The sequence below is a fragment of the Cervus canadensis genome, chromosome 24 (genome assembly GCF_019320065.1).
Source record: "Cervus canadensis isolate Bull #8, Minnesota chromosome 24, ASM1932006v1, whole genome shotgun sequence".
NCBI lineage: Eukaryota > Metazoa > Chordata > Mammalia > Artiodactyla > Cervidae > Cervus > Cervus canadensis.
The window spans coordinates 38,202,280-38,274,368 of record NC_057409.1 but is presented as its reverse complement, the minus strand read 5'-3'; the positions used below and the strand labels follow the sequence as shown (position 1 = coordinate 38,274,368).

The 72,089-nt window shown below is 40.3% G+C and overlaps 2 protein-coding genes across 3 annotated transcripts in view; one reads left to right on the top strand and one right to left on the bottom strand.

Annotated features, from left to right (window-relative positions):
- Positions 1–30,621: 30,621 nt before the first annotated feature.
- CCNYL1 (cyclin Y like 1) lies at positions 30,622–66,473 on the top strand. Of its 2 annotated transcripts, XM_043444679.1 has the most exons (10): positions 30,627–31,208; positions 41,993–42,067; positions 43,870–43,904; positions 49,279–49,379; positions 52,526–52,561; positions 54,698–54,749; positions 55,585–55,704; positions 59,694–59,860; positions 63,087–63,249; positions 64,406–66,473. In XM_043444679.1, exons 1-10 carry the CDS (start codon positions 30,983–30,985, stop codon positions 64,520–64,522), a joined length of 1,092 nt encoding a protein of 363 aa, XP_043300614.1. In that variant the 5' UTR covers positions 30,627–30,982; the 3' UTR covers positions 64,523–66,473. The 2 variants fall into 2 exon arrangements, with proteins under 2 accessions (XP_043300615.1, XP_043300614.1); XM_043444680.1 differs by lacking the exons at positions 49,279–49,379; positions 54,698–54,749 and having other exon boundaries at positions 30,622–31,208.
- A 4,884-nt stretch (positions 66,474–71,357) lies between these two features.
- Positions 71,358–72,089, bottom strand: part of FZD5 (frizzled class receptor 5) — a 7,518-nt gene continuing 6,786 nt past the window's right edge. The window contains exon 2 of the mRNA XM_043444678.1: positions 71,358–72,089. This exon is cut by the window's right edge and continues 5,691 nt beyond it. The gene's annotated coding sequence lies outside the window, so the exon portion shown is untranslated.

Here is a 72,089-nt window from a genome sequence, read left to right as displayed (position 1 = left end):
TTTATATATACCACATCTTCTTTATTCAATCATCTGTTGGTGGACACTTAGGTTGCTTCCATGTCTTGGCAATTGTAAATAATGCTTCTATGAACACTAGGATGCCTGTACCTTTTTGAATTGGTGTTTTTGTTTGTTCAGATATATACACAGGAGTGGAATTGCTGGGTCATATGGTAGGTCTATTTTTAGTTTTTTTAAGGAACCTCCATACTCTTTTCCACAGTAGCTGCACTAATTATATTCCCCCAAGAAATATACAAGAGTTACTTTTTCTTCAGATCCTTGCCAAATTTTTTATTTATGTTCTTTAGAGTCAGACATGAGCGACTGAACTGAACTGAACTTTCTGACAAATGTGAGGTATATCTCATTGTGGTTTTGATTTGCATTTCTCTGATGATTAGGAATGTTGAGTATCTTTTCATGTGCCTGTTAACAATCTATATCTTTGGAAAAATGTCTACTCAGGTTTTCTGCCCATTTTTAAAATTGGGTTGTTTGGTTTTTTTTGATACTGAGTTGTAAGAGCTGTTTATTTATTTTGGATATTAACTCCTTATTAGTCATATCATTTGCAAATGTTTTCTCCCATTCAGTAGGTCCTCTTTTTTATTTTGTTAACAGCTTCCTTTGCTGTGCAAAAAAGTTTAATTAGGTCCCACTTGTTTATTTTTGCTTTTGTCTCCTTTCTTTATTATTATTATTTGGTCTCCTTTCTTGAGCTCAATTATATCATTTTGATTTTTCCTTTTCATATCCTATTTATTATTACTATGTGTTTGGAATAGAAGTAGGCACTAACAGTGGAAGGGAGCATTTTATCAGAGCCTGAAGCTGCTTCACCAACAGACCAGACATCAATCAGTTACTTGTTTATATTTAATATGCAAACCTTTGGGACTTACGTGATCAAATATTACTTCATTCCTCTTTTGCTTCCTCTTCCTACTTCTAACCTTAAAGAACTCTCTCCTCCAGACATTAAAAAATATTCACCTCTTCTACTTTGTCTGAAGATTTTACTATTTTAATCATTAGTTTTAAAATTCTACTTAGAACACATTTTATTCTGAAGTGTGAAACGAGAAAATTCTTAAAGAGCTAAAATCTTCAACACCAGTTATTGAAAATTCCTTTGTTTTCTCTTTATCATTTCCTAAAGTGTTACATATAACGAGATTTATTTCTAGGCTATATGTTCTGTTCTGTTCAGTTACCTCTCTAGTCATCTTCCAACAACATTCTACTTTAATTAGTGTAGATTTTATATGTTTTGGTGTCAGGCAGAACTAATGTCACTGCATTATTCTTTCTTTTTCCAATATATGGTTTAAATAATGTCTGTTTAGTTTTCCCCCAATAAACTTCACTTCCTTTTTTTAATTAAAAAAATCGCATTGGAATTTTTATTAGTATTTGCATTAAACCCACACATTAACTGAAGAAATTTTGCAGAAGTATGCATGTATTCATTTATCATTTTTAAATCTCCCATTAAAATGTTGTTGACTTTCTTCTTGCAGGTCACATTCAATTTTTTTATTTTAGCTTTTTAATTGCTTTCTCCCCACCTTTCCATTATTTTTAAAAATAGTAACGTTTGACCCATAGGGCAACTCTATCTTGTTACTGCTTTCTATGTTGGTTGGCATTTCTATTCTTTTTGCTTATTAGGGAGAGCATTTAAAGGTATGAATGTACCTCTTTGGTTCTGAAAGAATTTCTTGCCCTTTGAAAAAAAAAAAAACTATGTTCAAGTTTTATTTGATGAGCTGTTAAGTAGTTTTTAGTTTTTATTCCTCATTACAAAAGCTGTAATCCTTAGTTATGCAAAATTATGAAAACCCAAGAAAGGAAGAAATTCTAATTTGGAGATGATGTATGGGTTGCTTTATGGATGCCTTTTCTCTGAAAATGTACCTTGAAGAATAAATAATTTGACAGTGGGATTGAGGGGTGAGGGAAGGAAAGATAAAAGGATAATCCAGAGGAAAAAACAGTTTGGAGGTAAAAATCTTTAGCATGGCTCACAAGATGTTGCTGGGTTCATGGAATCAGGATGGACCTAGATAAGACTGGAAGTGAGCTGGGATGAGCTTTTGGAGATCTTGAGTGTTAGGCTAAGGAATCTGGCATTTATATTCTACAGGAAGTGAAAAAATGCAAGTCCCACATTTGTCCTTAAAAAATCTCAACTTCCGGAACACACAAAATTCCAGTAAAGCTCTTTTTGTACTGCACCACATAGAAGCACAATGTTATATTTGAGAATCACTATTTGTTCATTTCCTGCAAGACATGTTTGAATGTAAAATAGGAGGAAAAGCCTTGTATTTAAGTTCCTTCCTGATTTTTTTCCCCAAAGGGAGGGGGGATAGTTACAAATTAATCTTCTACAGTTGAATACAAGCGAAACTTCACATCTGTGCCCAACTGTGAAACACAGTCACAGAAATGGCACAATAACTATGGATACAGAAAAAGTTGTATATTGCTGGAAGAGCAAATTTACCATCAGTAAAGATTCTCTGTAATGTTTTCTGAAACCTGAGAGGTCTGCAGTCTTGGTTGTTTGCCCAGTAAGTTGAAAGGAACTTTTTTTTTTTTCTTACATCTAGGGTTTAATTTTTCTTGGTCTAGTGCCCAATCTATCACGAGTGGTGAGCATGAATGGATGCCTGAAATAGTTCATGGGCAGCTTTTTATGCTCATGCCTGATCTTCCATGATGGCCAGAACTGTTTCTTGTTCATCTATTTGTTTCACAAAAACCCAATGAAGTGTTCATGTATTAATTGTTTGCTGAATTATATAAAAAGGTTTCAACTCATCTCTCAAAAATGTGAGACAAACTTTTGTCTCAACAAATAGCATTGTGTGATGTGTATTTTCATATGAACTTTAGGCTGGTAGTTAGAATCATAAGGACAAAAGAAACCAAATTTTCTTTTCCCTTTTCCTTGACTGAGAAAAACTGCTCAATAAATGCTATGAGCTGACGAAGAAAGTTCTATTAAAGATATTTTTTCAAAATATTAGTAGAAAAGTAAAAATATTTACTTACAGAAAGTGGTCATCATAAGCTGGGAAGACAACATTACACATGAAGAAGTGATATCTATCTTTGGGGGTGAAAGAGAATAACAAATGCTTCCTCTCCAAAACTCTTTAAACAATGAAAACTATCAGCCAATAAATAATATACTAGTGATATGCAACTTAAGGGAGGTCACAGATTCTTAAGAATGTCATCCTCAGGTGGAATGAGAGGTTAGAGTCTTCCCACGTCTCACTTCTGCCCTACCCTGCACAGGCAATGGTGGCCTCTGGAGCACTTCTTAGCAGTGACATTGTGCTTCTGTAAGAGCTTCTATTGACCATACTCATGGGTACCGTGTTAAGAGAGCGTGAGAAGTTGGGCAGGAAGAGTTTAGGAAAAATTGTTACTAAAGGTTGTCATAGACACTAGCTCAAAGAGAATAGAGACCCCTTGCCCTAAATGTTTTTGTAGGAGGTAAGCTGGTATTGCTCTAAATTAAGGAAGCAGATGGGACTCTGGAAATATTTCCTCCCTGGAGGACATGATTTATCTTTTCATCATTGCCATCTATCTCCCCTCTACCACCCTTCAGTGTTGAATTAGACAGTAGCATAAGACATAGTTCTATAAGTAGGTTGGTGGTTGCCAGGGGTTGGGGCGGGGAAATGGGGAGATGTTGACCAAACAATACAAACTTCCAGTTATACATGAGTAAGTTCTGGGTTTCTTATGTCCCCAGTTAGCAAAATTGTATTGTGTACTTGAAAATTGTTAACAGAGTTGATCTTAAATGTTTCCGTACCAAAAAATGGTAATTAGGTTAGGCAATCGATGTGTTTATTAAACTTATTATGGCAATCATTTTCCAATATATATGTATATCATATCATCATATTGTATACCTTAAACTAACACAATATTATATGTTAATTATACCTCAATAAAGCTGGGGAAAAAAGACACAAAGACTTAATTTCTTAAAGTCTGGTGTTGGAGATCCATTTATTTATTCAATGCATATGCACTTCCTATGTGCCATGATGGGATTCCCTGGTGGCTCAGCTGGTAAAAAATCTGCCTGCAATGCGGGAGACCAGGGTTCAATCCCTGGGTTGGGAAGAGCCCCTGGAAAAAGGAAAGGCTGCCCACTCCAGTATTTTGGCCTAGAGAATTCTGTGGGCTGGAAAGTCCATGGGGTCACAAAAAGTCGGACACAACTGAACAACTTTCACATGTGCCATGAATATGTGACAAGAAGGCAGAGTATCTGCCAAATGAATGGTACAGCTACTACATGCAATGGGATTTAGGAAGCTATCCTTATAAGTTGATGGCCTGGACAGGCTTTACTAAAGGGCTTACGATTTGACTGGGACTTGTGGAATGGGTAGGATTTGAATTGGAAGAGAAGGAGAAATTAATAGCTGGAAGCGGGATGAATGAGTAGGAAACCTGAGAGAATTCAAGCAAGAAAGGGAGGTTTAGGCCAGATTGAGGAGCACCTGGGGGTTAAAAAATATGGGCAGAAAGGGAAAGTGTGGTAGGCAGAATAATCCATGCTGACCCCAAGACATCTATGACCATATATGTCACTTTACATGGCAAAAGGGACTCTACAGATGTGAGTTATGGAGATTGAGATGAGAAGATAATCCTGGTTTATCTGGGTGGGTACAATGGGATCACAAGGGTCCTTATTCAGAAGAAGAAGGCAGGAGAGTCCAAAGGAGGTCTGATCATGGAAGCAGAGCTTGGAGGGATAGAAAGAAGGGGGCCATGAACCGTGGAAGTCAGGCAACCTCCAGAAGTTGAACATGCAAGGAAATTGATCTTCTCCAGCCTCCCTGGAGGAAGGCATAGCAACCCACTCCAGTATTCTTGCCTGGAGAATCCCATGGTCAGGGGAGTCCGGGGGGCTACCGCCTATGGGGTCGCAGAGAGTTGGACACGACTGAAGCAGCTAACACTGGAGTCAGAGAGAATACAGCTCTGCCCACACCTTTGATCTTAGCTCAGGGAGACCCGCGTTAGACTCCTAACCTCCACAGCTGTGAGTTATCGAAGCGTGTTGTTTTAGGCCACTAAGTCTGTGGTTATTTGTTACAGCGACAACAGGAAACTAATACAGAAGAGAAGTAACATTAAAGGATTCATGTAAAGCACTTCACGTGAATCCTTTAAAAAATATTCACAACATCCTAGCAAAGCTGGAACTACTCTTATAGCTATTTTACCACGAGGAAAGGGAGGCTTGGAGAGACTGTGAAAATGCTATGAGAGTCTCTATACATAGTAAACTACAACTTCGTCCCAGGGAGGATTCTGAGTGGGGAAAGGGAATTTGTCCATGGGTAGGGAAAAAGAAAAGGGGCTTCCCACGTGGCTCAGTGGTAAAGAATTTGCCTGCCAATGCAGGAGACACAGGAGACACGGGTTCAATTCCTGGCTGGGGAAGATCCCCTGGAGTATGAATTGGCAACTCATTCCAGTATTCTTGCCTGGAAAATTCCATGGGCAGAGGAGCCTGGCAGGCTGCAGTCCATGCAGTCCCAAAGAGTCAGCACAACTGAGCACAAATGCAGGCACCCAGGGAAAAAGAAAGGTTTTGCTAAAGAGAGAGAAAGACAAACGGGTGTGGCGGGGGGCGGGGGGAGGAGTATGTCCGTGTGGAGGTGTGTCTCTGTGTGTGTCTTCATACTATTTTACCTAGTCTCTTTAGGCAGAGGCCTCATGCCTCTAAAGAAAGTCTTTACTTCTACTTGGGCTTACAGCAGCCAGGCTCAGATGGGTCCCTATCTTGATCGCCATTACTGAAGGGCCTTTCCCCAGTGATTTGATCTAATCACTTTTCTTTCCAAATGTTAAATGTGAGTTTTCTTTTCTTTTAAACAAATCTGTAGAACTATTGGAAATGAAAATTCTTTTTTCACCGTCCTGTACTGTGTTAAAAATGGATCATTGAAATGAGATTTTTACGCTTTGTGAATCATGTGCTGTGTGCTTAGTCGCTCAGTCGTGTCTGACTCTTTGCGACCCCTTGGACGGTAGCCAGCCAGGCTCTTCTGTCCATGGGGATTCTCCAGGCAAGAACACTGGAATGGGTTGCCATGCTGTCCTCCAGAGGGTCTTCCCAACCCAGGGATCAAACCCAGGTCTTTCGCATTGCAGGTGGATTCTTTACTGTCTGAGCTACCTCAGTTTAAAAAAAAAAAAGATGATTTAGCTAAGATCCCTAGAAAGAATTAAAGTAAATGTTATGAACTTAACCTAAAATCAAAGTCACTTTCTAACCAAAGGCTACATCCTACACAGCATGTCAAATGAAAATTACTCTGGAAAAGTCCATGAATTGCCCAGGATACAGTAATATTCAGTATTAGTTTAGTCTTTAGCATTTCTTAATGAATCCAGCACTGCCAGTTCTTCCCACAGCATTGGAGTCCTTCACCGTTCCTCTTGTTAGGCAACAGATAAAGTTGTCGGCTTGCATTTCAGGCCTAGGTTATATGAAAACTACAATTTGAATATTCATAGTTGACTTGTCAGAAACTAAAGACATATATATGCAATTTCTCTGTATGATTCAATTCTACTATTTACTTAATACTATGTCATCTAATCCCTTTCCTCACTTCTGTTACTTTATAATTAAATTCTACCATCTAGTCGTAGTGAACCATAAGGTTCCTCTGTAGATAATACATGTCCCTCCAAAAAACACAAAATCATAGTTCTTCCACATAGATATACATAACTATAACACTTTCACAGATTTCTTTATAATCATTTCTTCCATATTTTTAAACACAGCTGTGATCATCAGTACAAATTGTTACACATTTTCATTGTTTTTAGTTTTCTGATATAAATCATGCTGCAATATGAACACATTGACCTTTCTGACTGTACTTTGAATTTTTAGAATTTTTGAAATAGATTTGAATTTTGAAACAATTACAGAAAAGTTTTAAGTACAGTTCAAAGAATTTTACTTTCTTTTATCATTGGAGAGTCAGTTATCTACCTGATGCTATATCACCCCTGAATATTTCTGTGTGCTTTCCTAAAAATAAGAACATTCTCCCCCTTAACCATAAAATAAAAACCAAAGTCCAGAATTTAACTTTGATACACTACTACCATCTAATAATTCATAGTACCCATTCAAGTAGGCCAATTGTTCTAATAACTGCTTTAGAGCAAGTCTCCACTTCAGAGTCAGGTATTATATGCAGTTGTCTTGCCTCTGTAGTGTCCTACATACTGGAATGTTGCTTCAGCCTTTTCTTGATCTCATGGGCTTGACACTACTGTCTTTGTTAGTGCCTCTCATCTCTTTATATGTGTCTACTCTGGATTTTTGAGAGATTTCTGAATAAGAACCTCTAAGTGCCAAACTCTAAATTTCCCACCTTGTCTCACAACCGTCATTGTCTCTTAAACCAATCCTTTGATTTAAAAAAAAAAAGTGGGGAAGATTTAAAAGAAATCTCGTATATCATCTTTGTGCCACAGACTTGTTGCTTGCAGCCCCTTGCCTTTTGTCTCTCTGTTGTTTCCCGCTTCTCACACACAAATGTGTGACCCTGGACAGATCCTCCTCTTCAGGCTGAAGCAACGTAAAGAGACTTCATGGTCTTTTCATCATCTGTGGTTGTCGTGTTTAGTCGCCAAGTCATGTCCGACTCTTTGCAACCCCATGGACTATAACCCGCCAGCCTCCTCTGTCCATGGGATTTCCCAGGCAAGAATACTGGAGTGGGTTGCCATTTCCTTCTCCAGAGGATCTTCCTGATTGAACCTGCGTCTCCTGCATTGGCAGGCAAATTCTTTACCACTGAGCCACCAGCGAAGACTTTTCATCAGCTAGTTAGCCCTTTTGATTTATTCGTATCATTTTTATAAAGTTATAGGGCAAAAATCAAAACTCAAGCAGAGTTTGGGGCTAAAATAATGACCAAATTAGAAGCTCTAATTTAAGGAAGCAGCTCGATTTCCTAAATGCTCTCTAATTATGTGTTTCATTTATTGTCAAACCAACGGTGACCATAAATTGAAGCACTATAGTTAGAGGGCATACTTCTGATCAAACAAATCATGAATCTAAGTCATCCAGTCAAGGCATAGCATGCTCTTTCCCCTTTTTACAGTCATAGGAAGCAATAAATGATAAAGACTCACATGCAATAAAGCTGTTATCAGACTGTGAGAAAAAAAATCCCATATATTAGTGACTACATTATAGCTTCGCCAAGCTAACAAACTCAGATGCCTTTTATATGCTAGGACATTTTCCCATCGCAAATGAGGTACCATGTAATGTTTGTCTTTCCAAAGATTTGTCACAGTCATTCCTACCATTCCTGCATGAATCACCCTGGCTCGTCTGTTATGACTGAGAAGATTGCAGCAAATGGTCAATATAATCGAAATGATAAATGTGCAGTTGGCTCGTGTGAAAGCCCATGTGGGTTCATTTCAGGAGTAACGGGGAAGATTTATGGTGAGAAGGCAGTAATATGTGTGGGAATTTCAGCTGCTGTGGAGCTGAGATGCAGAGGGATCAGAATGAGAGGGTGAAACCCAACTATTGGGCTGAGAGAAGTAAAGTTTAGAAAGAACTGCTGAATCCAGATCACAGCTGCAAAAGGCAACTTGAGTCAAGGAAGGTGTCGGGTCATTGCTAACCTAGATGCCCCAGGTTTGCCCGGGGGACACCAGAAGGTCTTCAGGCAGCTTCTGCTGTGAGATGAATAATAACTCCCTTTCCTTTTCTCAGAGGACTCTCTTAAAGCCAATGAGATGACTAATGACAATAAGATCTTACACAAATCTTGGTGATGTCCTATACAACAGGAAACAAATTTTATATCTTTATTAAAAAGATATTTCCTACCATTACTCTCTGTTGAGGCATCATATAATTCAGGAAAACTCATTTTAGTGATCCCCTGTGGCTCAGCTGCTAAAGAATCTGCCTGCAATGTGGGAGACCTGGGTTCCATCCCTGGGTTGGAAAGATCCCCTGGAGAAGGGAACAGCTGCTGCTGCTGCTGCTGCTAAGTCGCTTCAGTCGTGTTCGACTCTGTGCAACCCCACAGACGGCAGCCCACCAGGCTCCTCTGTCCCTGGGATTCTCCAGACAAGAATCTTGGAGTGGGTTGCCATTTCCTGGAGAAGGGAACAGCTACCAACTCCAATATTCTGGCCTGGAGAATTCCATGGACTCTATAGTCCATGGTGTTGCAAAGAGTCAGACACAACTGAACAACTTTCATTTCATTCACTTTAGTGATGTAGCTAAAAATCAGAACCTACTGGTCAATTGCCCTTGGGTTGTACTTATCTGTATCCAGCCCTCTGAAATTTTTCATCAGCAACAAGGAGAACATGGGTGCAAATGGCAGAGATCTCAGGAGTGAGAGTGGCCAGTGGCCACTAGCCACAGACAAGAGGTGTGGGTGAGAGGTGCCCCATTAAGGTAGCTTTCATTTTCCTCTTTGGGGCTCTTTGCCTAAGCTCAGGGCTAGACTTGGGGTGAGGGAAGAAGCTCAAATCATTTCCCTATTATGGTAACTGAGCAACTATAGCATATACTTAACCAATTATGTTTCATTTGGATGAAACGTCACTTTGGAATTTATCATAATCTTTGGAAAGACACAAAAAGTATATCTAGTTTTCTTCTGGTCATTATGTTTAGTTTTAAAGAATTACCTTAACCATCATTTGGTGTTGAGGGTGTCTTCAGCTGATGCCTAAGAGAATGGTGAATACAGTCCAGAGTAATTTCTTAGCTTTTTTGCCTACTTCAACATACAAAAGTGACATACTTAGAGCATCTCTACCTACTAAAGAATTTAAACTCGATGGACTTGAGTCTGAGCGACCTTCGGAAGTTAGTGATGGACAAGGAAGCCTGATGTGCTGCAGTCCATGGGGTCACAAAGAGTCAAACACGACTGAGCGACTGAACTGAACTGAAAGAATTTAAGGAAATGAAGGTCATGTGATCATACACGAAGAGCTGTGAAAACTGAAAAACTTAGATGCTCTAACTGTTGTTAGTGACAACTCTCTAGTGACTCTCCTCAAAATGAGGGCAACACACCAGGTGTGTTAATTTAATATTCTGAGATGATCTTGTCCAAAAAATCTCTTGAGAAATCCAGCTGAGACAAACTCTTCCCCTTTTAGAGTTCCAAGAATCCCACAGAACTCTTACAAACCATAGGATTTCTGGATAAGATGCAAAAAATTTTAAAATACATATAAGCTTGAAAAGGAAATACTAAGGCATCAGAACAGAAGATAGAACTCAAAACTAGAGCAATATGTGTATGGGATGACATCCAAGCCCCTGGGGCACTGGGGCCAGACACATGTCCTAATGGCTGTGGGCTGGCATTTTAGCAACCATATAGGAATAAAGGTCATGATTGACGGCTCACACCAGGTGGGGAACTGGAACCAAGATTGCTACTTCAGAGCAGAGTCCTAGAGGTCTGGTCCCTCTGTGAAGAGAGTATTAGACACAACACACCAGCGGCCTCAAGGAAGCTAGTGCCCTTGGCGCTTTGTGCATAAAGAGGAGTCTCCACTGAGAAACTAAAACCCCAAGCAGAGATGTAAGATCTGAGTTGATATAGTCCACGAGGTATGAGAATCTCAAGCCCAGAAACCAGTATGAAAATGTATCCTGAGTGGGATGGAATCTCTGAGAGCTAGACCAGAAGCAAATGCAAAATCTTTCTTTGAGGCACTTTTATGATGCAAAGCACGTGGAACATCTAAAGAACCAATGTGCCTGCTAAAGACATGCTCACAATTAAAAATTACAGATTATGTGAGGAAATGATCCACTGTGAGGGAGAGTCAGTCAGTTCAGTTCAGTCACTCAGTCATGTCTGACTCTTTGTGACCCCATGGACTGCAGCATGCCAGGCTTCCCTGTCCATCATCATCTCCTGGAGCTTACTCAAACTCAAATCCATCAAGTCGGTGATGCCATCTACCTTCCTCTGACATGAAGGTGATGTCATCCCCTTCTCCTCCCACCTTCAATCTTTCCCAGCATCAGGGTCTTTTCTAATGAGTCAGCTCTTCACATCAGGTGGCCAAAGTATTGGAGTTTCAGCTTCAACATCAGTCTTTCCAATGAATATTTAGGATTGATTTCCTTTAGGATTTACTGGCTGGATCTCCTTGCTGTCCAAGGGACTCTCAATAGTCTTCTCCAACACCACAGTTCAACAGCATCAACTCTTCAGCGCTCAGCTTTCTTTATAGTCCAACTCTCACATCCATACATGACCACTGGAAAAACCATAGCCTTGACTAGACAGAACTTTGTTGATGAAAGAGAGAGTCAGGAGACAATAAATGGGGGAATTAGCACTCGAGGAATTTGAGATAACAGGGATAAAATAATCAAGGAAACAAGATGAGATGAAATAGATTATTTAGTAAAAGAAATATGTTAGAATGTGATATAAGCACACATATTCCTATCAAGTCACTAGGTCACAAGGGATCCAAATGGAAGCCAAAGAATTAAAAGTAAATTTGACATATTTTGATCATTATACTTCAGAATAGATTACCTACAGGGATAACAGAAACTTAATTACGTGACTCTCATAGAATTATATTAAAATCATCAAAAAGGTTGAGTTTAGATTATAATTACATAAGCTTTTCATTGATTTTTGAGCTGGTATATGAATAAATTCTTTCATATAAATGTTTTTCTAGTTTTTAACTCTTTTCTCATTATCAAAACAATTCATCTTCATATTTGAGACAAATTCTGAAATATGGAAAAGAGGCAAAAAAAAAACCCCACCACATTCTAATAGTCTCACTATCCTGAAAATATTTGTTCAGAAATATAATGTAGCCAGCCCTTGATTTTATAAATTAAACATTATATCATAAGCATTTGTGCATGTTCTTTAAAGTTGTTATAAATATAGCTTAAAGACCTACATAATATTTCCTCATGGATATACCATTTATTTTATAATTCTCTTATTATTGCCCTATTAGATTGCTTCCAGTTTATTGCTAAAACTCTCCAATAAACATTTGTGCATAAATCTTGCTTTATGGGGCTATATCCTGAGGCTATATCTATGATTTTTTTGAATCAAGGGACAAGTCTTGATTTCATAATTCATGTTTTCAAATGTAATTTTTCCATTCAACAAAATTTATTGAATATCTACTGTGTGCCATATAACCATACACTTATTACTATGTTTTTTTCCTAATTGTCAAAATTATCATATGCACTGTAGAAAAATTGGCAATTGTACATGCATGTGCAAGTGTGTGTGTGTGTGTGTGTGTGTAAAAGGACAAAGTAGGAAAGAGGATGTATAAGGGAATTCACCTACTTTCCTGGATCTAAGCCAGCAAAGAGAAAACTCCAGTTAGAACGCTTGCTCAGTTACCCATGCTCAGTCGTGTCCAACTCTTTGCAGCTCCATGAACTGTAGCCCGCCAGGTTCCTCTGCCCATGGAATTTTCCAGGCAAGAATACTGGAATGAGTTGCCATTTCATACTCTAGGGGATCTTCCCCACCCAGGAATTGAACCGGAGTCTCCTGTGTTTCCTACATTGGCAGGTGAATTCTTTACCACTGTGCCACCTGGGAAACCCCAATCTTTAGAATATATCTGTACTACAACAGGTAAATTAGATTACTTCCTTCCCAGAATTTCTCCCATCATAACTCTAGGATTTGATGACAACTTTTGTAGCCACATTCAAAAATGATATTCGCTTACCAAGATATCTGTTCATCTGAAGCATACACCCATCAGAGCCACATATATAAACTCTAAGCTTTTCATTACATTTCAACTCAGAGAAGCAACACTAACCTAATGTGATAAAATGAATCAAATTTACCCCACAGCAAGAACTTCCTGAAAAATCCAAATTAAAAAAATTAAGTTGAACCTCTTTCAAATAGGCCAACACCTGAATTTCTGTTTTACCCATAGGTAGATATATTGTTCTGCTTGTCTGTTCAGGTTCTGCATTGCAGAGAAAAGAATTTAAAAGTCAGAATGCTAAAATCTGGAAATAAGGTAAAGGATTATGTAGATAGAGCAGGGGGAAAAAAAATCAAAGGACAGTAAATTCCTATTATTAAATTCTCTGCTCTAGTGCTGGATTTTTCTAGTGTTTAATTGGTCAGTTTGTTTGACTTTTGGGGACCCTGTGGATTGTAGCCCAGCAGGTTCCTCTGTCCATGGACTTTCCCAGGCAAGAATACTGGAGTGACTTGCTATTTTCTTCTCCAGAGGACCCTCCCCAGCCAGAGATTAAATTCATGTTTTTTGTATCTCCTGCATTACAGGAGGATTCTTTTTACTCACTGAGCCATCAGGGAAGCCAGAATTCTTCTAGCGCGGAGCTCTAACTGCAAGGGCACTGCATGTGGTTATGCACTTGTGCACTGAATATTCCTGGGGGTGCCGTTCACAGTGAGCTCTGGTTGAGGACTCAAGCTCCGTAAGTCTATTTGTGTCTGTCTATGTATCTGGGTTTCCCTGGTGGCTCAGTGGTAAAGAATTCCACCTGCAATGCAGGCGCCACAGCAGACCCAGATTTGATCCCTGGGTCATTAAGATCCCCTGGAGGAGGGCATGGCAACCCACTCCAGTATTCTTGCCTGGAGAATCCCATGGACAGAGGAGCATGGTGGGCTACAGTCCATAGTGTTGCAAAGAGTCAGACAAGACTCTTTAAGCTACTCTTTAAGCTACTTAGCACACACATATCTATGTATTTATCTACATATAAAAACAACATCTTTATATTATGTTAATTTGTGAATATATATTATCTACTAAATATTATAGATTGAGATCACTTCAGAGAGAAGAAATGACAATGGTTTATTGTATGAAGGGACTCATTTCTGAAGAAACAAAGAAAAGTGACAATTCTGCACACAGTTCAGAAAAGTGAAACACCTTTTTGCAAGGGAAGTGTCTTTTGCACAGTGCATCAGGCTGAGCTGGAGCCATCACCAAATTTTTGAACAGTGGCTGTCAAAAGCTAAAGCTATGTATCAAAAAGATGGATTCTGTATCTTTATATATGTGATTTTATGTGCTGGAAATATAGATGCTTGCCCTTTAGGATAGTTTTATGTGGCATAATGAAGTTCCAAATATGCTGCTCATATTGATTACCAAATATTTCTCAAACACCCACTTTGTGCAATATAAGATGTGAGGTTCTATAAGGATTAAGAGCATGAGTAAGATATAGACCTTGAATACATGTAGCTTGGAGTTGATTTGGAATATAAGCATATAAGAATACATACGGTAGAAAAGCACAAGATATTTTAAAAAATAGCTTTAGGCTATGAACCTATGTCAGAAGAAATTTAAGAAAATAGAAATTACTGCCATTTAGTACTGAAATATTTCCTCAAACAATGTTCAATGGTAAGGAAGAGGAAGCTCAAAATGAATAACAGGAAAAACTACAAGCTGAAGGTTTTCACTCGACAAGAATAGTTTCGCTTGTGCTTCTACTCCCCACCTGTGACTTGAATCTTTTCAAACCCACTGGCCTAAACAACCAACTCAAAAAATATAAGAAAGGACTGGAATCAGGACCCAGGAGGGTAGATTCTGACCCTGTGTCTCTCAGCCTAAGCATGCCCATAAAAAGTCTGGTTTGCCTGGAGACTGATGGGTGCTATCGAGCGCTGGCTGCTGAAGATGACAGCCTCCTTACTTTCTGTTTCTGGGGCCAGCACTTTCCTTGTGAGTCAGGTAAGACTGGGTTTTAAACCCTCAGCAAGTGCCTTCCTTTCTTCATCTGAAAAATGAGCAAACAATGAGCTCCTCAAGGAGAGACCATTAACACATGAAGACCATTTGATACTGTGGCTGGCATGCAAAAAGTTCAAAGAAAATATAGCAGGTGATGAGCAGCTGCTTAGTAAGAGCTGCTGCTAGACAAATGGAGTTGGAGGCTTGAGTTACGTCACCTACAGCTTAATAGCCCTGGGCGCGTCACTTCAACTCTGTACCTCAGTTTCCTCATGAGGTACTTTGTGGGAAACTGTGAGAAATAAACTTCCCTGGTGGCTGACAGTAAAGAATCTGCCTGTAATGTGGGAGACCTGGGCTCAAACCTTGGCCTGGGAAGATCCCCTGGAGGAGGAAATGGCAACCGACTCTAGTATTCTTGCCTGGAAATCCCATGGACAGAGGAGCCTGGAAAGCTACAGTCCATTGGGTCACAAAGAGTCAGATAAGACTGAGCAACTAACACTTATACTTAAAAACACCTAATACATGTACAGTGCCTGACACACCATAAATTCTCAATAAAAATCTTAGCCGTTCATTGCAGTGAGCCCCTGGTGCCTCAGCAGGTAGAGAATCTGTCTGCAATGCAGGAGACACAGGAGACATGAGTTTGATCCCTGGGTCGGGAAGATCTCTGGTGGAGGAAATGGCAATCCACTCGAGTATTCTTGCCTGGAAAATCTCATGGACAGAGAAGCCTGGCAGGCTACCGTCCAAAGTGTCGCAAAGAGTCGAATATGTCTGAGTGTGTGCACGCATGTGCATGCATGCACACACACACACACACATACACAGTAGGAATTAGTAAATTATTTTACCTATCTATCAAGGTTGTTGGGAGGTTAATATAAGACCATCCATAAAGGTACTTACCGAAGCTTCTAGCTCGTGCTAAGTACTCAATCAGAGTTGCATATTACGTCAATGATTATTATTACTATGATTATTGGTATTGTACTATATTGAGTACATTGGAGAAGGAAATGGCAACCCATTCCAGTATTCTCCTCTGGAGAGTTCTATGGACAGAGGAGCCTGGCAGGCTACAGTCCATGCGGTCACAAAAGTTGGACATGACTTAGCTACTAAACCACCACCACGAGAACCACTGTATCGAGTAGTATAAAACAGATTTTTACATTTCTAATGATTTATTATTCATAATTAATTAATACTTTATTATTCATTCATTCATTCATTAGATGGTTGGATAGCATCACCGGCTCAATGGACATGAGCTTGGGTAAACTCCAGGAGTTGGTGATGGACAGGGAGGCCTGGCGTGCTGTGGTTCATGGGGTCGCAAAGAATCAGACACGACTGAGCGACTGAACTGAACTGAATTAGGTGCTATCATAACGTTAGTTTAAAAAAAAAAAGCAGTTTTTCACATATGGCTAAGAAAAGATGTAAATTGAAAAGGGTTTTAATAATATAGTTAAGGAAAGCACAAAATTGACTGGCCTTTCTGGAAAGGTCTTACTTTACTACTTTCCAGCTCTTTCCAAGATAGATTTTCTGAGTTTTTAATGTTTAGCCATCTGAGTTAAAGATATATTTATTTCCTCTGCAGTAATTCGAGTCAGTCCTTTGGTATTCAGCTAAATAGAACTCGGGTATTTTGGAACGGTATCTGTTGACATGAATATATTTGGCATCACTAGGGAATCTAAAACTACATACAGACGGTGTCATGATCCCTCACACTCAAGATGACCCAGTGTCATTATGAAATAGAAGGAGTTGCTAAAAAGTTTCATGCTGTCATTTCTAATACTGAGCATAAAGGCATGCTGGTGTCTGGTTAGCAACGGTAGTTACAAAGATTATAGTTTTGCAAACATATTTAATGATATGTATTAGATACTTTTTGCTATTTTGCTCAAAAAAGTAGAAATGGGACTCTGGTAAGATGTGTGAACAGACACGTAACTGTTTACTCGCCTTCCATCTGATTTTGAGGTGACTGTGTGTGGTGGGAAGAGTTCCCTCGCCTGCTTCTTCCTAAAGGCATATCTGATTCTAACTCAGCTTGGAGGAGACGGATGCACACTTGAGATTTTGTTTTGGTCGTGCCTAGATATTTCCAGTCTAGACAATTCCCTGATGGCTAAATTTAACCAAAAAGCTAAGAATTCTGGAAACAAATTCGCCTGGGAAGAATATTTGTGGCTCTGGGTCTTCTGCGATAGCGTTTTATTTTTCTAAGTAAAGAAGTAACATGAGGAGGCCCTTAGTGCTGAGGGACCAGACTTTGTCACCTCACCTCGGTTTCAGGTTTTCATGGGGCCTGTCAGAGGTCAAGACAGGCACAGGCCACTTCCATATTAAATCAAAACAAAATAAGAAGGAAAGAAAAAGAAGAAAAAGAAATGCAAAACAGAGTTACAAAAGCTGTGATATATTTTGAATGTCAGTTTCTAAGGAGTGAACTGTTTCAACCCACACATGCTCCTGTGTATTTATTCAGTTCAGTATAATTACGCCATTCCCAAGATGATTAAAGGAGTTATTAAGGGATTTATTAAAAATATTGATTCATGATACACAACAGATGTGGCCCAGTAATGAGACACAGAGGTAGGTTGAGCAGTTATGTCTTCTTTCTTCAGACCTGCCAATGCTTCTCTGTAATCATAGGTATAACTGGGTGGCATTGAGGCTCTTTTGTGACAGAGAGGACCAGGACTAGTGACCCTCCTGGTGTTTCCCTTTCCCACAGGCCCAGTGCATCTGCACTGGTGAATATCCAGTTTATATATCCACCTGTTAATGTCAACTCTCTCCTGTGGTCAAAGAGGGGATTAACCTTCAAGTCTGGGCTGCACAAGCACACTTACTAATGGAATCTGTTTTTTTTTTTTTCTTTTCAGTTTTATGTGTTTATTGTGCTTTGAGAAAGATGATCCATTTCATCCTTTATTTTCAATGAATAACAGTCAAAATGCAGCCAAAATAGAATGACAAGTGTACACTGATGGAGTCAATAGGCCTTGGGTGGGAGGTAGTGGAGTATCTGGAAAGACTGAGCAGAAGGTAACAATAAACACACATATTCTTAAAGGAAGTTACTGATGGGGGCTCTTTCTATGAGAGAGGACCCCTCAATAGCGTAAGAGGAGTCTGGAAACGGATGAAAACCTCCTGAGTGTGCTCAGCACACTGATCAAAGTTTGGTCCAACCTGCACTGTTATTGCCCATGCAGCTGTTACCTCTGGTTTGTTAGAAAGGCCCAAAGTTTCCAACTGGGTTGAGTAGCTGTGACTTCACCTGGGGATTGTCCACTTCCGTGAAATTTCATTTGCAGATATCAGAGGTGGCTTCCCTGTCTCCATTGTCCAGGAAAAACTAGGAATGAGGGAGAGAAGGAGGAGGAACAGAGACAGAGAGAAGAGTAAGATGGAATCTTGGCAGATGGCAGTTGGTGCCCATGAGCTAAGAGGTTTGAGTTGGTGGAGGGAGCCTGAGGATGGGGACCCTGGGTGTGAGACCCAGTGAGCAGGAACAGACATCAGGGAAGGAAGCAGCCAGCAACCAGCTGGCCTCAGCCTGGGGGAGGAGAGGCCCCACAGGCCTGTAGAGAAGGACTCATGGCAAAATCTGAGGCTGGTTTACGGCGACAGCTGACAGTTTGTCAGATTGGGGGGTGAGGTGCTGGGGGTACAAAGAAGGCTTAGGGCTTGGGGCCAATGTCTGAGAAGCAACCCCCCCCCCCGCCTCCCATTCCTCTAAGATGCACTGATAAATCATTTTATGGACCCCTAAAAAGGTTACAAGGACATCCCTGGTGGGCCAATGATTAAGATTTTGCCTTCCAAGACAGGGGGCAAGGGGTCCATCCTTAGTGGTTGGAGCGAAGATCCCACAATGCCTAGGGGCCAGAAAACCAAAACATAAAAAGAAGCAATATCGTAACAAAATCAATAAAGACTTTAAAAATGGTCCACAAAAAAAAAAAAAAAAACTTTAAAAAATATAAGGGTTACAAACTTTTTGATACATCTTTTCTGGGTTCCACTCAGGAGCCAAGGGCCTTTGTTAAAATGTCAGGTTCAACTGTCCTCCAGGGCTTTCCTGTTTCCCCAAAGTATAACCTGAAATTTTTTCTGAGGTCTGCGGGGTGCTTTAGGACCCAGCGGTGCCCTGCTGCCTCTTCTGACTTCCTTCTCCCCTCAGCCTCCCTCAGGGCCCCAAATGCCTTCGCTTTTCTCTAATTCAAGCTACCAAGCCTTGGCCCTTGTGGTCCCCAGATTCACAGGGCTTGTGCCCTCCCACTCATTCTGGCCTCTTTCTCCAAATTTATTAGTTTCCCGGGGCAGCCATGACAGAATATCACAGACTGGGTGGCTTAACTAAAGGAAATTAGTTTCCTCACCATTCTGGAGGCTGAAAGTCTAAGATGAAGATGCCAGCAGGCTGGTTTCTTCTGAGAGCTGTGAGGGAAGGATCAGCTCCTGTTCTCTCTCCTTGGCTTACACGTGGCCAACTTGTCCCAGTGTCCTCCTCCTGTGTGTTGATGTCCAAATTTCTTCTTCTTGAAAAGATCCCAGTCATAATGGGTTAGGTGTTACCCTAATGATCTCATCGTAGCTTATCACCACTCTAAAGACCCTATCTCTAAATATGGTCACGTTTTGAGGTACTGGCGGTCGGGACTTCAACATACAGATTTTAGGGGGACAGTTTTATGGAACCGTTAAGCCCATAATGGGCTTCCATAGTCGTTCAGCGCTAAAGAATCTGCCTGCAATGCAGGATAAGAATATACAACCAGAAGCATTTCTCCCAGTGTTTGTTTTTTTTTTGTTGTTGTTGTTGTTCTTTAATAAGCACATACATGGACTTCCTAGATAGAGCCAGTGGTGAAGGACCCGTCTGCCAATGCAGGAGATGTCAGAGACATGTAAGTTTGATCACTAGGTCAAGAAGATCCCCTGGAGGAGGGAATGGCAACCCACTCCAGTATTCTTGCCTGGAGAATCCCAGGGCCAGAAGAGCCAGGGGGACTACAGTCCATGGGATCACACAGAGTCAGACAGGACGGAAGTGACTTAGTATGCATCCACACAAGCCTTTTATCATGGAAGACTCCCTGATACATCCAAAATAGTGTCCCTATTAAGTGGCATACATTTATTGTCCTTTTTTTTTTTTAAAGGTCATCTTCTACCTCAGTGTCAACCCTAAAGGGCCAAATTCTTTGTTTTGTTAATCGATGTATCTCTAGTGCCTAGTTGGAAAGTAGCAGGCCCCCAATAAATATTCATGAAAGGATGAATGTATATTATGAAGACATTACAAATTACTCTGCAAAAAACAATGACAGAGAATGATGTTCAAGGTATGTTGTTAAATGAGGAAAGCACACTTTAAAAAGCTGCCTGCTTAGCATGGTTTCATTTTTAAATCATACACATATAATTTATCTTTATTAAAAGAAAGCTAAGAGAACAAAAATAAATAAATCTTGAAAAGTTACGCCACAAAATACTAATAGTGGGTGGCTCTGGAGGTGAGATTTTGATTTCTCATATATGTGTATTTTCTAATTTCTCTTTAGTGAATATGTATTACCTCTGTAAGAGGAAAAAGACAATACATTTATCAAAAGTTAATAGAACATATTTTCCCGTAACTTGTAACTGACTGTTATGTTAAGAGAGAAAAAAACATTATTTTTCCTTTTCACTGGGGAATGGTAGGAAATACAGTGAACGGGCAGTCTCTTGGAGCCCAGTGACTGAGAGCACAGCCCATGGAATCTGCCCAGCCTGGATTCAAGCCCTCATGTTTCACTTTCTAGATTTGTCATCTCAGGCATACTTGCCAGTTGTACTGAGTCTCAGTTTCTTGTCTGTACAATGGGCTAACAGTGGTACACATGGGGCTTGGGGCTGCCTTCCATCACTGGCCCAGGCTGGAATTTGGTTCCTTTGAGCTCAGTGATTAGACACCAAAGGTCAAGGACCAATCCAAGGATCTGACTCTTCTTTAGTCTCTGGTCAAGAACAGGCCAGGCAACATCCAGAGTACCCCATGCATTGCTTCTGGGGCTGGGCAGAGACAGGCAGCAGGAAATAATGAAGCACTTCCTGCAAGTGCCGAAGTTTTAAGAGGACCTCAAAACACTCACTGATCAAGAGAAATAATATTTGGATGGAATATTTTTAATAAATATATGTTCAAAAATCTATAATGAACAACATGTTAACAACTTCAACAGAGAGAGATAAGCATTACTAATTCCTCCTTTGTTTCAGGCTCCATTATGGCTCAGCATGGCACTGCTCCCAGCCCACAGACTGAAGGTGGGGAAGCTTCAATTATTCAAATCATTATTAATTGCTACTTAATTATAATTAATTATCTAAATTGTTCTGAGTCTCAGAACAAGCACTGCTCTTTTTGTGATTGTTTGGCCCTCAGTCAAGGCCCTGTAAGGATACCTCTGTGTGTGTGTGTGTGTGTGTTCAGGGACTCAGTTGTGTCTGACTCTTTGTGACTCTAAGGTAGGGAATGTGTATTTTTCTGATCCTATTTATTTCTTTCTCCTCAGTAGATACCTCATCACAGTTGCTACCTAGACACAACCTTATCTTGTGGAAGACCCTGAGGGGCAAGTTTCTTCCTATTCTTTTATAGAAACATAAAATGCCAGCAAAGCAGGATTTCTACCTAAAAGAGGGCTAAACAGAATTTGCAGATGTTGCAAACTCCTCCCCTGATGCTTCTGGGGAAGGGCACACAGACCTTGGCATACACCTTGTTTCAAAAACAGGCAATAGCAAACAGCGTGTTCATTCCACCTACTTGCCTGGAGAAGGGAAGATCCTCGTGAGATGGGATCAGATGGGCCATTGGTCCCAAGTGGAGAGTTTCCCTGAAGGGCTTTCATATTACTGTATTATGGGGGTGGTTTGTGGATATTTCTTCTGCACATCAAACACCTCACAGTATACACTCACATGGAAATCGCTAGTTAAAAGTAGCAGCTCTAGAGCTTCCCCAGTGGCTCAGTGGTAAAGAATCCACCTGCCAAAGCAAGAGACAGAAGTTTGATCCCTGGCCCCAGAGGATACCACACGCCATGGGGCAACTAGGCCTGTGTGCCCCAACTATTGAGCCTGTACCCTACAGCAGGGGAGCCACAACTACTGAAGCCCGTGTGCCTGGAGGCTGTGCTCCACGACAAGAGAAGCCACCGCAAAGAGAAGCCCATGCACCACAACGAAGAGTAGCCCTCTTAGCCACAATTATAGAATAGCCTGTGCAGCAATTAAGATCCAGCACAGTCAGAAGTAAATAAAGGGGGAAAAAGTAGCAGCAATAATAATGGTTGGAGTTTTGTTTCCATCGGTGGTTTTGTTTTACAGGACACTTTTTTTTGCTGAAACGGTAGATTCTAAGTTGCTCTGTCAAGGTAATCGCTAGAAAAATAAGCTATTCTTAGCATATAAACTTTAGGAAATTTCTCCTACTACTCTTCTCCATTTAATGTACTATATGTTGTTTTCAAGAAAGAATCTGCCTGCAGTGCAGGAGATCCAGATTCGATTCCTGGGAGGGAAAGATCCCCTGGAGAAGGAAATGGGTACCCACTCCAGTATTCTTGCCTGAAGAATCCCATGGACAGAGGAGCCTGGCGGGCTATAGCCCACGGGGGTTGCAAGACTCGGACACGACTGAGCAACTAACCACTACCATCATGTTGTTTTCAAACACAAGTGGAGACATCACAAAATGAACATAACCTATGGCAAATTTGTTTCTGCACAAATATGTGTTCTTTCTAGCTACCAAAAAACTCAGAGACCAAGCGGGGAAAGGAATTTGTTGAATGGCAGACAATGCATACGACTTAGATTTGGTTACAGTATAAGTTTAGCATAATACATTATAAGCTGGTGGTCTGGATGATCTTCAGAGGTTGATGAACTGCGGTGAATAAGTTAACTTTGAGGTGTTTTTTTTTTTTTTTCTGATTTAAGGAATGTTGCTCACCATACCTCTCCCTTCCTCCTCTGTATTTTTAGATTAATACACTTACTAGGGAAGCAAAATACAGCGGGATTACATACCTGCATCCAGTAAGAAGTCTGACTCTCCTGAGACCACCACGTGGTGATGGCTGTCTGGCTAGTCCCAGATGTCCCAGCCTTCAGAGACTAGGCATCTGACGGGAGAGTGAGGAACTCAGCTGACAGCCAGAACAGACCCTCCAGCTGCGTGGCCCTGCATGAACCGTGTCCAGCAGCTAGATCCATTCCAAATGAGGCCCGAACTCTTCTGGGTCAGAGAGGAGTGGTCCCCACCGTGCCCTGCCCCTGAGGACCCACAAAATTGCGAGCATTAGAAAACAACTGTTGTTTAAATAGATTTTCATTGGTGTAGAGTTGCTTTACAATGTCATGTTAGTTTCTATTGTACAGCAAAGTGAATCAGTTATATGCACACATATGTCCCCTTACTTTTGGACTGCTGCCCCATTTAGGTCTCCACAGAGCATTGAGTGGGTTTCCCTGTGCTACACAGTCGGTTCTCATTAATTATCTATTTTATACACAGTAGTGTATATATGTCAACTCCAATCTCCCAACCCATCCCACCACCTCCCCTTCCCCCTTGGCGTCCCCACATCTGTTCTCTATGTCTGTGTCTCTATTTTTGCCTTGTAAATATAGTCATCTATACCATTAGAGAATGACGGTTGTTTTTAAAAAATGCTCTAGAGGAACAGAAACTAGAAGGAGAGGCACACACATACAAAAAAAATAGAGAAGGCTGAAAAGTAAAGAATAATTGTATCAGTTCTCAAACTGTGATTGCTGGTACTCTTAGTCCAACTTTTTCATTTTTCCAACTTTTATCATTCATTTAGTCATTCAAGAAAAAAACATATTGAGCCTGCTACAAGCCAGGCATTATACTTTGTGCTGGGGATACCAAAAAGCTGAATAAAATAGCTCTGTCCTCAGGGAAATGGCTAGTTTAATGAGGATGTCAAGCAATTACCATACAATGGGATACAAGGCTGCTTTAGAGAAGGAAGTGATTACACTGAAGATGCAGGGGTTTCGTAGCTTTAAGAGTCAGAGAGCACTGCAGAGGAGGTTCTGCTTGAGATAAGCCTCAAAAGAATAAGTAGAGGTTTACCAGATGGCCAAGGTGGGACAGGGCAAATTCTATGACTACAAAGAACAGTGAATTCATTTTTTGGACAGTAGCTTCAGCTGCTTCCGGGGGTCTCGACTTTTCCTTGTGTCTCCTGGGCAAAGCATTGATTGCATAACCAGAGTATTACTTTCAGATGAGTATTTGGTTTTATCTGCATGGTAAGTATGACTGGAAAAACATAGGTCATGGGGTGTATGGCCTTACTCAACCTAGGCTTGTCAAACAAGTGCCCTACATAAGCTAAACTTACTCACCAGAGGGGACAAGGCCTTAGCCCTCCCCACCCCCTACACCCCCACCCCCAATGTAACCTGTGTTATTGTTTTTTTTTTCAAGTGTGCTGTCTATTCAAATCTGACTCTTAAGACAAGTTCCCTGGCCCCTACCTCCTTCCAGTTTGCTGTCTTAATCCCTTTTGATAGAAAAGTTCTAGAAGTACTTCATGGTGAATGCCATGCTATGAGGATAAAAATTGATTTATCTCCGGAAAAGGGCAATAGATTCATATGAGAAAAATTTCATGTCCTAAAAATCCATGAGCTTTGTTTCTAGGAGACAAACTTGGTGAAAAAGACATCTTCAAACTTTTCCCTACTGCCAAGTTTAATGAAACTCCTTTTTCTGCAGTGTTTCTAACATCAACTTTGTTTCAGGAGGCCGTTGTCAAAAAGGCTAGGAGACACTGAGGGGAATATGGTGAACCACTGCAAGAAAATGGTTCTAACTTCAATAAGGCAACTTGGCCAAGGATTCCATTTTAAGAGTATAAAATTAAACGGAAGTGCAGAGAATAAACATCTTAAACATCCCAAGATAACACACAAGGGAAACAAGTGGAAATAGTGAAATTTGGAAATGCTGGGGGGAAAGGAGCGTTGGCATGATTAAGAACAAACCACTGAAAGCATTTAATGTGAGTGTTTTTAAAAAACACTCTGCCTTGTTCTAAGTGGATTTGGCAGTGAGTTATTTCCTGGGTAAGTATAGAGGGGAGGAGCTCTCTTATGAGACCAGTTAAGTATAGACCACATACTGTTACAGTCTTTGGAGCTAGGGGCAGCTGGCATCTGCTTTAGGAAACCAGCAGCCTGAACAAGGCACTTCCAGAAGAGAACGGCTCCTCTGCCTTCACTTGGAGGTGATCAGAGGAAGCACTGGTGGGCTGAGCAAGATTTTAGATTTCCTATCATACTTAGACAAATGGAACTAGAAGTAAATAAACCATTAAATGGCAGAGGAAAATAATGGCCCCAAGAAGGCAAAAGGAAACCCCTTGACTCTTCTAGAACTGCAGACTTTTCCTAGAACTTGTCTGACAAAATGCCTCAATATTTGGGACAGTGACTTGTCCAGTGAGCATTCATTGCCCTGATGGTATGGTAAACTAACGACTTTTTCATTTTTTTAGAGCATCATTTCAACTAAATTCGCATTCTCATCTCAACATACTCACTTGGCAGAAGGAAACCTAGATGGTGTGAGAAGAGAAAGAAGGTGGGAGAACGGTTCAGAAGGATAGGGAAGGAAGAGAGCTGGAACAGACACAGGGTAGTTTATTACAATATGACTCCCAGTATTGTCTAATGCCCCCACTTACTCCAAAATCTGGATTATAATGTTCTGAAGTCAGGAATGAGAGAAGTCAAGTTGTTCCACATGAAATCAGGTATAATAGTAATTCTCAACTTTTTTGTTCACACATGCCACTGAGAATATGACGATAAGGGTAGACTCTACATCCAGAAAAAAATGTACCTATTACACACAAAATCCTCTTCTATAAGACCAGCAAGTTGTAATACTCAGGATAGAATCCAATTACTCACAACACACACATATAATATATAATCCTGTTTACTTGACCATTGTAGATTCTTTATTGCATCTGACCTAGTTTCTACAGTTTGTCTTTCTGCATTTTTTTTTGTCTTTTTAACTTAAAAGATCATTATAGAACTCCTTGTATAACTTTTTCAAATATGCTTGCAAAAGGCTATGAAATTTTATCATGATCATTCTTGCTTTAAGTTGAAATTTCTCTAATCTTTCCTTACAAAGCGTGTTTTCAATATCTAGTTTCAATGTCTAGGTCTCCCTTCTGCATTAGTTACTCAGCTATATAATTAAATTTTCTGAGCCTCCCTTGCAGCTATGTATGCCCATGGGACTAAGCTTTAAGCCAATGATATGTAAGCACTGTGCTATGTGGATTTCTGAAAATATCTCCCTTCTACTCCTCCACCCTGCTGTCTAGAATGAAGACACAATAGCTGGAGATAAACAGACATCCTGGGCCATGAGTTTGAGGGGTGATGGATAAGACTGGTTTGTGGACTCCCTTATTAGAAGATAAATTTCATGAGAACAGGGACCTTGTTTTTCTGGGTCAAAGCAACCGTTCTAAACCTGAACCTAAAAAGTGTGGCTTACAGTAAGAGCTCGGGAGTGTGCATGCTATCTCTTCAGTTGTATCCCACTCTGTGGGACCATATGGACTGTAGCCCGCCAGGCTCCTCTGTCCATGGGATTCTCCAGGCAAGAATACTGGAGTGAGTTGCCATTCCCTCCTCCAGGGGATCTTCCTGACCCAGGGATTGAACCTGCATCTCCTGCATTGGCAGGCAGGTTCTTCACCTCTAGCGCCACCTGGGAAGCCCAAGAGTTCAGATGCTGTGCTTAATTGCTCAGTCATGCCTGACTCTGCGACTCCACGGACTATAGCTTGCCAGGCTCTTCTGTCCATGGGAATTCTCCAGGCAAGAATACTGGAATGGGTTCTTTGCCCCACCCCAGGGATCAAGCCCAGGTCTCCCACATTGCAGGCAGATTCTTTACCTTCTGAGTCATCAGGGTATTGAACAGCCATTAAATGAATAAGTTGAATTAACGAATGCGTTTACTCCAGATCCATGTAAAACAGGGAATGTTCATACATCAGTTGGCATATGCAAATGTCAGGTTCTATCACAGAATCAGACTCTAGCTTAATTCAAACGTCATTACTGCTCTGCTTCCCTTTTCTCTCCCAGATTTGCCACAGTCATAACAGGATAAGGTTTTTTCTCACTGCCCTCCAATGTTCTTCTAAAACAAAATATTTTCAAATCTATTAATACTTTCATAATGGTGCTTCTGAATATTTTTTCTGCTTAGCAAGTTTAAAATTCTTTAATTTTCAAGGTCATGCATATCTATTTTTGTATGTGCCTGATGTTAAATGCAGGCAGTGTTTTGAAACTTAATCTTAGGCGTTGTCCCAAGTCTGTAAGAATCATCCAAAATGGTAGCTAATGACATTCCTAGGACTTCAGACAATATTATTATTGTCATGGAATGTAGTCACTAGGTCCTAAGGATTTAACGAGAAGTTGTTCACTGAAACTGAACTTCCTTGAATCCTCTCCCATTCTACCATGGTTTCCCACATTTCAATATATTACCTGTTTTTTGTATCCAAACCTTACTTATATCTTTTAAACAATTAAATTAAATATTAATCATCTTTGCTTCCTTGATTTTTGAGGTGACCTTTCCATCCTGGTATCCTTTTAACAAAGGAGAATACACCCTCTGGGTTTTTTTCCTTTCCTTTTGGTCTTATGTGTGATGAAAGGGTTTGTAAAAGTTCACATTTTTGGCAATTACATGTTATTTCCTAATTTTTAAAAAACTTTTCCCCTTCAAAGTTGTTGCTATTTCTTTTTACTATTTGGAGGAACAAATGTTCCCATCATTCACTTTTGTGACATACCTGTTTTATACCCTAGCTCCTTGGTTTTTTGCTCAAATTTATTTTCAACTTTTCCGATTTTGAGGGAAGCTATCATTTGCTTTTTATTAGGTATATCAAGCTTTTCTAATGTTTAAACTTCTTTACACATTATCCTCACTTTCCTGGAGTAGCTTTCCAAACAGAAGCCTATTATAACAGAGAAAAATAGAGGTCATCAGATGAGCTCTTCCTAAACATCTTCTCTATCAGAAATGCCTCTGTTCTGACAGACCCAGAACAGGCGTCTGTCACCCAGGTCCTGTTTCCTTCCTTGCTTTTCTCTCAATCCAAAGCTAATCTATGCCTGCCCTGGAGGACATCCACTTCTGCCTTCTTGAGGACCTTGCTCTGTCAATTCTCCTATCTCCTCTAACCTCAAACTCCTTTTTTCTCCATCGGCTCATACCCTTTAACATATAAATATACTCATTTTTTTTCCATCTTAAAAAAATTATTAACTGTACATGTCCTTCTAATGACTGGCACATCTCTCTTCTCAGTCAAATGTTTGGGAAGAAAATCCTTGTCTCCACTTTATCACCTCCTATTTATTTCTTTTACTCACTGCTTGCCTTCCAGTTTGCACCCATCCCCAGTCACCCATGTACCACAGTCAGTGGTATTTGTAACTTTCCTGCCCTCTGGACAACACTGGATTTTGTTTAGGGAATTACAAATTAGAGCTTCTACTGGTCAGGTACTGTGCTAGGTGCTCTGTTCCAGAAAAGAGCAGATGTGATTTCTACCCTTATGGAACTCAGCTGATCAGCCACTTCTGATTAATACACAGGTCCCTTGATTTCCACTTCTCTCTTTGGCAGGTTTACTTAAATGCCATTTAAATTTCCCTATTTTTGAAGTTCCCGCTCTCCTTCCCTCCCTTCCTTTCCTTATTATACATATCTTCTCAAGGCAATTACTTCTACACCCACGGCTTCAACTACTTTGTATGTACTCCAGTGACAATTTTAATATTGTTCTCATTTAGCAGTTTTATTTTACATAGGACATGTCATTTACTAAAACCATAGATTCCAAGTTGCTCCATGAAAAATATTATAGTCTTAACTGTCAGCACAGCATTAGGGGATTTCCCCAATTACATTTTAAAATTGATTTAGTATGTGTTATTTTCAAAAACATAAGATGGGATATCACAAAATGGACTTAGCCTACAGAAGTTTACATCTAACTTTCAACCTGAGAGCTCTACTTCCATGCTCTCATTAACAGAGCCCCAAATGATCTTCCTCCTCAAACCTCTTCCTCTTTCTGCACTATCTAGGAAAAAGTCACTGTGCTCTCCCTAGTTCCCTAAGTCAGAACCCTAGCAGCCATTTTTGCCTCTCTTTTCCCCCTCTTGCTCCGTGTCTAGTCACCAAATGACCTCAAATCCTTTCCCACCACACCAGTCTCTGCCACTGCCTTCAGTTTAAACTCTCACTCCGCTCTTAGATGAATAAAAAGTCTCTTCATTGCTCTTGTTTCTTCCATCAATCCTCCTTATTGTCCAGAGTGACCTCACTAGAAACCACCTGATTGTGACTCCTTAACGTCACAACATTCAAAGGCTTTCATGTTTCTGGGGGGAAAAAAATCAAGCTCTTTACCCCAGAACCTACTTTGGGGTTAGACAGATCTAGGTTTGAATTTCAGGTTCAAGTACTTGGCAGCAGTGTGAGTGACCTCAGACAACTGGACTTTCTAAGCCTTTGTTTTCTCATGTGCCTGACGGAGCTCATCGAGGGCAGGGCTATTGCAGGAACACAGTGCCTAGAAAGTAGGAGGGACTAACCAATGTTGAACGAAGGGAAAGAATTTTAAAATCCACTTCAAAAAATTGTTCTCCCTTAGAGAAAATCCTATGCCACTTCCAATCAAATTTGACTTCTACCTTTATTTTCTGATAATCACAATAAGGTGCCTTTGCGGATCCAAACAATCGGAGACCAAATTCTGGCCATACCCCTGAGCAATCATGTGACCTTGGAAACATATCTTTACCATCACCTTCATTAAATCAAAACCGTGGTACTTCACTTTGCGACTCTTCAGTTTTGTATGAGAAAATCGTGCTTTATGCTTTATGTGACCGGTGAAAGTAGGGAAACCTGGAGACTCGTGCCGTGGAAGAGAGAAACAGCGAGAAAATCGAGTTGCTGAATCCCAGCGTTTCAGAGTTGGGAGGGAGGCGTTCGGTCGCTAATCTACCGATGAGGAAGCGGAGGGGTGACGTGTCCTCGAGTCTCATTCAAGACAGGGACACAGCTCTTTATTGAGGACCCGGGGGATTGCTATGGTTAAACTGAAGGCGGAAACTAACACTCTTTCCAAGTCAATTTGAGAGGAGCATTTAGTTACCAAAAACTGTCAACAATTCGGGTGTAACTAAGTTCGTTGAGGAATGCATCAAATGAGTCAGCTGTCAGACCCGGTGAAACCGAGTTGCTTAACGGAACTGACTCTTTACTAACAAGCCTTCTATAGAGTCCATTGACTCTATAACTTCGATTCACAAACTCCCGCAATGCTTCCCGAAGGACACGGAAAGCTCCGAGTGCCTCAGGAGGAATGGAAACAGGAGTCCGGGGCGCGCCACTCGAGGGGCGGAGCAGTCGCGGGGTGGGGGCGGGGCATTGTGAGTCACGTGCCTGCTCTCTGAGGCGGGCGCTGGGAGGAAACTCTGTGTGTGATTGGTCCGTCGTAACCAGGTGACCGAAGGACGCGTTCCGGTTGGCAAGGACCAGCCAGGCGAGCGGCTTTCAGTCGGGAGGCGGCGGCGGAAGGAGGAGGAGCTCCGACCGCGCTCTCTCCCGGCAGTGGCTGTGCGTCTCAGCGCTTGTCGGGTCCCCACCCCTTTTAAATAAGCCGGGCTGGTCGCCGCCTTCACAGACTAGTTGACTCCGGGGAGGCGGCGGCGGCGAGACAGCGGGGGTGCGGCCGGGGCCGGAGCCCTGCCCCGGGCCCGGCGGCGGGGCGGACAGGCGAGAGGCAGGCGAGGCCGCGTCTACATGCGCGGCGCAGCCCCGGCATAGCCCGGGGCTGCTGGTGCCCGCCGCGCCATTGTTGGGGGAGGGGGCGGCTTCTGAGCTCGGCAGAGTCCGGGGCCGAGCGGAGGCGACGGCGGCGAGGAGCGGAGGCGCCCCATGGGGAACACGCTGACCTGTTGCGTGTCCCCCAATGCCAGCCCCAAGTTGGGCCGGCGCGCGGGGCCGGCGGAGACAGACTACGAGTCTGAGGTCTACGAGGCGGCAGCCGGAGACCCGGTGGCCGCAGCACCGGCGACGGCTGCCGTGGAACCCACCGAGTTGGATTTCGGAGCGGGTGAAGGCCACCACCTGCAGCACATCAGCGACCGGGAGATGCCCGAAGGTAAGGAAGCGGCCGGCGCGCCTCGCCCCTCGCGGGGCCGGCGCCGTCTGCTCTCGGGCTTACCTCTGGCCTCCGCCGACCCCCAGGTCCCCCGGGAGGGAGCCGCCGCCTAGGGCTCCTTCCTGCCTGGAGTTGGCTCTCTCGGGGCTGGGCACCGGGGACGGAGGCTGGCCCTGCCTGGCGTCCCCACCCCTTATTCTTTCCCCGTCGCGTCCGGCCAGTCTTTCTCCCTCTTCTCTACCCGAACGCCCATTTCTTCCCCATTCCCTTTTCGCAACCCGACCCAAGACCCTCAAGTCTGTGGCTCCTCTTGTTCGTGATTCTATTTAACATCTCATGGGACTTTGTAAAGACTTTCTGATGTATTCTCTCTTTTCTCAATGAAAACTTAAATACTCCCAACTTCGGCGATATCCATCCCATCTTCCTATCCTTACCTATCCAGATGGTACCGAAGAGAAGGAACGAGGTAAGGATCTAGATACACTTCCACTCGTTAGGGTAGTTGATACTCGGGACAATTAAGACAGATTTTAGGATTTGTTATTTAAAATCAAAACTGATATCGACAGAGTTAGTGTGGCGTTAAGTAAAATTCTGTCTAGAGTTGTCCTGATTGAAGCGACCTTATTCTAACTATAATCTGAACACGATAAGAAAGAAAAAGGTTAGAGGGGGGCTTAAAATAACTGAACGGTGTGAAACGTTACTGCAACGGCTGCAGGGAATAGTTTTTTGTTGTTGTTTTTACCCAAAGACGACCCCACGGAGCTCTGATTAAGATTCCCACTTTGACACAAAAATGTCTTCAGCTCCCCAGCTTTAACCAACTTCACTTGCATGTTGCCTCTTCTAAGGGAGTATTGGGGGTGGTTCCTGAGACTGTTGGTCAAAAGTTTCAAAGGAGAAAAAAGAAATTCAGACTTTAATTTGTAATACAAAGATTTGGCAGTTAAGATGGCAGATCCTGCAGAAAAGTTGTCTCCATGGCTACCTCTCCTTCCAACCCCCTCCTGCCAGTGGAATCCTATTCAACTTTTAGAATGTTCAGGTAAAATTCTGAAGAGGAAATGGCTGGGGGTGGGGGTGGGTTGTCATGGAGAAGAGGAGAGGAAATGTTTGATTTTTTTTCCTCTAGAATTTTGAAACTGGACGGCTCTAAGTTTAAAAAAAAAAGATTCTGGATAACACTGTGGCTCATTAATAAAGACTGTGTTCTTTAAAGTAGAAAACATTGGTCCGTGAAGATGTTAAAGGCCCACTGGCCCACTTGTTTCATTTAAATGCCAGAGAGTATTTCTTTATTTCATAGAGGAAATGTCTTATAGCTCTTCTATTTAAGTTTTATTTGGGTTTACGTAATTTCTTTCGAAGTTAGAATAGGTAAGCCTGTGAACTCACCCATATGATGGACAGGGCTTTGTAAGTGGAAAGTACTCCCTTTTCAGAATAGTCAGATACTGTGAAAGAACAAATTATGTAAATTAATTGTAGCTTTAAAAACAAAGCTTGTGCATACCTGTGAAAACTGCTCAGCTTGTTGCTATAAGGTTAGCCTCTTAAGTGATGTTAAAAAACAGTAGTAGGCTAGTGTAGGGAAACCAAAGTTGGACTTTCGTATGATTCTTTTACGATTTACAACGTATTTTCGGGTGTATTTCACCTCACCCTTCCATCTATAAATAAGACCTGTGAATATTCTCCCTGTGTTGCCAGTGAAGAAGCCAAGACTTAGAGCTCTGAAATAACTGTGTAACATAGCTACTGAACAGAAGAGACAGACTTGAGAGTGGTAGATACACCAAATTCAGTTGTTGGGTGCTTAAAAAAAAGTTTGGAATGCACTTTTTATTTTATAATTTATCCATAAGATAGGCCTAACTCAACTTCAGTTTGGTTATTTCCATTTGAGTTTATTGTTCACAACTCAGAAGCAACACAATAGCTCTCCATTCTATGTCTGTACATTTATTACAATGGATAGGAATAAAAGAAGTTGTGAAATAGCCTCAATTTACCAGTCAGGTAAACATGTTGGTATATTTTAAAGAGTTTGTTCTGCTTACTCGAATTGAAGCCGAGAATGCCCTGGACAGAGGGACATTAGGAGAAACTGGTAAGCGGGCAGGTAAGGTACGAAGCATTTAGTGAGGAGGAGTGCTAGGTCGGGAACTAGAAAAAGAGAGTTCATGAGCACAGAATTTACTTTTTTATGTTTGACATGATTGTTAAAATTTTACTTAAATTTGTCTCTCTTTTTTTGGCATTCAATAAAGTGATGAGAGAAACCTCAATTTCAGCATTTGCCTGTTATTAAGTTTCCATAGATACGAGGTCAGAACACGAATGTAAAGTGCAAGCACATTGGAAGTTTGCTCTTAATGTTTTTATTTCAGACAATTTTATATCAGTTTCCCTGGAAACTGAGAAATACCTGCATTGATATAAAACATTTTGGCTTTTCTGCAATGAAGAATTATTTGGTTACTTAGACAAAACCAAACATAAATGATGCTGTGTTTTTTTTCTTCAGAAACCTTTGAGAAGAACATGTTTTCTTCAAGCTGTTTCAGTAACTCCTAAGAACCTAGTATAAATATCAGATAGACTCAAAAGAATTTTGTCGCTATCTTGCCTTTAACAGTGTATCTAATGTAACTGATGTTAGTGTCAATAATAGAAAATAAGATGCTAAGGTCCTATTATCTGATTTTATTATTATGCATCAGCTTTTCAAACAGCCTTTATATTCTCCTCTTAGGAACTTTGCTCATTCTCTGGTGCAAGCTGCTCTCTCAAGTGATTCCTTCCATCCTCCAAGGAGTGGGTAGGGAAGGAATTGACAACATAATGGGGGAAAACCTCTGAGCAACAGGTTTTTCCTCCTTTCGGTAGCTATTATAATCTTTTTTTTTTTTTTTTTTACTTTTTTGATAACAGTAAACATTTTAGGTAAAAGATTTGTAAAATACTAAAAAGTCGTTCACTCATACTCAGAATATCCAGAATTTTCATTAATATTTTGGTGTTGGTTCTTCCTGAACCTTTTGTATACGAATAAACAGAACGTTGTGTTTATTGTATGAGATTGTTCTTTGTGTGCCACGTTGTAACTTTCTCTAGTAAAGTGAAGACGGGGAGCTCCTGGAACCGTGCTGACACCTGAAGCGTGCTCCAGGATGTATTTCCACGCAGCTGCATGTAGCTGTACAGTCTGCTTTTTACCACCTGTTTAATGGTTGGAGCATCATTCATTTACCCACCCTTTATGGTTGTCTTTTATAATCTCATTATATTGCTTTATTCTGGGCACAGACATAAAAAGTGATGTATTGTACTTCCCTGTAGAATTCTGGTCTTATGACTTTGTCTTATGACTTAATTAAATTCATAGGGTGAGTCATTTTGTAGTTAAGGTATTTTAACATTAAATGTTCTTTCTCCAAATTAAAGTTACCATTGATTTTTCACTGAACAGTAGATTTCCTCTCTTAGGTTTTTGTGGTTCTTGGTAACCTGTTGGTGTCTTTGAGTCTGAGTAACTAAACTACCACTCTAAGAGATCTGAAATTAATGCTGGTCTTGGGTGACAGACACATCAAAGGACAGCATTAGAAGAAATCTTAGATGATGAAGGAAAATTGGGAGAAGCATAAATGATTTGGAGTACACTGAAATGGATGATTATTGGGCACCATTTAGGGGCAGGACAAACAGAGGTATTGGGCACCATTTAGGGGCAGGACAAACAGAGGTTATACGGACAAAACCCAAACCCTAACTCTGGTCTTTACTCCCTAGAGGTACCTGGGGCCTGTTGACACAGGAATAATGTCAAGTAGCGAGACACTGAGAAGAAAGAAAATGATGGTCATGGACTGGGGAGGGGGGCAGTGTTACTGGGGGTGGTCTCCTTAAGTGACAGTGAGCATCCTAGGAGTGAGGGGGAGCCGTGTGAGGTCCTCAGAAGGAAATATGCTCGGTGTAGGCCGAGGACAGAAAGAGGGTGGCTGCAGCTGAGTGAAAGAATGCCAGGAGGAATATCAGGGGGTTAAGGCCTTGTGTCTAGTAGGCCTTGACAAGAAAAAATACGGATTTTAGTCTGATTGTAATGGGAAACCATTGAAAGGTTATATGCAAGGGAATGATGATAATTCTTAAAGAAGGGGAAGGAGGCGTGGGGAGAGGGGAGGGAGATCAGACCAGCTACTCTAACGTGGGCAGGGGTAGAATGAAGCAGGGAGACAAGCTAGGAGGCTGGTGTAGTCACTCAGTTGAGAGCCAACAGTGGTTTGAACAAAAAAGCAACATTAATAAGGGCCTAAAATAGGCTGACTTGAAGAAACTGAGTGAATCTAAAAGTAGGCTAACAATAATATGAATGGGACAAGTCACAGAAAAAGAAATGCAGATGGTTTTTAAACATATCCTCACACATAAGAGAAATGAAAATACAACTACTGTAGCTTGTGTTGGGAGAAAATTCAGAAACTTGGCACTGCATTCTTTGGTGATACTGAAGAAAGTTACATTCATATATTGTTGGTAGAAATGGGAAATCGGTCAACCCCTTGAAGGGGAAGTTGGCACAGTCTCACTTAATCCAGAGATCCTACTAAAGGAATTTATTCTGAAGGTATAGGCTGCAAATGTTGCATTATCTTCAGTAGCAAAATATTGGAAATAATTCAGATGCCCAGTAAGGGACTGGTAAACTAGCACATCCAGACACTGAAGAATTAGGGAGCTGTGAAGGAGCTCTCTCCACTGTTAATGACTTCATCTCCAGGGGATGTTAACCTGAAAAAAAAATGGGGAGAAAATACACACTTATCTCCATGACAGAAGCAGGAGAAATGATAAGTATTTGCTTATTAAAGAAGAAAAAGGAAGAACACTAGGAGAAATGCTTGCCCTTGGGTACTCTTATCCTCTTTCCTTTAGTGGGTGGGCTGACTCAATGACATGAGTTTGCACAAACAGAATCGTGTAGGACTGGCAAGCCTGGCGTGCTGCAGTCCATGGAGTTGCAAAGTCAGACACAACTTAGTGACTGAACAACAACAAAGCACTATCTACTTAAGATGTTATTTGGCTGAGGGTGACAAGTGGACATCAGTTTTCCTATGAAATGCTAAATGTTCACTTTTGGCTTTTGAGTTAATTTGTGAAAGCTTTGATGTGTCATTTATTATGCTTTATATAGTATATCCCCTCATGGATTGCAGCCTTGTCATGGTGAAGGGGCTTGTGTAACTCAGTGAAGCTATAGTGTATAGATTGCTCTTGAATTTCATTTGATTCTTATCATGTTCTGAGTTAGGCAGTGTAGGGATTCTTCTTTGAGGTATAGAATTGTCCAAGGTTTTACTCAGTTTTAAAACCTTGATAGATCAGGACTGTAAATTCAATATACATGACATATAGGAATAAAATTTATTGATGACATTTTGTGCTCTGCTTTGAAATACTACCTTTTTTCTCGCCCCCTTTAAAAAAATTGTTTATTTTTAGGGTATTAAAGTAATAAAACTTGAAGAGTTAAAACAGTAACATTGCATAACGTGAAATGAAATCACCGTAGCTTGCAACCCAGAAAGGTTCTTAAAAGTCCAAGAAGCCTGAGCTAAGTACTCTTTAGAAATACATAAAGCCAGGTATACTTACCTGTCTATCATAATCTCTTGGTCATCATCATTACAGCATTGATTGAGGATTAAGGTAAGGCAGGACTGAGAACCAAGTTAGAGGCAAGTTGAGAAGCAGTTTGGAAGGCAGGTTGGTCAGAAGCTGGGGAAGCAGGTCAGTTGAGGGGGTTGCAGGAGCATGCTGTGTGCCCTCTGGTGAGACAGCCCAGGTCAGCATCTGCTGGCAAGAACCGCTTGGCTAGGATGTAAAGTGTGGACTCAGATGAAATCACCGGATGACTGTAAGACATGAAATGTATTATTAGCCATAAAACTAATATACTGTACTACTAGGGGTGATAGGGCAGTTCAGTAAATGGAGTAAACCTTTAAGTAAACTGGAGCCCAGAAGTTGGCCCGGAAAATGCTGACAGTCCTGTTTAATTGCAATATATTAAGTGAAGAAGAACTAAAGGGCCTCTTGATGAAGGTGAAAGAAGAGAGTGAAAAAGTTGGCTTAAAGCTCAACATTCAGAAAACTAAGATCATGGCATCCAGTCCCATCACTTCATGGCAAATAGATGTGGAAACAGTGGCTGACTTTATTGTTCTGGGCTCCAAAATCACTGCGGATGGTGATTGCAGCCATGAAATTAAAAGACACTTGCTCCTTAGAAGGAAAGTTATGACCAACCTAGATAGCATACTAAAAAGCAGAGACATTACTTTGCCAACAAAGGTCCGTCTAGTCAAGGCCATGGTTTTTCAGTGGTCGTGTATGGATGTGAGAGTTGGACTATACAGAAAGCTGAGCACCAAAGAATTGATGCTTTTAAACTGTGATGTTGGAGAAGACTCTTGAGAGTCCCTTGAACTGCAAGGAGATCCAACCAGTCCATCCTAAAGGAAATCAGTCCTGGGTGTTCATTGGAAGGACTGATGTTGAAGCTGAAACTCCAATACTTTGGCCACCTGATGCGGAGAGCTGACTCATTTGAAAAGCCCCTGATGCTGGGAAAGATTGAGGGCAGGCAGAGAAGGGGACGACAGAGGATGAGATGGTTGGATGGCATCACTGACACAATGGACATGAGTTTGGGTGGACTCTGGGAGTTGGTGATGGACAGGGAGGCCTGGCGTGCTGCAGTTCATGGGGTCGCAAAGAGTCAGACTCGACTGAACTGAACTGAAGTCAGTATGTTGGCATTAGTCTCCTCCTGTCAGATGATTTCTTGGTCACTACCCTCTCTCTGATATTTTGACAGGGAAAAATCATTTATTGACAGTTTGACAGCATAATTTTAACACTTTTAGGATTCAGTAATGCATTTTGTTTGTTATAAGTTGCCTTTATTTTCATATTTTTAACATCTGCGATTGAGATGGATCTCACGATGGATAGAATGTTAGGTTGGAGGAAAAGTAATGTTCAGTGACCTGGTATTTTACAGGTTTCTTCCTGGGAGTGTTTATATTAAGACCTGAACTTTATTTCTTTTAGTCATCCTTTTTCCACATAAGTCTATCATGCTGTCAAGTAAGTTGCAATTTAAATTGGTAATAATAAAGTGATGGGTCTTAAAATATAACTTTAATGATAACCCCTAATCATAAGCTCAAGAATATTTCTCCTGGGTTAAAACATTCTTAAAGATTGCTAAAGAAGTAATTTTAGGAAGAATTCACATATAAAATGCACAGTAATTTCTCAAAATACCTCTAACATTACTGTGTGTGCTTGTGGGAGAGGGGATGAGGAGAAGTGTGGGTGGTAATGCTTTGCTTCAGAGTTGGCAGTCTTACCTTTGTGACAGTGAAGAGTACGGTAGATTTTTTTCGTCGTCTCCTTAGACTCTTGGCAAAACAGTCAATGGAGTGTGCAGAAATATTGTGTGTATGTATGAGTTTACTGTCTAATGGCTTACCTGTCAAGTCTATTATAAAATAGTGATGTAGTTTTCACTGGCAAAAAGTGCAAGTTGTATAGAAAATTGTTATATAGGCTGTAAACAGAAGATTAATATTTTCTGAAAACCTCATGCAAATTGACAGCAGTAAGGCCCTGGTATGTTTAGTATGTATGAATGATAGGCAGCTCACCAAAGTGGAAATGATGCTGATAATTATGGGAAAGTAGTAAAAACTGTGTAATCGAAAGAAATACAGATTAGATCTACAGTGCTGTTCCTTATTTCTATTAGTAGGACTTCCACCCCGCCTCTCAACTATACAGAGCAGGGGTAGGAACTAAAATTGTCATGATTGGTAGTATTATACATTAATGTGGCCCCACCTTCTTCAGGAAGCAGTTTAGCACTGTACCTTGAGCCATGAAAATGATCTAACCTTTTGGCTTAGACATCCCACTTTTGAAGATCTTTGCTAAGGAGATAAAACCATTATTTATTTAAAAAGCTGCATAACAATAGATGAAAAGTTTCCTCATCAAAGAATAGAACGTTGTAAGTACCTAAACCCCAGCAATAGGGGATTGGCTAAGTACAGCACAGGAATAACGCTTGATGGGCTGTTGTGTATTTATTAAACAGTAAATATGCAACAGTCAGATGTAGAAGGGTTGTTAGTAACAAGAAGACATAAATTATACACTAATTAGAGCTTTTTCTAATGTATAAGGAAAACAACTAAAAGTAAGGGTTGTAAATATGTGGGTTAATTTTTAAATAGGGTCATTTTGGCTCATGCAAATTTTTGTTCATGACATTTGTTAAAGGAATGAGCAAGTGACTTTTACCTTTCCCCGCTTTCATTGTGATCATCAGTACTGCTGGTTAACCAGGTCTCTTTCAGTTGCAAGTTTGAGAAAATGTCTCAGAATAGCTTAAATTAAAAAATAATATATATTGACTTTTATATAACTGGAGTTGAATGAGTAAATTAAGCAGTACTTGACCCAGGAGTTCAATGACCTCACAGCCTGTCTCAGTTCTGCTCTCCTCTATTGATCTCTCCTGAAAAGCCTTTCCCCTCATGATGGCAAGAGGAGTGTCCAGCAGCTCCAGACTAGCTAAGGATCCTAGGATACCGCTCTGCCTTTTTCTGCTTCTTGGGAAGTTCCAGGAAAGCTGTGATCTATCAGCCAGTTCTGGGTCATGTGCCCACCCTTGAAACCTCTAGGGTAGGGTAGGGGGAATGCCAGCTCTTTTCTGATCACTTGGGCAAATTTACTTTTTTCCTGCGTGTTGTCATTTCTTTAATCCCAGCCTTCTTGCTTTCTGTGTATAGATCTGTAGTAGCACATCATGGCATACCTGTAGCACACCCTGCTTTGGCAGGGGGTGGGGTGTGTGTGTGTGTGTGTGTGTGTGTGTGTGTGGTGGGGTGTGTGTGTGTGTGTGTGTGTGTGTGTGTGTGTGTGTGTGTGTGTGTGTGTGTATGACACTTATTTTTCCTGGACTTCCATTGACTCTTGTTAAATTTTACCATTCCATAAACCCTGATGAAAAATATGGCTGCTTTGCAAGCACTTCTGCTTATTTTTTAGATTCCAGTGTAGTCTGTTTACTTTCTGGTACAGGTAAGTAGTCATGAATCCTTTCAGAAGCCTTAGGTCGAAAGTCTCTGCCTGTCAACTTTGTGTATAACTGAAATAATTTATTTTCCCAGTGTCCCACTTTTCAAATATGTAGGGGGGGAAAAAACTTTAAAATAATTTTATGGGTCTTTTACATAAAACTGTTGAGTAGAATATTTTCTCCAAAAACAGCTTAATAAACTCCAAATGCAGTGAAGGAATTTTCACGAAGAACAAAGCAGTCGGTTTAGCTATGTAAATTTCTAGTGCTGGCAGTAACATTAAAATTCCCATTAAACCAGAAAGTCCCAAATTACTGTTCATGCAAAATTCTTTCTTTGGGGAAGAAAAGGATTCTAGGTAGATAACATTTGTGAAATGCTGGGTTAGACAGAATTCACTATGGGGGACTGGTTAGTTTTTATTTATTTATTTATTTTTTCATTTATTTTTATTAGTTGGAGGCTAATTACTTTACAATATTGTAGTAGTTTTTGCCATATGGGATGGGGAACACATGGTTAGTTTCTAATATATCAATGTATATATTCTTTTGATTGTCAGGGATAATGTGTAAATCACGTTGACCACCAAAGTCCCCTTTAAAAATAGGCCAATTATTATGTAGTTTGGGAAATACTGTCTTAACTGTTGCTCTTTAAAAATCTTGGTCCAGTTTCTTAAAAGGTTGTTTAATTGGTTTGAGGTGGACTTCACTGAGTAACTGCCCATAGGGCTTTTACGTTTGTTTTAAACAACAACCTTACTGTCCAGCGTGGCAGCTTGTGCTTGCTTGATATTTCTGCCTAAATAGAAGACTGTCCCACCTTGGTGCAAGGTGAACTGCCAGCAGACCCACCTTTTTTACGTAGGTTTGGGCAAAATTTTTTTCAAGCAGCCCTTTGATGTGCTCCAGGAAGTACTCTTACTGAAGCCCTCTATTAATCATGCAGCATGAAAGGAAGAAGTGAGAGTTTAGCTTTGGAAATAGAGGGCAAAGTTAAAACTCACTATCCTGGAAGTGTTCCTGTGGATCAGAACATTGAACTCTTACGTAATCCTCTTAAATCTGCCATGATGAATAGCCCCTGGATAAACGGCAGCCAACTAAATGAGTTCGTTTGTTGAGGTTAGTTGGAATTAGCCATTAGATTGTCTGAAGGACGTTTGCCAAAAGCAGCTCATTTGGTTATAGCATATTTGATTGATTGAGCTGGTATCTGATAGTAATTGACTACAGCATAACTTGCTTCTTGAGACTTTCTGAAATGTGCTAGTAATATCAGCTTAAAGAGAGCTGACTGAATTTTTAATCAATAAGTAGGAGGGGAATCACATACATGATTCGCCTAAAAGTGGCATAGATTAGGTGCAACTTAAAAAAAAAAAGCCTAAGACATAGCCCTGGTTTTATTCCACATGTATGGAGAATTTCTACAATTTTTCTGTTTCCCAATAGAATTTTTGTATTGTTGCCTTTACTACAGTTTCCTTCTTGTCATTACTAAACGTTCTTCTTAAGACTATTGAACTTGATTAAAATCAACATGTAGCTGTTTTAAAAGTCATGTCTTTTTCTACTCAACTAAATTGTCACACCTTTTTCTCTTTTTCCTGTGCAGACTTAGCTTTGGAATCAAACCCTTCTGACCACCCAAGGGCAAGCACAATTTTCCTGAGCAAATCTCAAACGGACGGTAAGACAGTGTTTTTCCCCCCTGAGAAAAAGATTGAAAACTGTTTTTGTTTTGTGTATTATGGGAAGATACAGAAAAACACTTAGAATGGTTTAAATATTTTTTTTCATATGTGATAATATTTTAATATGTGATGTTTTATTTTAATATGTGATGATACATTTTTCATTTAGGTGTCACTGTTTTAATGAGGAGAAACACTTAGACCATCTGTTTATACACTTTGCTATTTCTTTATCAGCAGTCAGCTTGCCACATGATTTAGTTGTGGTCTGTTTTTCCATGCTACTTTGTCCTTTTTCCTTTCGCTCCAAGAGCACATGAGTTAAAGATGAATGATACGGTTTAGGTCACAGTTAGGTTTTCATAATCAGTTGTTATGTATGGGAGTCGAGGCTTGTGATTTTGGCACCATTTTGCACAGTGCTCAACCAGCTGAACCTCTCTCACGTCCAGATTCATGTGAATTTTTAAGTTCTTTTAAAAGTTCTTATAAGAACTTTTAGCTCTTCAAAGTTCTTTCATCCTGATGTAGTGCTGGGTCAGGGTAATCAGACCAATGTGCCTGCCATATGGGATTTTCCAGAAGGTTATCCTCAGTGTGGGAAACCTTGTGTAAATTTCCAGTGTCCTGCTTGTTTTAAGATGAGAATCAGAAGTTTTTGCACTCCTGCTTGTCTTGCCTGCTTGTCTTCCTTAATATATGTTAAATCCTAGTTTCTTTGCTAAAAAGCCATATGTGATCAGGTTTTTCGGTTGTTTATGAGAGCAGGAATACAAGAAGTGAACGTTCTATAATATTTGAAGTAATGCAGCGCAGTGAAAAATAGAGGGTTCTTTTCCTCTTTTATTTTCATTAGATTACTGGTTTTTATCAAAGGGTCTGTCTCAGGAACAGCCAGACGGAAGAGGGCCAGGCATGGGGGCAGGGCCCAGAGTGTACCACATGTTCTCCAACCTGGGAGCTCCTGGGGTTTCTAGTTTGCATTTTCTTAAAGTGTGTGTACTTTGTCCTGAGGCAGTTATTTTTAGTTAGGATTACTGTATTTCTCAGTCTTTTCCAGACTCCTGAGCTGCTCACACTGTACAGAGACGGTGGAGAGAGTAAAAGAAACACTCTCCCATGCCCCTGTCTCTCCTCAGTCTAAAGGAATTCGTGCTTGTGATGCCATGGGAAAGTGTATGGCCTAAGACCCTCTTTGAGCTTATATTCTTCTGGCCTTTGTTGGAGCAAAACAGTTCTATGTGCTGTCGATGTATGTTCAGTGAGGTCAGCACACATGTTAAAATTTATAGATTACTTTCCAGTGTATAAGAACCTGTATTTTTTAGGTTGGGTGTTTGAGTAGGTAACCAATAAGTGGTTCAGGATGCTTCCAGAGACACGGTGCTTGACCAGAAACTGGTTCTTAGAGTTGTCATCTGTTAATCCTGGTGACTAAAGTACATGTAGAACTAGAAAATACTACATACTATGCAGCTGGTAAATTTTTTTATTAGCTAAATATCTCACGTGGCCTAATTTGCTTTGTCCTTTTCTTTTGTAAATGGAGAGCTTTGATTTGTACCTAATACAGAGCATCTGTTAATATTAGTCAAATAGTAAAATTAAGTTTTTAGATATTATTTATAGGATTCATTTTGCTGGGTGGTTTAAATTATAAATTTTGTTGGAAATTATTTTAAAAAATAGAATGAAATTTTAACTCATTGTGTATATTGGTAATCCATCAGATAATTAGTGACTTATTTTTCTATGGTATTTGTATCAGAATTCATCAGTTAATTTTTTTTATTCTTAGTGCGAGAAAAGAGGAAGAGCAACCATTTAAACCATGTAAGTAAATAGTTGAAAAGTTAAGAAATCAATAGTTTGATTAATTAAAAGCATGTCTGCCATGATTCCTAAAAAGTATGATGGATCCCATACTGTTAGCATTAACCTCTTATTTATAAATTTTCTGAATCTCTAGTTCCTAATTATCAAGTATATTCAGAAAGGTTTTTGACTTAGTAGTTCCCTTTTTTTTTTTAAGGGTCCTGACATTTAAGTTAAATTTCAATAATATGGTTATAGTATAAAGATCTACCTTAAATTCTTTTGCTTTAAATTTTTTATCTTAGTTTTTAACCAAAGTAATAAAAGTGTAATAGATAATTTAATTTTTAGCACCGTCCATTGACTTCTTGGCACAACAGGTGAAAGCTTAACTTCCTCATCCACTGTGATTTTATTTCCCTCCTTCTGCATGCATCAGTTTTTATTAAATCAGAATCACTGTTTACATTATTATGACTAAGCAAGTATTGTTTATTGCTGAGCCATATAAGTTCTCTGTGCTACCTCCTTGTACGCCTTTAATTCTTTTTCTTCAATATTAATGAAATCTGAGCACTTCTACACTTCTCAGGATAATCCAATTCTGCTTTTTCTAGCAAACATGATCTCACACAGCCAAACATAGTTGAGTAGCTCCCTGGCCAGTCTCCCTGTTTTCACATTCTTCGTTTTTTTCTGTAGAATTAATTTCCTGACTATATTCACTTGCCTATTTTCTAACAGCTATTTCTTCCCCCAAATGTTGAAACATTTGTCACATGCCTATCAAAAATATTTACCATCCACAAAACCACATCTGTTCCATTTCTTCTTGGAGACACTCTTCGCCAACCTTTTGCCTTCCTACCCACTACATACTAATGCTTCCTAGGCTGGCTCTGTGCCTGTTTTCCTGGGAGATCTGTGTGAAGTCACCTCGGATCTCACATCACTGCGCTCTCGTGTTGGATCCCCTGTGTCCTAGATTCTGTTTCCCTCTGTCTTGTTATGCTCCCTTGTTTTACTGGAGCACATTTTCCTGGAAAAAGGCACATGGGCAAAACTTTTATAAAGACCTAGCCTCTGTGAAACTCCTTCTGTTTGATAAAGTGTAGAATTCTAGGTTGAAACTAATTTTTGCAGTTTTAGAGACATTTCCCTCTTGTCTTCTCATTTACAGTGTTGCTCTTAAATCTATTGAATTTGATGCATTGTATATTACCAAGTTAGTCTTTTCTCCATTCCTTCCTCCTGTGGAACCTCGTAGTACCCTCTGTCTTTGTGGGGTTTTGAAATTTCATAACATGGTTTGGTATAGACCTTGTCACTCTATTGGGACCTTTAAACATGCAGAACATCTTTTCTTCTAGTGAATTTTTTTGTGTGCTTCTTTGGTATTTTCTACTTTTTTTCTTTTGGATTCCTGTTAGTCAGATGTTGAAAATTTTAGAGCAATATTTCTGCACAGATTTTTTTCCCCTCCTGTTTTCCATTTTGTCTTCTTGTCCTACTTCATGGAGGTTTCCTTGACTCTGCTCTAATCCTTCTATTGAATATATTGTTTTGTCTACCTTATTTTTTATAGAGTTCCCTTCCATCCTTTCATTCTTTTTTTCACTGATGCAATTTCTCATCTTTCTGTAGATGTTGAAGATTTTTTTTTTTAAGTTTTTATTTGCTCCTTGATTTTTATCATTCCCATCGATTCCTTCTTCCTGCTTTGATCTGTGACTTCTTGGAGGTTTCCCTCAAATATGTGATGGTCCCTTGCTGTCTGTTAAGATCTAATTGGAAGCATCACTTTGCTAACTCATTAACTGATAGACCTCACTGCACGGATTTGGCAACCACGCCTCTGAATTTTGAACCTGCCTTGGGTTCTGTAAGACAGATTGGTTTTGTTGTTCCTGGCCCAGTCACTCTGTAGGTTCCAAGGTTGTGCTTCCTCTGTTCTGCCATGTCAGTTACCACTCCTTTATCTCATTTTTTCATCTTTCAAACATCAAAAATCATCTGCAGTTTATCCTGTCTTGGATACAGCTTTTTAAAAAAATACTTTTAATTGCAATGAGATGATATCTCTGAAGGAAGGGGGAAAAGAAGTAGATTTGTGGTTAGTCCACTCAAAGTTGGATTTATACTTTGAATGTAAATTCTAAGTTTAAAAGTTTTAATTCGGTATAATTAATGATACTGATTCAGACAATACTTTGTATTATACCTACAATTAGAATACTGCACATTTCTACTAAGGCCTTGATTGAGAATCCTGTCCAAACTACTCATCCTGCCACGTTGTCCATTAATGTGCAGTAATGTGGATGGAGTAGTTTACACTAATGCACTTCTTGTTGTTTTGTTGCTAAGTCAGACATGACTCTTTTGCAACCCCAGGGACTGTATCCCACCAGGCTCCCCTGTCCATGGACTTTTTCAGGCAAGAATACTGGAGTGGGTTGCTGTTTCCTTCTCCAGGGGATCTTCCCAATTGAGGGATCAAACCTGCGTCTCCTGCATTGGCAGGTGGAGTCTTCACCCACTGAGCCACCAGGGAAGCCCCACGCTAATGCATAGAGTATTACAAAATTTTAAATTAAAGTCTGAATAATTAATAAACACATCTAAAGCTTATGGAAAGGGGAGGAAAAAAGTGAATTTCAGCTTAATTATTTTTGATGGGTTAAACTCAGAGGCAGTAGGCAGGATGGGAAGATTCACTGGGTGGGGGCAGAATTTCAACAGGTGCTTGACTTTTAATGATAAGTTTTGGGGGGGATTGTTACTTATTAGTCTTCCAGTATGGTGATTTTCTAGTCTTTGCCATTAAACCTGAAGTCTACTAAGTAAGCCTTTTCCCTTCTTGTAAAGATTGTAAAAGTCCATCTGTTCTGTCCTTAGCTCTGAATGAAGGTAAATACTCTTCTTCATTGAACATTAAACTATCAGTGGGTTTTGCTGTTTGATTTTTGTATTTGCATTTTATATCATTAATCTTTGTCAGTGTAGTTTATTGAGGTTTTGAGCCAGCAATGATAAGGCTTTAATCATAAAGGACAGTTACCTTAAATTTTAAAGTGAGATGAGGGGAAAGTAACCTGTTGGCAGCTAATACATCCAGGCTTTGCTCAGAGGGTTTAATTCTGCCATCCTTTAGTGAATAGTAGATGCCAAAAGTTTGAATCGCTTCAGGAGTAGGCCTGGAGAAGTGTTCACTGTTTCTCTGGTAGGATCTAGCCAGTAGTCTGTAGGTTGCTGATAGACTAAATGAGCACCCATAGTCTGTAGGGCCATGTCTGATTAAACTTCTTAAATGTTTCAGCACTAATATTTCCAAAGATGAGCAGATATAATTCATAATAAAGAAAAAGTTTTAATAGAGGAAAATGGGATAAATGTTACCCAAAGCCAAAGCTCTACAAACTAGTCTATATTTTGGTGCATTTTCTTACTATTTTTATTCCCCTCATAGATAGATTTTATAGTCAGAACTGACTTTTACTATGTGTAATGTGTCATACTCTTACTAGTGGTGACCTTTTAAAAGATAACTTCATTGAGAATATAACTATTTGAATGAATGTTCAGTTTTCATGCTGTGTCTCTTTTGAGATTCTAAAACTACACATTAACCAGATAGCTTAAGGAGTATATGAGTTTCAGTTTAAATCATTTCTAGCTTGAAGGAGAAATTCTTCCAAATAGTGGTACTTTTCAGGTATGTTATGTCTAGAACTTTTTGTTAATAAGGAGTAAGTGGCCTTGCCATAAAATATCTGAAACAAGCAAAATGGTGGCTTATACACCCATTTGGATAGTTCTTATTATTGGCTACTGGCAATGTTTATTTAAATGCTCTGTATTTTAAAAAAACATTGACTAGATTTTCTCCTTGTTTCACCTTTGATGCGTTTGTGGAGGACACGGATAGAGTGTGACAGCGTGGTGAAAACTACTTTATTTTAATAGAAGGAAGGAAGGCTCATCTGAATTAGTAAACAAAAACCAAGAAAACCAAGTGTTAAAACTGTTTGTGTTCTGTGGTATTAAAGAATGCTATTACTCAGAGCTACTGACAGTGACTGGGATTTGATTATTGGCCTTTACTTAAAGGAAGAGAATTGTCCTCACATAGTTCAGGCTGTTTTAGTATTTGACTATGGCTGTGTTTTTGGGCTCTTCACAAATAAATGGATACTTCTAAAGTGTTTTAAAGATAGCTTATTCTCTAGAGGGTCTGACAAAGTTTTTTGTCACCTATCCAGCACCACTGCAGATAGTTCTAATGTGTGTCATTAGCATGATTACCTTCCAGTTGTAATCGATCTTAAATAATTGGTCAGACACTTGTTGAGTCCTAATTTGTCCCAGATTCTGTGCTCAGCAGCTGGAGGAGGAGCAGTAAGAATCTTCTGTAACCTGGAGGAGCTTGCTTGCTTACTTAGGAGGGGGATACCAGGCAAGCAGTTGAGACCATGTAGCAGGTGGTGAAATACAGGTGTAAGTGTACAGAAAGGTAGAAGTTTGGTGGTGTGGCTGCTGGCTGAGGTTTGCTGGAGGTCGATGGGGTCAAGCTTGCTGGGACAAGGAGGAAGAAGAAGCCACTGCCGGCAGAGAGCAGCATGCACAAGGCAGCAGAGTGCCATGATGAGTGTCAGATAACATGTAGAGTAGAATTAATAAAACTGTGAGATGAGTGGAAAGTATTCTCTGAGGCTCTCCCTTGTATAATATAATGGCTGTCTTACTTAACCATGAAGTGAGAAGTTAAATTCTCAGAGCTGCTTTGTCTGTTTCTTGGCTGTGAGAGAATCTTAAAGCTGTACCCTTTCATCCTCCAGATAAGGAAACTGAGGCTCAAAGAGATCTATGGCCTCCAGGTCACTAGTGATAGAGCAGCCCTGGCATGCCCAGCCTCTGATTCAAAAACGCTTGTTTCCTCACACTGTCTCCCAAACTAATACATTTATGATTGGCGTTCATTTACTGCAATGAAATGCTCTCACATCGATATTATATAAAGCATTGTGTTTTATTGTAGTAAATGAATAGAAATAGAAATCTCTGCTGCATTTCATTGCTTAAGGAAGAAACACTGAAGTCTTACTAAAAGCTTTCTCATTACTATAAAGGGAATTTATAATAGGTGCTTGCCAGGTTCATTTGTGGGTCCTTTTTCAAGAGCAGCAGTTTATACCACATTTCTCAGATCTTGCCTGTGGAAGTTAGAGTACAGAGGTTTCCCATGGAGCTGCACGTGATGCAACACTCAGCAGTTCATGGAGTATAAGGAAAATCTTAATGCTTCATCGTTTGACATTTTAACCAAGGAAAAAACGCACTTTTATAGGTTTAACTTACTGTGACATTTTCTTCTATCTCCCTTCCCCTTCAGGTATCTCCAGGGCAGCTTACTAAAAAGTATAGCTCATGCCCAACCATATTTCTAGATGACAGCACAGTCAGCCAGCCTAATCTTAGAACCACAATAAAATGGTGAGTACAACTAGGTTGCCAAGGCTGAGTGGCAGACCCCCTTCTTGCTGAAAGCATCCTTGCCATACATAATTTCATTCATTTGGTTTGTCCTTTTCAGTGATCAGGTTAAGAAACTGGTGTCAACTCTATGTTGGTTTCAAGGACCTCCAAATATGAGTCTTGAGTTTCCATTTTAATCACAGAGTACATGATAGAAGGGAAAGTCAGTTAGCAAGTGAGAAATCCCAGGAACAATGTAAATCTTACTTGATGCATTTCTATTGTTAAGACAATGTTGACCATAATGAGAAACAGAGGTACCTTTTTATTATATGTTTCTAGAAAAAAATTATTTCTTTATGAGTTGGGAGAGTCCTACAACAATGTATATTAGTTTGGAAGCTACCGTTAGAAGAAGGAACAGCTTGTCCCCTACTGGCACCAAAGCGAATCTACAGTTAAATTTAACTGGACTTGGTCAGATTTATCCCACCGTGCATTTTTTCCTGCAATATTTCTGTATGAAATTTTACTTCTCCTTCCTCTCCCCTAAAGAGGGGGAAAATATATCAAAACCATTTTAAGGGGCATACTCTCAAAAGCTTAATTTCTCCATAGATGAAATTTGTTCAACTGAGATTTTAACTTAATAGACACATTTTTTTTTTTTTAATTTTTGTTTATATATGTGTATCTCCAACACACTGTATCAATCAAAGCAGAGAACAAAAAAAGAGATGAAGTTTCAGAAACAAGGCTGTGGTCAGGCTTATACTTAAGAAGACACGAACAGTGTTATGATGACGAAAACTATTCCTCAATTTCTGGAAGCCCCTCATGTTCCACAATTGGAGATGCACAGTTCAGAACGCCCTAATGATGGGAACGTTCAAGTTTATTTAAGAGAGAAAATTAAAAACCAAACAGGATGCAGACCTTCCTACCTCCCTTGGGGTTGTCCATGGAACATTAACTAATGTCTTCTTAGCATATGAATGTTGACTTTCCAGAACAGTTTGGGAAATGCTACTTGAAAATATTAGTATCCTTATCATTAATTTTACTTTTCTGTCTTAAAAATATAATTAGCTTATAAATTTAATTTCATTTTTAATGTGCAAGGCTTTTTATTTTTTAGCTAATTAAATGATCAGTAACTTCTAACTTTTAAACAACCAGTTCACAATCATAATAATGTATGTAACTTTCCTATAATATTAGTTTTGGTCAAATCGTGTTTCAACAAAAACTGAGCCCCACTGCTCCTTAAAGTCCTGAGCTTTGGCACTTCTCTCGTAATCACTGAATGTTTTTATTCAGCCAAGACTCTAAATCTGTGGGTTAAAAACTACTCTCACTGTGGCTACACTCACAGCTTCTTTTGAATTCAAAAGAGCCTGATGTTCCAGTATATAATTCAGAGGTAGTTTTAAAGATTAACCTTGCTCAGACGAGTAGGTTTCATGCTTTTTATTCTCAACCTAGTCTTAGTGTTTGGAAATACAGTAAATTTTTTTCTCGTTAAGTTTTAAAAATGACCATTCAGCACATTCATTATTGATGAAATAAAGGTTTACTGAGAAAATTAATAGGGCAAATTGGCTTTTAGGAATGATTTTGAAAAATACCATGGGATTAGTTTTCATTGGGGTAGGTGAGCCTTATTAGAATCACTTATGCAACTTTTTCAAGATGTATGTCTCTGAACACATTCATGAATTCCACCTTTCCTCCCTGCCCCCAAGACACAGAGTCTGTGGGTCTACCTGCTTCTCTGTCTGTCCCTCTGTCTCTTTCTCTTACACACACACCCCTTTTGACAAGCTGGGGAATGATGTGTGAGGCATGTTTTCATAGACAAAAGCATCCTGAGAGATTCTGATCTTAACCCTGACTCATTCATTCCTAGACTTGGCTGCACGCTGCAGTCACCTGGGGAGCTTTAAATACAATCCTGTTGCCCAGGTCGTACCTAATGCAGTTAAATCAGAACATTTTGAAGCAGAAGCCAGGCAGTGTTTAAAGCGTCCCGGGTGATCCAGTGTGCAGCTGACCTTGGGAACCACTCTCCGCTTCGAGGGTAGGAGAAAGAGAACTACTTCTGATAATTGGTGGGACCTTGAGTAAGTCAATTTTAAGCCTTGATTCTCTTATTTGTAAAATGGGTTAAGTGTCATATTAGGTTCAGTTGCCCTTTTTATCATGTAACTTTTAATTCTGTGACTTTAAAATCAATTTGAAGAAACTTTGAAGCACTATAGAAGTATCCATCTTTGATGCTAACAGTGTTACAGGCCTTTCTGCAAATGCTAAGATTGTATAGACAAGTTACAAAATTCAGATTTGCCTTCTCTCTATTATTTTGAGTTTCATTTTAGATATTGAGAACAAAGGGAAGCAAATAACTTAACCAGAGAACCCCTTAATTGCCTGATACACAGCATCTGTGAATAACTTAGGGCTATAGTAATGTAAAAAGTATCTGAGGACTTGTTCCTGTTGGTTAGTTAATACTTTTTAAAAATAATGTGGAAATACCTGTCATTAATAGTGTACTGTGCTGTATTGTGCTGCCTTATTAGCAGTGCTTATTTCAGGATAACTAGGCCTATCATCAATTTTGTGACTATAAAATTTTGCTATTAAATTTTCTAATTAAGTGTGAAAATGATTTTAAATCAATTTTATTTGATATGGAGCACTTGTATTACTTACTTTTAGAGAAATAATGGAAAATAGATGTGTTAGGGGGGTACCAAACTAAATCAACTGAAATACAGTGCCTAACAAAAAGCCACACACACAAAATCTGCTGTATGGCTTAAATTTAACCATGTGGATAGATGGTGTAACTTGTATGGGATGAAAGATTCTGTGCATAGGAGGACAAATGACCGGGGAAATATATAATAATTTATATATTATAATAATCAACCTAAACATGTCTTCTAAGAGCACATCTACATTTTGGGTCTCCTAATTTTGCTAAAAGCCAAAGAACCTAAAACATGGGGGATAGCACCTATGGGTACTGCTCTGAATTAGAGGGTGTGGGGGCCACTGGGCATCTGGAAGGTCTTACCTCTCTGCCAACCCTTTAAAATGTCTTCAGGCCTAATGTGATAAAAACCAATTACTACAATATTTTTTTTTTTCCTCCACAGTGTGACCTTAGCAATATATTACCACATAAAGAACAGGTGAGCTCTTTCAAAACCTGTCTTGTTATTCGAGCTAATTAATTTACACAGTATCAAGTTTAGTGTTAATAACTATAGACAGTATTAGAGTAAGCTTTTACTGTTAGAGTGCTTTTATTACAGTATTGAAGTGAATCATTTATTTTTATTTTGGGACTCTTAGTTCTTTAAGTTTTATGTGGTTTATATGGATATTTACTGTATTAGAAATTGAAATTGAAAATTTAAAAAATTAAATCCACTGTATGTTAAAACAGGCTTTCCTTAGCACTGCTGAAGTTTTGAGCTGGATGAGGCTTTGGTGTGGGGTGCCACCCTGTGTGTCGCAGAGTGTTTAGCAGCACCCCAGCCTCTGCTCTGTAGGTGCAAGTAAGGTGTTGTGCTTCTCTCCACATTAGGACAGGAAAACTGTCTCCTGAGGGATGAGATCACCATCTGACTGGGGACCCCAGTGTTGAACATAAGTCATGTTTTAAATGAAAAATAACCATTTTCCACAACAAAATAGTGGAGAGGAGAGTATCTCATTAATAGGAAACAGTTGATTCTCATGTCAACACTGTCTTCAGTCATTTGCTTTGAAGACGCAATATGAAGATCCAGCCACATGCAGACATATAGTTGGGAAGAGGTGAATTTTTAAAGCCTTGAGATAATTTGACATATTCTTTGATACTGTCCCCAAAATCCACATGTGCTAGTTTATTAAATTAGTTAAGATGGAGTTCTAAGTCATTATCAGTGAACTTGAAGTAGATACTATGTTAAATTAATGCCCATTGATCTGTCATGCATACTGAGTGGATCTTTTTATCTGTACATGATTTTATAATATTATACATTGTCATTTGCAAAGTATTGGTTCACATGTCTTTAGACAGTGTCAAAAACTCACTCTTGTTAGTATCACTACCAGTCTTATTGGAAAAGTCTTTAAGTATGGAGAAATCAAGCTCACCATAAATAAAGCTCACACTGGAAGGTACAAGTTTTCCAAAAATCCTAATATTTTTAGCTTGATGGTTTGAATTTTATCATTGGCAACAAATAGTTTAGAGTTTTCTTTGAAGTGACAGGCTCACTTTGTTCATTTTTGAAAAAATGACTGTCAGTTGGTGTTTCATGAAAAAAGTGGTTTAAATATGATGTTCTAGGGGGAAAAAAGTGACTTGGTTACCAGTAAGTTACAAGTGCTCTTCCTTAGCACAGCCATATTTCAGTACATACAAGTGCTTAATGCATACTTTCTGCTTACTCAGAATATGAAGAAGAAGAGTAAAGGTTTAAGAACACTTAATTTTTACTCTTTTCATCAAGGATGTTCTTAAGTGAAGCAGATTTTTTACATTCATTTGGCCAGGAATAACTGAATGACTTCTAATTTAGTTTCATACCACTGCCTTGATTCATACTCAGAAATGAGCAATTTTACCCACTTTTGCTTTTATACAATCATAGTTAAGTGTCAAACAGTGTAGAGGCAGGTGATGTCTTGGTATTCTTATAAAAAAAAGTTTTGACCTCTTGGACTTACAGGATTTCTGAAGAGGGGCCAGGGGAGATTCCCAGAGGCCTATAGACCACATTTGCAGAACTGCTGTTTAAATGGGCACAGTGTAGTAGTGTGGTGGAATTTAAAAGAAAAAGCCTGGTCTCTCTTAAAAGACAATTAAAATTTTTAACTCAAACTATTTAAAAGAGACAAGAAGAAATAATAAGAATATAATATAAAGAACAAAAGGGGGTGGAGACAAAAAGCATGAATCTGATATTTACATTCATTGAAGTTAGAAGACTTTATTGCCTACTACTACCACTTTATAAAATGTTCTTGTATATTCCATTGTGAGGTTAGTGAAGTGGAAATGTACTGGTCTACGAACATTGCCTGTTAGAAGGGGTCTGTGTGGGTAAAGGCAGCTCTGGCTGGTTGTAGAAGAGATTTTATGCAACTTGATGTGCTGAGTATAAAATAGGTCAGAAAACCTTTCTAAGGGCAGAATCCAGGAGAATATGTAAAACTGTTTGCTTTATTAAGATTAAGCTTCCTCTATTCCTCTCTCTACTTTTAGCAGATACTTTACTAAGCTAGTAACTCCTGAATTAATTTTTAAAATACACATTCTTATTTTATAGAGATGCCAATAGGTCCTTGGACATTTTTGATGAGAGATCACATCCACTCACAGTAAGTGTCACTTTTATTGAAGGTGTATTTTTCTCTTATTACAGTTGTGTTTATTTCATGCTGATTTGCTTTGAAATTAATTACTAGAAGAAAATTACTGCCTCCAGCTCAAAGCCAAGATTGTCTTCCTTTAAGTCTTCTTCCCCCACCCCATGTTATGTCTAATCATTTTACCAAAGGCATGTTGTGTCAGGGGTGTGACTGATAAGAACTGAGTTACGCTTTGTATGACGAGTGAGCAGGTAAGTAAACATACCCAAGTAACAGAAAATGTAGCTTTTTAAAGGATGATTTTCCATAGCATCACACAATATAAACATTTCCTAACAAATATGTAAGACCTCTAAGGAGAAAATTTAAAAACTGTTTAAATTTTAAACTAATTAAAATGACAGGGTTTAAAAACTCACTTCTTCAGGTGCTCAGTAGACACATGTGACTGGTGACCGCTGTGTAAGAGAGCACACCCTTAGCACCTCTGGTTACAGGACACTAGAAAGGTGTTTTCATAGTTGACTGCAGATGACGTACAATGATCAGCAAGACTTTTGAGCCTAAAAATAGTTTGCATTTGGTTAGAATTCTTTGGGGAAGAAGGTGAAAATACATTTTCTGAGGTTGTGCTTGCATTTTTCTTTAATGAATGGTAGTGAGTATTGAATCACTATGGTACTTTAGGATCCCATTGTTTATATTTAAAAGACTACAAGACATGTCACCTAGTCAAAATTATTTTAAGTAGCACATGGGCCCACGTGTGAAGATTGCTGTCTTGAGGGTACTTTTAAGTATTTTTGTTCAGTGGATACTTAATATGTGTTTTTTCTTCTTTCAGCGAGAAAAGGTTCCGGAGGAGTACTTTAAGCATGATCCTGAACACAAATTCATTTACAGATTTGTTCGTACTCTTTTCAGTGCCGCCCAGCTGACTGCTGAATGTGCAATAGTGACTTGGGTAATACATTTTTCTCTTAATAGAAGCATCTCTAGAAATTTTTTTCTTGTACAGAAGGTATGGGCCTGTTTTTCAAATGAAAGTAGGTTCCTGAAATGATCATCAGAACTTTATTAAAGAGAAATGTATCAAAAAGAAGTAAAATATAGATTTGAGCTTTAGTAATCATCATGATTTAAAATGTTGCCATTGCTTTTCTCATCACACAACAGTTGGTGTTAAAGGCAGCAGGAGAAACTTCTGGTTTCTCCTTCCACACCTCAGGACGCATGCACACACAGGGCACACAGGTGCACACCGGCAAAGTGTGCTGGGTGGTAGGATGGAGGCGATCACTGAACTTCCTGGCCCACGGCAGGTGTAGATTCAGTGTGTTTCTGAGTCTCAGGCTGTGTTGCCTAGGCAGTTGTGATGTGTGTCTTGATTGAGACCGACTGCCTTCACCTCCCTGTCCTTGGGCGATAGTGTTAACCATCTCTACTGTCCTCTGGTGCCGGCGTGTGAAGGTACCCAGGACTGGGGTTCAGTAGTGCTTAGAAAGGCTTTACTCAAGTTAGCCCGCCAAGCTCCAGCTATGTGAGGACCTTTCTGTCATCCATACTGAATTCCTGTGGTAAGATTTTATCATTTGAATAACATACCATATTCAGCTGAGAGGTAGTTGGGATTGCCTAACTCCTCCCTATAGCAAACCTATAGGGGAAGGTCAGCTGCATGGTCTGAAGGGAGGGCCTGCGTCCACCGCTGCCTGCCCCCTGCAGGCAGAGTGTAGGAGAGGAGGCTTCCCCCCAGTGGGCCCCAGCTCAGACGCAGGCCTTTTCTTGGAGCTGCGAGCCAGTTACAGTGCTCAGTTAGCATGTGCTTGAGAGAGGCGGGAGTGGCGCTGGCACGTGGAGAGCTGGGAAATGCAGGCAGGAGAGAGTATGTGGGTTGGAAGAGGGGCATTTCTTTGTAGACAAGTTAAGCCCGATGGACCTGTGAGACAGCAGAGTGACAGTGTCTAGCAGTCATTCGACTGTATGGGATTGGAGCCTGAAGCTGAGCGAGAGGCAGGAATTACGTGTAGCTGTTCAAATGCAGAGAAAGTACGTTAAATAAAAGTTGAGGAGAAGATAGATCTGTGGGGACTGTCAGCACTTACAGGACACATCCCCAGAGGAGTGGCCGGAGTGGTAGGAAACCCAGGAGAGAATCAGAAGAGCTGCCAGGAGAGCTTGAAGAAGGAGAGCATGGTGCACGTGCTGAGTGCTGCCGAGGAGCTGCTTAGGGCATACATAGGCACCAAATGCCTGCCCGTGTCACGGTTCTAAGTGCTGGGCATAGAGGAGAGTTGTTCTTGCCTTTCTGAGGTAAGTATAGCAGACATAAGGGTTTTGTTTTTTCTTTAGTTTTTATTGGAGTATGGTTGATTTACAGTGTGTGTAAGTATCAGGTGTACCACAGAGTGTAAGACTTTTTAAAATGAGTATTTTTAAAAAGATGACTGTTGGAAGTGGTAGTGAAAGCTAGAAAGAGAAAGCAAGGTAGAGGGATGGAGAGATTAGAGGGGCTTCCCCGGTGGCTGAGACAGGAAGCAGTCTGCCTGCAGGGCAGGAGACTCGGGTTCCATCCCTGGTTTGGGAAGATCCCCTGGAGAAGGGAGTGGCAACCCACTGCAGTATTGTTGCCTGGAGAATTCCCCATGGACAGAGGAGCCAGACGGGTCGATGGGGTCAGAGTCAGACACGACTGAGCGACTTAATGCATGCACGCTAGAAAGACCAGGAAGAGCCTTTTTACAGAGGTGAGCTCTGAACCAGGACCTGGCTGGACTGAGGAAGACGAGGGGCCTGAGAGCACAGGCAGGGGGCAGAGCACGAGGCACAGACAGGAGCGGGTTCTGTGCTGAGGGATCAGCAAGGCGCCACTGTGATCAGAGTCGGGAATGAGGGAAGGCACAGGCGATGAGGGCACAGAAGGACGATGGCATCTCACACAGGGCCTCGTAACTAGCAGGCCACAGAAGGTTCTGTGCTGAGGGGTCAGCAGGGTGCCACTGTGATCAGAGTAGGGAATGAGGGGAAGGCACAGGTGATGAGGGCACAGAAGGACGATGGCATCTCACACAGGGCCTCGTAGCTAGCAGGCCACAGAAGTGACCTGTTTGATGGGAGAGCCCTGGCAGATGTTGAGCAGGCCCGTGAAGCGCACTTAATCTGAGAGGCTCTCCTGGCTGCTCTGGGGAGAACAGACTGTGGTTGGCGGTCAGTGGAAGCAGAGAAGTTAGGAGGCAATGGCAGTGATAGAAGCCAGAAGTGACGGACAGAAGAGCAGAGCCGGCAGGTGACCAGTGAAAGTGGAGATAAGAATTCCCAACAGATGGGACTGAGATAACTCAAGTGGAGGTCTTTGGTCCCGGCAGCCAGGCGTGTGGCAGTGTCTTTCGGCTCTGAGGGCATGCCTGGGGAGTGGGGCACTGTAATGAAGAGCGCTGGCTGTTTGTCATGAAGGCAGCAGTGACCATGCCTCAGTAGTTTCAGTGGGGCAGTGGCGGCCAGGGGCAGACTAAAGTGGGCTAAGGAGAGGATGGGTCATGAGGAGCCAGTGTCAGAACATTTCCTGAGGGAAGTGTTCTAAGGGGTGGTGACGGATGGGCTGAGAACATGTAAGAGAACATTGGAGAAAATCTCTGACAGAGAAGGGGGGTTGTTCGAGAAGAGATGAATTGTGGGAACAGTGTTCTGCAGAAATGAGAGGTGGGACTGACTTCATTCATAGAAGAGTTAGCTTCAGGGAAAAGAAAGAGATGTCACTTCCACTGAGACAGGAGGGCAAGTGGTGTAAATGAGACCAGGTTTGCCTTTAGTGAAGCTGAGGGAATGCCCCTAAGGTTGAACTGCTTCTATCAGTGCCATAAAGTAGAGGGGCGGACCCTGTGGGAGACTCGTTCTTAGAGAGTACTGGCGCATGCGGAGTTCTCTGGGGAGTGGGGGGCAGAAGTTCACTAAGGGTATATAATCTCAGTAACCGTGTTTGAAACACAATTGAGTTTGGAGAGCTTTGGCAGATCGGAGCTGTCAGTCTGATAACGGGACTTTTTTCTTTTTGTCAAATGGCATATATTCTCTTCTGCAGAGGTAACACCATCACAACTTATGTCTTTAATCTTTACTCAGCTGTTAACTTGGTCTGGTTCTTTATAGAATAGCCATTTGACACATATAAAAGAAGCCATGAAGTCATCCCACAAACTACCTGGCAGATTTAGAGGAGCCCCAGGGATTCAGACACCGGCAGCTCTTAACCACCTTAGAACCAAACAAATTGGCTAAGTTGCAGAATATGTAAGACAAATGAGTTATGAAATAATGGAGATGTGAAAAATAGGGGATATGAACAAAAAGCTCTTTTTGTGCATGAATCTTCCCTAAAAAGGCACTAAATGTGGTAAAGTAAAACTTGCTTTGTACCGCCTGTCCTGCTGTGCCACGCAGCAGCCACTGGGAGGCTCTCTTGACCACCAGTTATTATCTTCAAGTTCATCCTCTGAAGAGAAGATAAAGAACTGCTCAGTCTTACCAGAGTTTTACATACTCAAGCTTTATGTAAAATTGCCACGTACCCACCACCAGTATGGTAGGTACATTGCACACGGTAGGCACTCAAGCATTTACTGAACGGTTGAATCGATGCTGGGCTATATGTGCTGCCTTTTACAAGTGGGAAGGTAATAACACAATGCCTGTCTTTAGAATGCTGAGATGTCCTTTCATTCCTGCGACCAGAATTGGGTTGGAAATTCACATGGGCAGAGTAGAAATACCAGACTAACAGAAATATCTGCCTTACAACTGTGACCTGGCCTTTGGCCTTGGCTGGCCAAGCAAAAGTCTCTGCAGAACCAAAGAATAAAAGACTTATTAAAAACAGATGAAACCTATCGCTCCTAACAGTTCTATCACCGCCCTTAAACGGAACTAAAATCAAAGACCAGTCCTCTACTTTTGCAGGTTTACTTAGAGAGGCTTTTAACTTATGCTGAGATCGACATTTGCCCCACTAACTGGAAAAGAATTGTTTTGGGAGCCACTCTTCTTGCCTCCAAGGTTTGGGACGATCAGGCTGTTTGGAATGTGGACTACTGCCAGATCCTAAAGGACATTACAGTTGAGGACATGTGAGTTTGTAAGGTTACGGTGAACTGTCTAACCATTTTCCAATACCTTATTTGCTCCCATAAAGTTTACAGCTTAAGAAATGTTACATTTTAAGAAAGGTTACATTGCGCAGAGAGCTGAATTAGGTATAAATATAAAATTAGACTTCTTTCTGTCTAGCTGTAGTATAACCATTTGTATTTCGCATCATTAATTAGTTAAATCTTGGTGTGTTATTGTTGTAATATTCTGCTTGATAAATTGAAATTACTTTTCTGGTGGTTTTTGCCATTTTACAAGCTCACTACCAGAACAACATGATGCAGTAAATAACTTCACGTCTTTCTTAAAGCTGTCTACCAGGTCCAGTCTGTTTTTAAGAGACACATGTCTGGCCTTGGAAGTTAAGTGGTCACTGCTGAGGTCTTAGCACCTCCAGACTACTGAGGTTATAACTTCAACTTGAGTCACACATTGTATATTTGTTTTTTCAGGTCTTTTCTTCTTTTGTAATCTGAGGTTGTCTCTAAGGTTCTGTTGTTACGGAAACCATGATGGTACAGGTGACCAAACAGAAAGGTTTCAGATCTCAGTGTTCTGTCTCCTCCACTGTCAGGAGTGTTCCCCATGTTTAGAAATAGGTCTGTGAGTTAGGAAACTCCTTTGTCTCAGGTAGCCCAGGAAGTGTCAGTGGGGCCTCACCCAGGGCACTCAACAACCACAGCGGTACTTGGTGGGGCCTCGAGTTAATTTGGGGGGTTCCTCACAGATGGCACGCTTACACAGGCATGAAACATCAGGCTTGCAGTCTGGCTGCGGGGAAGGGCCCCGAGGGTGGGAGGCAGCAGGAACCAGAGAGGTATTTGCAGCAGACTCTAGAAGTGGTCACTTGACAGCGAAAATGTCCTTGTGGGTGGCATTTAGGAAGACGTAAAGGGGTACCTCTTTATTATAGTGAACAGCAGAGGACGATCAAGGTCATGGCAGGCAGCAGTGGCAAGAGTTTGTTTTTGTTACCTTTGCCCCTGACTCTTAATTCAGATTTACCAAAGTGCATATTTACAACTGAAGCAAAGAAGCTTGTGACTAAGAGAAGGGACCAGTGATTGTTGGTAGCTGTCTAAGTGGCTTTTGGTGAAAATGTCCACTTTGATGATAAAAAGTGTCATGGTGATATTGCTGGTAGCCACCTTAGTGTTACGGCAGATAATTCGAGATAAGTAGAAGTACTTTTGGAAGTTGTAGAAACTAAAGTGACATTGAGCACCACTATCATCCATCTTTAAACTGGTTCCTTGAAGGAAGGAAAATGTGTAATTATAAACACCAGGTCTGCCATGATGGCAGCTGAAATTTTCTCAGAACCTGCAACTAAGCTGACGGGGGCTCTGGGTCCAGTTACAGCATCAGAGAACATGCAGGGAGGTGTGTGGGTGTTCATAGATGTGAGCCCAATAGCACTGATGGCAGTGTCTAGCTACAGGAAGAAGCTAATTGTAAACAGCACTTTTCTGTGTAAAACAGAATCACCAGGAGCTGTGTTCATAATAGGCTGCTTTTGTTTATGATCTTTGGAAACTGGAAAGCATTACAACCAAGTGTTCAAGTCACATTTGTCTCATCCCCCTGCTGTTGGCTGCTATTTGTAATGGTCTCATTTTGAGTCTCAATTGAAAAATTGGCATCTATCAGCTTTTCCTTAAAAGTTTTCTAACATCCATGTATCTTGTTTGAATATATTGAGCAGCTGCTGTTCAGAAAATTTGCTGCGCCTATAAATGGCATGCTCTTCAGTCATCTAGTCATTTAAAAAAAAAAACAACGCAGAAGCGTATTCTGTAGTCCTAATGCTTTTTTCTTCAGTAAGTAAAGCTCTGTTAATAGACATGTTAATCCTATGAAGTACTGTATTTCCACACAATTAAAATGTATTAGTGGAAGAGAATATAAAAGGGATAGTGAAGTGCATTTATTCCCGTAGTAAATTAAGTCCTGATTAGCTGATTATCAAAACATTATCTGATTTACATTTCTATAGACTTACGGCCATATGAACAGGAAATTAATTTTGGAGGTAGGTTCAGTTAGGTTTAAAGTTCAACAAATGAGAAACCTCATTTCTGCTCACACTCTGCTCTCCATGCAGGAGAACATCAAACATTTGATGACTTACCAATGGATAAAATATTAACACTTTAAAACCAGGAAACAAATATTTTGAAAAATAAGTCACTTTCATTTGTCTGTGTATTTATCATTTTTATATAATTAACTCTTTAAAGTGATTGCTGTGAAAGTGGTAAGACTTACTGTGATTTTGTTTATTAAACATTAGACAAGCTAATGACTGTGTATGGTCCCATAGGAAAGACCTGCTCCCAGCACCCTACTTTCCCACTTCATTGAATTCGCCCCCTGCGTGCGTATGCACCTTCTGTCCTAGTCAGGGCTGGCGGACGGAGCACAGGGGGAACTGCTCCATCGGGGTCATTGCTCAGGTGCATTTAGTCTAGCCAAGACGTCTCCCCTTAATCCTACTGCCTCCCATAGCTTAAAAAGTGTATCCCATCCTGTCCCAGGAACACCTTCTGGTCCTACTGGGATTAAGAGGAACAGAAACTTGCATTCTGCCCTTTGCCGCAGTCCCCTGCACTGGAGCGGGGGGAGGGGATTCCCTTTCGCATCGAGTGTAGCTTATTTATTTATTTATCTGAGATGAATCCTTGTTGCCTCAAGAGTCTTCTCCCCTCAGAGATAATAGCAGTGGCTCTCCATGGCCCCATTTGTTGCCGTGGTGATGTGCCTACTCCTTTTGTTGGCGTGTCTCTACTTCAATAAGCCCCTTCCTGTTATCGGTGAAAATGTCTGCAAGTTCTCCAGAGCTAATAAACAGCATACATCATTCCTTTCATCTGATGACTATAGCGGGGCCTTGTGAGTGAGCGTGGAGCATGAATGCACGGCTGCACTAATGGAACTCTGAAGAATGAGCCCCCGAGTCAGCAGCACGGGTGCATAAGAGGGCCGTAACCTCCCTCCCTTGTCCCAAACTCCAAGTGCCAGGACGCAGGAAGAACCACAAATAGCTGCACCTTGTTTGAACATTAGTGTATTAATCCAGCTGGGGAGCCATTATTTGTTTCAAAACTGTATTTAGAGCTGTCGTGGCACAGAATGGGGTTTCTGAAGATAACCCAGTTGACTAAAATTGTCCTATGTCGGTTTTGTCTTCTCCTCCTCCCCCAGGAATGAGATGGAAAGGCACTTTCTGGAGCTCCTTCAGTTTAATATTAATGTTCCCGCCAGTGTTTATGCCAAATACTACTTTGACCTTCGCTCCTTAGCAGATGACAACAACCTGAGTTTTCTATTTGCTCCTCTTAGCAAAGAAAGAGCACAGAACCTAGAGGTAAGACTGTGGATTCACTAACTGGGTTTTCTGTCAGCCACCAAAGCCAGCATCTGTGGCTAACTTACACTATTCAGTGACTAGGAAAATGGAAAGCTGTTAAATTAACAGTTTGAAGAGCTTATTAACCCACTGGCATCTTATTCCCTGTGTCTTTTATGGGTTAGACAGGGATCTCACATTATTTAAAAAAAAAAAAGTTACAGATATCTCTTATGTAACCATAATTCAGAATATTTTAAATCAGATTTAATTGTTCTTAATGGTTTTCTATTTGAACCTCCACACTTATATATATGTATATAACCATACAGAAATAATTTCTTATAATTGTATCCCCAATCATATGTACATTGATAATTACTTACCACTCTTAACTGTCTGAGCTTGCAGTGTGTGTGTGTATCACAGTTCAGCCCCATGAGTTTATTAGACCAGAAGCATCAGGGGCTAACCTGTGAGACCTATACTTGGAAATTATAATGTGGGTTCAGAAACTGGATGGTAGTGTAGGTGGGTTTTTAATGGAAGTGGTAACATATATGGGATGAAGTAATTCGTAGTAGTGATTTGAAGAGTAATTTGAAGTAGTTTGTGATTTCTGGTGGGTATACAGCAAAATTTACAACTGAAATGAATACATATAAAGTTGACACTTTTTCTGGTACCTTGGTACTTTAGAAATAAGACATTTTTCTATGATAATTTACATGCATGTGAAATAGCACCTTGTAGTGCTTCATCATTAGACCTTTCTTGCCTTCAACACACACCTACCTCGTTAAAATTTTCTTAGAGTGTGTAGTAAATAATGAAGACTGAATAGAAGTTGAATAGCTGGGTAAACACTGATTTTGCTCAGGTGTGTTCATTATGTTTAAGGATCTAGTATGTAGGTAACATCATATTGCTGTTAGATGGGGCCTATTTTGGGAACCCAGTTTTTAAATATGTTCCTCCCTGCCCCAGCAATCTCATCATAGCCCTTGAAGAATATTATCTTAGGGAATCAGCAGTGTAGATATGAGCTATCCAAAGTAGCAGCAACTGTGAACCTAAATGAATGCAGATGTGTGGCTTATCAATGCAGCTTTCTTTAAGGTTGGAACTTTTTTCCCCCAATTATACTTATGTTCTGTCTGATTGACTTTCTTAGGCCATCTCCAGACTGTGTGAAGACAAATACAAAGACTTGTGCAGAGTTGCTGTGAGAAGGTCTTTCAGCGCTGATAATTTCATTGGTATTCAGCGCTCCAATGCCATCCTCTCATAAACAGAGAGAGGTGAGGGGTTGTAACATCATGAACCCCTCGTAACAAGGACTGGAGAAATACCACCTCTCCTGCTCAGAAACCAGCAACACTAGTATTTTCACCTAGAAGAAAGACACTGAATTCAAGAGACTTGCGGACAGCAAAGATTATGGTCATAGGAAAAAACTGGACCTTGTCAAGGCAACACACTCTTCTGTCCTTTTTAATGTAAACAGAGTTACAAAAACCACTCCAAAGCTAAAAGCTCCCAACCCACCCACAGATTATTTGCTTACTATGTAGGCCGATAACTGTGAACTATGTGAGGTTTTTTTAATAGTTTAAATTTTTAGACTTTAAAGACACTAACTATATAACTTTTACTTTTTCCTATTTTTCTCGCCCATATTGCTGCATATTCCTTTAGAATCACTGCAGTATTGCCATTCAAACATGGGACTCCTGACAACCCATAAAGCCACTTAGACTGTTGTAGCATTGTTAGGTTTTGAAGGATTCTTCCTCCCTACTATTTCATTGAAGCTGCTAGTCATTTTTGGCAATCAGTTTAAACCAAAAAGCTGCTGAATAACACTTGTCATTCAGATTTTTTGCAAGCACTACTTATTAGCATATTAGCATGTTTGGGATCATAAGCAGAGAAAGTATGTTGTTACCTACTTCTATTGGGTCCGTGCTGCGTTTCTTGTTAACTCTAATGGTGCTTCTCATTTTCTGATGATTGTCCTCTTTGTTAAATACTTGTATTAAAGGATATTTTCATAATTCCAGCCAACCTGTTAGTCCAGGAATAAGCAGATAGTGAAATAGAAGGTGTCCCAAAAGTCTTGGTGCAATTTTAAGCTTTAATACAGTGTGCTTGGACACTCCAGGACACTGCCGCAGAAGTATAAATGCTACAGACGCAAAATATCACTTGAAAGTTTACTTGAATTTCTTCTAAACTCATTTAGTTTTGTAAATCTTAGATGTTAAGCTTTTAATTTGAATTTTTTGTTTCAGTCCCTCTTGAAGATGGCAAACAATAGGCTGAAACAAAAGATTAAAATTAAGAGCTTAATGTTTAAAATTTACAAAACTAAATGAGTTTAGAAGAAATTCAAGTAAACTCTCAGGTGATGTTTTGTAAGTTTGTAGCATTTATATTTCTACAAGTATCAAAGCTTCAAATTGCACAAAGACTTCAGGAGGATATCTTGTATCTTTATAGACCTGGCCTCCTGTTTTTAAGATAGTCCTTTGCCTGGCTGGGCTGTTTATCTGCTTGAGCACTGAAGTTTCTTTTTTCTAGATTTGGTAAAGGAATTATGAATAGCATTAGTTCTCCTATAATAAATTGAAAGGAATTGGACCCTAGTAGTAGTGACAGGAAAGTAAGCGACATGAAACAGCTTTTCTGTTCTGCGTGTTAACCTGGCTGTAGGTGTGTCACTTCAAGTTGTTATTTGAGGAAAGATAAATCTTAGGAACCCTTACCTCAGGCTTTTTAAAACACAGGGTACCACTTAGCCACCAGGAAGCCCATTAAAAGACAGGGAGGTCCAGTAATCAGTCTTTTAGGAAATTGATAATGATGTCACCTAAACTTGAAACATTAAAAAAGTGTTCTCAACTATGTAAAATCTTTCTCCTTCCTTCTCAAATGTAATCCTAGGAATTTTGCCTGTAAACAAAGCATTTCTGGGCCAGAAATACTTTCTCTGTTTATAGCAAGGCTTCACATTATATTGAGTGCCACAGGTTCCATCATTTTTAAAGGACAGAGACATAAATGATAAATAATGGATATAAAATATTACAATCTACCACCTCAAAAAATATTGTTTATGGAGCTTGGAGATTCAAGTATTGATTGCAGTTTTATTTTGAAAAGAATGCTACAACTTATGTGGTTTTTCTTCCTCATGTTTATATTAAAAGAAAAGCTAATAAACTCTATTTTAATTAAAATACATGGCTGTTGTGCACCTTCTCACTGCTCACGTAACATCACGGCTCTGCGTAGCGCAAATGTTTCCTTCCGCTCTGACAGGCAGGCCTGAAAGCATGTTCCGACTACCCATTCAAAAGTTTCTTTGACCGTTGCCTTTAGTTAAGAGGCATTTATTTCTTCGGCTTATGTTCTTTTCAACCAGAAGATAGTTTAGTACACTTAAAATCACTGGCTGTGGTGCTCAGTGGCATGGTGCATTAGATGGCACTTTTGGAATTGTGTGGTGGTGTACCAACAGGGGAAAAAAGCACATTGGAAGATAAAAGGTAAAACACAGAAAGGAGTTACAGAAATGCTATTGAATCAGAACATGAGTTACTTGAGGATTTCAAGCCACTGAACAGGAAAGAAGATGGAATAAGAGGAGGTAGAACTGCGGTGTTATGAAGAGGGTGATGTTAAACAAGCATGTGATGAACCAGACCACCATCAGGTTTCTCTGGGACCCCGGTCACTGCACTCGCGCAGTACTCCATCACTCCTGGTAGTGCTGTTGTGTCTTCACCCACCTTCATTCACGACCTAAGGTCAGAACTTCTAACTTTGTTCTTGGTAAGTTGTTGATTAGTAGAAATAATCTGAATTAGTGCAGAAGGAGAGAAAAACTATGACAAATCATTGTTACTAAGATAGTTTGTACCATGTGATAATATGCCAGTTACTAAGCAGAAATGCTGTCACATCTTGAGTGGTCAAAGGTTAAAAAAAAGTGGGGGTAGGAACACTGCTTGGACACGACTGTAGTTTGAAGACAAGTTAGAATCACTAAAAATTGCTCTTTCAATGTTAATTCTAGAGACAGTTACAGCCATTTTGATAAATGGAAAACTTACAGGTTCTCATAAATACTATAGGGCAGGAAAACTAGCTCCTAGCAGGGGCAATAGGGTCGTGTTGAGATTTCATACCTAGGAAGGGTTTGTTCCCTAAAGTACTAAGACTATAAAAGAATACCTCAACTCAAGATTATTTTCATTTTTAGTTTTTGGAATATACTGACGGTGCAATTTTAACTGGAATACTGTGAACTGAACTTTATAAGGAAAAGACAAAGGTTTCAAATCTATGTTTGAACCAAATGAAATTGTCATTTTTCTACATTAAATTCACGTGGTTCACCCTAAGACAACTTAGGGCCCAGGGTTTCTGAGAAGTTTCTTCCATTCTGTATCAGATTCTATCATGACCCTATTCTATCACATCTAAAGTACCCTGTATGCCCATTATTGAAATTCAACATTACTAAATCCTGGTTTTATAACAGCTCATGTTTCATTTGTTAGTTTTCCCATTCTATAAGATATACCATTGATTTTTTAAAAGTGCTGATGAAGTCAGTATTTACTGGAAAATCATTCACTCTATATTTCAGGTTATGCAATGTTTTGGGAAGTGTTTCCCTACAGCATGTAGGTTACCTGAACTCTTTGATCACACAAGCCTTCTAACCACGTGCAGAGTGACTAGGACTGCTCCTCACCCAGAAGCTGTGGTCTGTGAGTTCAGAGTTACTTGGTTAAGCACTTGACAGCTGCAGAGCCTCTCAGGCAAGCGCTAGTTTCTGTGCAGAATCTGTCGATTATCCCAGCATCTACCAAGGATTAGATCACCTAAGATCTTAACTGTTGGCCACTTACCACCCTGGCCAGCCTGACACTGCCAACAAAAATAAAAATCCAGGAGCCCTTCAGCAAAGTCTGGTCCCTTGTACACAGGTGCAGTCTGGTTTCTGAGGCAATTTAGTCTATTTTAAATGGGTTTGGCAGATGAGAGAAAAATTTACTTAATGTGAAACAAATTTTAAGAATACCAGTTTGTGGTTTAGGGATCTCTAGGATGCAGAAAGAACTAGGAAAGTGAAATAGAAATTAAGAGGAATCCAGAGTCAAATGAAAAGTGGTTAACATTCTTTTAAAAAGGCCCAGGTGAATGTGAAGGGAGCTAGTAATTTGAATACTAGGAAAATTCAGTGACAGCCTCAGAACCTAAGGTACTCAAGAATGTGTTCATACCTACTCAGATTGTTCTCTTAACTTTTTCTTAAAACATCTATTCCTTCATCCTAGCATTCTCATTTCCAGCCTTTACTTCTGGCTCCCCAGACGGTGGCCCTGTATTTCCTCCCTGTGGGAACTGACTCTTCCAAGGGCAGAGATTCAGTGTTTGGTCACCTCCCACTGGCCTCTCTCAAGACGATCATCTCAGCTTCACCCTCTGACTTTCTGCTAGTGCCAAATGTGGCAGTGCTTGATGCTGGTTACTACTGTGATCGACTTCCAAAGCCTTATCAGCAGGTTCCAGGAAGTACAGGATTTATATGGCTCACAGGCTAACTGGTCCCTGTGATCCCCTTTAATCAACTACTTGGGCCCTCCTCAAGGTGCTTGTTCCCCATCTGCTGCACTCAGTCCCCTGACCTGCCCACAATTCTAGACGTGTGTCCTCAGGCTAAGCAGCAACCCTACGTTGCAAACTCCACAACTTGTTTCACCTGGCGTTAGGAAGGTAACCCCTCTCATCCAACAGAGGCAATTCCATCCCAAGGCTTAAAATCAAACTTCTATATCCACCCCCATCCCCTCCAAAGCCTCGCCAGTTTATTCCCTTCATTCATCTTCCCAACATGAGGATAGGGCAGTTTGACCTTGCTTGGTCCTTTACGTGTCCTAGTATTTCACAAGATGTGGTCCCTAGACCATCTGCCTCTCATGGGCTGAAAGCCTGTAAGAGATGAGTGGAATCCTGGAACAGATAAAGAAACATTAGTGGAAAATCTGGTGAGATCCAAATGAAGTCTGGAGTTAAAAGTAATATGATAATCTTGACTTCAGTTTAACAAAAGTGCTATGATAATATGTTAATATTAGGGCAAGATGTATATATTTTTGCAACTTCTGTGTAAACCTAAAATAATTCTAAAAGTTTACTAAAACAAGCAAACAAAAAAAGAACCACTTCCTGGACCCTAGACTAAACGAATCTCAGTTCCTGGAGCGAAGCCAGGAAATCTACATTTCTAATAGGAACCCCCAATGATTCTTACACAGACACAAACTTGAAAACTAGTCTTCAATTCTCTCCCATCCCATGCCTGAATGGCTGCTTCCTCCTCATTTTATTGATACTTACCTTAACCTGGTTTAATCCTTCAGATCCCCTCAGCTCTAAAATATAAATACTATCATTATCGCCCTTTCACAGATGAGAAAGTACTAAGATGAGAGTACTAAAAGGTTAAACAATCTGTCTAGGATCAAGCAGCCCGTGATTGATGGAGCTGGAATTTGAGTCCCTCGTCAGTCTAGCTCCCAGATCTATGCATAGAACAATTAGACTGCCTCTCCTGCTGTTGGATATGACCAATTAAAGAGCTGTGCAACTAAGCCACTAAAAATGCATCATGACCTACTTCTCTAGCCACCCAAGTCTAACAGGCCCCTTTTCTACTGGTGGGGAATAAGCAATGAGAAAGCATCAGGAAGATGTGTCAACTATGGAGACCTGTATGGGGAAGGCACAGTAGCTCTTCTACCAGGATCCAGCTCAACTGCTGTATTTTCTATTCTCTCAAATGCCCCAATGTGTGCCAATCTAACAATGCTCATCTTACTTTGACACTACGTTCTCTCAGGTTTGCTAAGCATCTGTCCATATTGTCAGGGAAGTGGCAACTTTAAATCAACTTACAATAGGTCCTCTGTATCCACAGGTTCTGATCAGTGGATTCAATCACCATGGGTTGGAAATATTTGGGGAAAAAATTTAAGAAAGTCCCGAAAAACAAAACTTTAATTTGCTGCATACCACCAACCATTTGCATTATACTTAAAAACAACTCCTTAACTGAGGATTTGTATTAGGCATTAGAAGTAATCTAGACATGATTTAAAGTATATGGGAGGATGCAGGGGGAAGATGGAAGGACTGTGTGTAGGTTATATGGAAATATTGCACCATTTTACATAAAGGACTTGGGCATCTGTGGATTTTGGTATTTGCGGGAGGGAAAGTTCCTAGAACCAATTCTCCACAAATACAGAGGAAGAATATATATCCCCTTATTTGGGCTCCTTGACTGGTGTTTAGACCTTAATGAAAGTGAAAGTGTTAGTTGCTCAGTCAAGTCCAACTCTTTGTGACCCCGTGGACTATAGCCCGCCAGACTCCTCTGTCCATGGAATTGTCCAGGCAAGAATACTGGAATAGGTTGCCATTTCCTTCTCCAGGGGATCTTCCAGACCCAGGGATTGAACCCAGGTGTCCAGCATTGCAGGCACATAATTTACCGTCTGAGCCACCTGGGAGGCCTTACTACCAAGTTGTAAATTGAATGATCAAGTTTGGGGAGCTCATGACTGCCAAGCAGGCATACAGAACAGCACCGCTTCCATCCAAACTGCTTCACCAGTCTAGACAGAGCCGACGAAACAGAACACAGTGTCAGGCAGTGTCTCTGTTCTTGTGTATTTCCCTTCATTTCTTCAAGTGAATCATAAAACAATCACAGGATTGGCAGGAGAAACCTAAGAAGTATATTCAAGTAAAACATGTTTTCATTAGTTCTGCTTCTGTGATTGGAATTTGCTTGATTGCATTATCAATAAAAAGGTTGCCACTCATATCTGAGAAATCTGATAATTAAGTTAGAATCCACATAGCGCCTTCAGCCAGCGCATGCTCATTCATGTCCAACTCTGAGATGCCGTGGACTGTAGCCCACCAGGCTCCTCTGTCCTTGGAATTTTTCAGGCAAGAATACTGGAGTGGTTTGCCATTTCCTACTCCAGGGAATCACTTAGAAAGCAGTGTGTCTCTTTGTAAAAGCATGAGGAGAAAAATACTTGTATAGCATCTTTTTATTTACTTTACCATTGCTTTAATGCACTTTAAAATTTATCTACATTAATTGGGAACAAAGAAACAAAAATAGACATTTCTTTGTTTTTCATAAATAACTACTCTCCATATTTGATAAAAATCTCAAACCATTATTTTAGCTTCCCACAAATATAATACATACAGATTTTTTATCTGAAATAGTGTCAGCAAATTAAGTACCTTGACACTAACATAACCACATACAACTGCTGTTCTACTGACTTCCAGGAACAAAACAAAAAACTTTTTATCAAGATGCTCTGGGTTTCCTTTTGTTAGTGTTAGGAGATTCAATATTATAATCATCTGCCAGTAATAATTTATAGATTTGAGTTGATTGTCTACAAATAAAATACCACTGGCATTGCTTTATGAGTTCTGGATTTGACGTGACATCGACAATACCTCATGGGACAGGCAATACACATATGTGGAAATCAGAAAAAGTAGTGAATGCCCTGGGCTCGAACTACTGACTCGGTATGTGCCTCATTTGGCTCAGTAATAAATTCACCTGCACCAAACCCGTATCAAAAGTCACTAAATCTCCCATATATATAAATTATTTATATACACCCACAACACATACATACTATACATACAGTTTTTAACAACATGAAGTAATATTGTCTTCAAATGATGTACCACAGACATTATCCTGGCTGAAATAAATCCTGTAATTGTCATCAAGCTGC

What these genes read in the sequence shown, in the direction of transcription:
- CCNYL1 (XM_043444679.1), top strand. Translation starts at nt 30,983, where the DNA reads ATGGGGAACACGCTGACCTGTTGCGTGTCCCCCAATGCCAGCCCCAAG. An exon ending in CGACCGGGAGATGCCCGAAG is followed by an intron (nt 31,209 to 41,992) that starts GTAAGGAAGCGG and finishes TTTCCTGTGCAG; the next exon opens with ACTTAGCTTTGGAATCAAAC. An exon ending in AGAGCAACCATTTAAACCAT is followed by an intron (nt 43,905 to 49,278) that starts GTAAGTAAATAG and finishes CTTCCCCTTCAG; the next exon opens with GTATCTCCAGGGCAGCTTAC.